General features: G+C 36.1%; 3 protein-coding genes across 4 annotated transcripts; all 3 read right to left on the bottom strand.

Moving 5' to 3' along the window:
- Positions 1 to 25862: 25862 nt before the first annotated feature.
- LOC145993911 (uncharacterized) lies at positions 25863 to 36223 on the bottom strand. 2 transcript variants are annotated; one of them, XM_083129823.1, is made up of 8 exons: positions 35699 to 36223; positions 29641 to 29981; positions 29160 to 29366; positions 28555 to 28732; positions 28077 to 28252; positions 27262 to 27421; positions 26737 to 26864; positions 25863 to 26198 (listed from the first exon to the last, which is right to left on the bottom strand). In XM_083129823.1, exons 1-8 carry the CDS (start codon positions 35763 to 35765, stop codon positions 25863 to 25865), a joined length of 1593 nt encoding a protein of 530 aa, XP_082985949.1. In that variant the 5' UTR covers positions 35766 to 36223. The 2 variants fall into 2 exon arrangements, with proteins under 2 accessions (XP_082985949.1, XP_082985950.1); XM_083129824.1 differs by lacking the exon at positions 35699 to 36223 and adding an exon at positions 33225 to 33607.
- Positions 36224 to 36772: 549 nt separating this feature from the next.
- LOC145994105 (uncharacterized) lies at positions 36773 to 41800 on the bottom strand. Its single transcript, XM_083130192.1, has 3 exons — positions 41157 to 41800; positions 39993 to 40697; positions 36773 to 36857 (listed from the first exon to the last, which is right to left on the bottom strand). Exons 1-3 carry the CDS (start codon positions 41798 to 41800, stop codon positions 36773 to 36775), a joined length of 1434 nt encoding a protein of 477 aa, XP_082986318.1.
- Positions 41801 to 42874: 1074 nt separating this feature from the next.
- LOC145994104 (uncharacterized) lies at positions 42875 to 44659 on the bottom strand. The gene has a single exon (XM_083130191.1). It carries the CDS (start codon positions 44657 to 44659, stop codon positions 42875 to 42877), a length of 1785 nt encoding a protein of 594 aa, XP_082986317.1.
- Positions 44660 to 72089: the final 27430 nt, after the last annotated feature.

Below are 72089 nucleotides of genomic sequence, written 5' to 3'. Positions count from 1 at the left end.
AAGCATTTTTGTCTTATACAGGATTTATCACGATTGATAAGAAAACAAATAACATTACATCAACATAGAATAGCAATATGTGATCGATGCTTGTCAAAATTTTATGGAAGAGGTGAGAAAACATGTGAAGAGCAATTAAATGAACATATTCAATATTGTTCTCGTTACCTTCTTGCAACTTATGATTTTTCAACCAAAAGTGTAAAATTTAGTAATTTTAAAGCATTGCTACCACATCCATATGTAATTTATGGTGATTTCGAAACAATATATGAATTAATAGCAACATGTTTCCCAGATCCAAATGTATCAAGTACGACACATACAGCCAAACATAAAGCATGTGGTTTTGCACTAAAATTAATAAATACTAATGAACCGAATAAATCAGAAGAATGTGTTTATCGAGGTGAAGATGCAGCCCAAAAATTTGTATAAAAACTTAAAAAGTCGGTACAAAAATATGGTCCAAACTTATATAATGAAAAATCAATGAAGGCTCTTACACCACAACAACAACTGAAACATGATAATACTTTAAGTTGTAAATACTGTAAAAATAATTTTAATTCACATCATCCAAAAGTTCTACATCACAATCATTTTAGTAGAGAATATATTAGTACAATTTGTGAAACATGTAATTTGAAAATAAAGAAACCGAATTTTATTCCAGTATTGATTCACTATTCAAAAAATTTTGATTCAAATTTATTTATTAAATATTTAGATTATGATACAGAGAAAATCAATATTATACCACAAACAACAAATAGATTTATTACCATAGAGAAAAACTATTAGATTAGAAAATGGAAAACCAGTTGTTCTTAGATTCTTGAATTCATATCAGTTTCTTCCAAACAGTTTAGCTACTCTGGTGAGTTATTTAACCAACAAGGAACTTGTTTATACAAAAGAATATTTTGGAGAGGATAAGATAGAAAGAGAAAAAATTAATAACAAACTTCGAAATGAAGAATGTAGCGAAAAAGATTATCAACATGCACAGAGAATTTGGAACATACTAAATTGTAGAACAATGGGTGATTATCATAACAAATACTTGATGTTAGATACTCTCCAGTTGGCTGACGTGTTTGAAAATTTTCGAGAAACTATTTTCGGAGAATATGGACTAGATCCTGTATTTACGTACACAAGCCAGGTATATCCTAGCAGGCTATGCTGTTATATACTGAAGTTGAAATTGACCTCATTAACGATATCGACCAATTCATGTTTGTTGAATCTGCTAAACGTGGTGGCATAGTTCAGTGTCCTAAAAGATATGCAAAATCAAACAATAAATATTTATCTAACTATAATCCTTATCAACTATCAAAATACATATTATACATCGATATGAATAACTTGTATGGGACTGCTATGATACAATCTCTCCCATTTCGTAATTACAAATGGATGAGAAAGGAAGAACTTGAAAATAAAGAATTCTTAGATTGGCCTAAAGATTATCCAGTGGGTGCTTTCTTAAATGTTGATTTGAAATATCCATCTGATCTCCATGACAAACACCACGGATTAGCTATGGCACCAGTTTCTCAGAATGTCCCAGATACAGAAGAAACAAAATTGCTGTCATCTTTCGAAACTAAAAAAAAATATGTTCTTCACTATCGACTGTTGCAATATTACTTGGAGCAAAGTATGAAACTTACAAAAATCCACAAGGGGTTAAAATTTGAACAAAGTAAAACGCTAAAACCTTATATTGAGAAAAATACAAACAAACGAAAACGAACAGATTCGAAAGTTGAGCAAAATAATTGTAAATATATGAATAATTCAATATATGGGAAAACTATACAAGATAATAAGAGGCATGCAGTGTGTAATTTAGAAAATGAACCAAATAGAATCCAAAAACTTGTTGATGATAATAGATTCAAAGGTTTTACAGAAATTGATGATAGCAATCTAACTCTTATTGATAGAAGAAATTCTAATGTAAAATGTAATATGCGAATAGCTGTAGGTACTGCAATTCTTGAATTGACTAAATTAGAAATGTATAAATTTCATTACAATGTGATGAAACTGAGATACGGAAATAAAATTGAAATATTATATATGGATACAGATAGTTTTGTATATGAAATAGAAACAGAGGATTTGTACAAAGATTAGCTAGATATGAAAGAACATTTTGATTCTAGTAACTATCCAGAATATCATCTATTAAATAGTGTTGAAAATAAGATGGTTCTTTGGAAAATGAAAGATGAGGCAGCAGGTTCTATAATATCAGAATTTGTTGGTCAAGATAAAAAATGTATTGTGTGAAAATAAATAAGAAATAAGAAGAAGAAATTAAAAGAGCTAATGGTGTAAGTCGACCATGTACAAGAGAACTTGCAATGGAAGATTATAAAGAATGTTTATTTGAAAAGAAAACAAGAAAGATGTTTGCATATCATTTTACTGACAAAATAGATACTGTCTATATGTCATTAAAAAATAAAATAGCCCTCGATGGCAATGACAATAAATTACAAATATTAGATTGTAACATCCATACTAGAGAATATGGATACAATAACACAAGTAAACATTGTGATATATGTAAATTGAACATGAAAAAGAGAACTTACAATGAAAGATTTTTAAAAAAAAATATTTATTTAACTAGCAATTTAGCTGGTGCCTATACTACAAAAATAAAGTAGCTTTTGATAGTAATAATAATAAATTGCAAATATTAGATTACGATGTCCATACTAAAGAATATGGACTCCATAATACAAGTAAACATTGTAATAAATGTTTATGATTTAAAAAAATGATATAAATATTAATATTATTTTTTTAAAATATTTTTCGTATTTATTGTAATATCTATTTGAGTTAAGTGGTGGTAGAGTAGCCCTAAGGCTAAATTTGTAATCTAAAATAAAAGTAAATAAAAATATATTGTATTATATTGCATTATATATATTAGTATTAAATAGTATAAAAATTAGAATTGTTCTATCACTCTTTCATTCTTTACATCATATACATATGACTTCCTTACTATTAATATAGCACTACAAGTTGTATTTTCCGGTAGAGTTTCATGAAATTGACATATCAATTTTATGTTAGTTCGATCATTTCTTTTTGATGCATTGAATAAAAACATTGGTCTGTGAACTATGAACTCATCTGGATTATAATACATGTCTATGTTACCTTCAGTCACTCTCTTAAAAGCACTAAATGCTTCATATAACTTCAAATAATCTTGTTCTGCAATGTTTAAATTATAATTTTCACGAGGGAATACCACATTTCTGCCATTCTTCAGATACACATTTTTAATTTTGCAATCATCAAACTGGCTGTTATCCTTTTCTTGATTGTCATCTCTCCCTGTCTGAAACACCATAGCTAAAAACTCTGGCATGTCGTATTGTAAAGATTGAAACTGATTAGTAATGTCAAATTCAATAAAATTACCCTCCACAGGCTTCTGTAGGCATTGATAAGTATAAAATTGAATCGGAATTTGAGGATTTTTCAAAATGTTGGCTTTGAATTTGAGAACAAAATTTGACTCATATTCAACTATAGGCATTCGCAACTCCATAGACTGGATCACACATTTCGCAGCTTCGGGTAAACTAGCCTCATTAGCTGTTCCATCTGCATTTAAAGTTTTGTACCTCATGATGGCATTATAATCATTGGGTGATCTGCGAAATATGACACTCAAACCACCTTTCCACATAATTTCTTTATAATCAGAGAATAAGCCAAATAGCAATCTCATGGGGAACAGTATTGTGTGACTTTTTGCTTGAATTTTTGTTCCAGCTTCGAACCCACCAACTTTATATACACTCTCTGATTTGGATAGTTTCAATGTCCCCACTGTAGTGGATGTAATTCCAGGGCAATCAATCCTGTCAATCACTGTAGCATGCTTCCTAATTTCAATTTGAGAGAATAAGAATGGAACAAAATTATCTATAAGTTTTACATTAGCCCCGTATGGGCGATATTCTTCACCATTACTTTATTTTACAATATGAAATTGATATACAGATCTGATCACATCACCACCACTCACGACCGGATCAAGAAAGTGTGGGGCGTTACCCCCACACCCCCTAAACGCCTTCATGGCGTTGTGCTATGCACAGGGGAGCACTTATACAGATCTGATCTATGTGGATGAATGAATCCATCCCCTACAGTGATGTTATACTGTACCTCTTTGTTCGGCTGATTCAAATTTGCAAATGTCCTTCTGTTTGGAGGGTAGAACTGTAATTCATAACTCTCGATATTTTCCATCTTGGTATTTATTTATATATTTTAAATATTAATTTCTATTATTGCAGTGCTACTAGCACCAGTAAAATCGATGATTTCATTTTCCTCATTTGTAATTGTTATCTCCATGCAATTAACTTTATCAATAGAAACAGGGAAATAGACTGGTGGGATTGGAGAATAGAAGATGGGTTCCATAAATTCTGAATTTGGTTTAACTGTAGCAATGTTACCTGTTTCTTTGTGACTACCAATCGAATTTTCTTCTGCTTTGATAATCATACCTTTCGCAATGTTGCAGTGAATATTTAATGTCTCTATAGCTAAGAATTTTGGTATAAATTTACCTATGTGCCTAACACCTGGTTCTAATTTGCTATTGTTCTCGAATCCTAGAAGTTCCCCCATGGTAGATAAGTCCACTGTTTCATTGCTAGACACAATCTCCACTCTGTGTGTACAGAATTTTGAGATAGCAATACAGTGTTTGGAAGTTCAGATTGTAAAGTAGATAAGTTATACTGTCCGGGAGGAATAATACATTTTTCATTACCTATTAATATAGTATTGTTGTAGTTAGTTACATTCGGAATTAGATACATACTGTAGAATGCTCTCAGAGCTATGGATTTTAGATAGATAATATCATCGTGAAGATGTAGTTTCAAGACCGAAGTCTCGCTGGAGAGATGAAAAATTCCCATATTTTACATATAATACAGCTTTTTGAAAATCTTTTAATTTGATGTTTGGTATTTTATTTAATATTCTGAGCATCGTAATGCAAACATGGCCACATATAATTTGATCCAAATTTTGAATACGATCGTCGTTGTAATAAACATAAACATGTTTTAAGTAACGAATTAATTCTGTAGACGGTAACCCTCCGAAAGAATTGAAAATAAAAGCATTGTTATTTTGTTTATAATAGCATATCCAGTGGGTACCAATTTTTTGCGACTTATCTAAATTCACCACGCCACATTCTCGAGAAGGGGGGTAACCTTTAGGGAGAGAATCAGACATGAAACCCCCCTGAAGTATTTAATTTTAAATATTTTAACTAAAGATTCAATGTCTTGGTTCGTGAGTGCTTCTTCTTTTTTTTAATTTTCTGAGTGCTCTGCATTTCACACCACTGCCTAATTTTTTCTGCATGGCAAGATTATGACGCTTCTGCTCTTCTAGTTCTGCCTTATTCTTTTGTGAATCAATTACAGTTTTGGCAATAGCAGCACTACCACCAGCTAAGCTCCCAACTCCCCCAATGCTGCTAGGATAGCTGGAATGCTGAATATGAATCCTCCACTATGTGTTTATTTTCTTGTATTTTGCAATCTTTTTAATTGTGGCGTACTGAGTAATAATTTCATTCCATTTCCTTTGGCTATACATTGTCTCTTCTTTTCTTGTTGTTTTTTTTTAGTTAAAATGGAATTAATTTTTAAATTTTTAAGATACTGATATGGTATTTGGTACACAACTCCTTTTGGTTTCATGTTGTTGTTATTATTTATTATTATTATTTTTCAGGGTATTTATATTATATATTTCTTTATATTTCAAACCCCACCCTAATTTTTGTTTTGTATTCATAGCAATGGTTGTACCAAATGCTGTTATTCGTTCACCCAAAGAAGCATCTCTGCTGGTTAATCTTCCAAATGCTGCATCTTCTAATTTTTGATCAGCCACATGACGATCATCAAGATCTTTGTGTGTGTTGTATGCAATATCATGTTCTTTACAAGCTGCATCGAGTGGATTAATACCCCTGTCAATTCTATTTAACCTTTTCTCAAGTTTTGTACCAGGACAACAGTATTGGTAACCAGGTATTTGTAATTGGAATGGAAGTTTATTAATAATATCATTCACCAAACCTCGACCCTCTGATATATTCCAGAATTTAGGAGGTAAAGTATTGATAATTTTAATTAAGTATCCTATACCTTTGGGATCGTTTACAATGAAATTAGATAGTTTGTCACTGATCATGTTACAATACCCATTTTCTCATTATGGAAGTTGTTGTTCCCAGCATTTTCTTCCCCTGCTATAACAAGCAATATATCTATGAGTTTTCTAACATAGTTTACCAACACAAATTTTTTAGGTAAAGTATTGTATTGCTTGATACCACTACCAGTTTTGAGTTGGTTCCAGATGGGTTTGATCAGATTTTTGTATTTTACACCACGGCTCGATTTCACTCGCTTTTGACTGCCATCATTATTTTGGTACAGAGCATCAGAGAGTGTCAAAATTTCAGAGTAACTCTGATAATCATCTTCTGTAAAATTTTTTGGTTGTTTCTTAGTGATGAGCTCCCATAGCCCAACAGTAAAAGGATATCTGGACCAACTATTTTTCCCGCCCAAATTAATTTTTATGTTATTTCCTTCGAATGTTACTTTAGATTTGCCAATTTTCCATACTACTCTTTCATTTGGTTCCATAGTTGGATACAATCCAAATACTTCATCTTTTTCGAATTTTCCAGTACTTAGGTAATCCCAGGGGACCCAACTCGATTTTCTCTGCTTTTTCTATAGCTGCTTTAGGTGGCTGTTGGAGGGTCAGAGGAGTGTGAATGCTAGACAAAGGCGTAGGAGGGAAATCTGCATAATTTTTAGCAGATTTAGCATTGATGAGATTTTTATTTTGTTCTGTCACACCCTTAATCTCTTTACCCAGACCACTGATCGCATCGATATTTGGTTGGTCTTGACGTTTGTGTTGTTCGTAAAAGCCTCGATTCTCTGATTTCCAACCTTTGAAACGTTTGGACAAGTACTCTCGTAATTTCAAATTATCTTCAATTTTGTGTTTTGTCATATTTATTTTTTTAATTAATGGTTATTTTATATCGTTTCAACGTTCAAAATGTCGTTGATTTTATTTCTGAATTTGCCATTGTTAGGTTTACGAGTCGTGTCGATGGTGACAAATCCAAAATCGTTATTGTTCCAACAAGATGAACAGAATTTTGAAAATTGGTTGTAAATTAAGTCGTATACATGTTTTAAATTAGTATGATCTTGACGAAACAAACAGATTAAGTTTGTATTATCTCGTAGTATTTGTTTGGGAATTTTGGAATAAGTTTGAGCTAAATAAAAGCAGTCTATTTCTATGTGACGACCCTTTGTAAAAAAAAATTATAATTTCATTCTGATTTTCCAGAATAACATAATCAAACTCCAAAACAGAATTTTTCAAACATTGGTCGATAGGTTTTATTGTTGATGCAAATGTAGCTATGCCCAGTCCCTCGTACAGCTTCATGAGTTGTTGGTATTTCGGTTGTTCTAAACTCTTTGAGAATACATATAAGTGTCTATTTTTCCAGTCTAGCCAATTTGGGGGCAAGCAAGAAATTATCAACCAGCAAAGTGGTTTTTCCAGAACCGGATGGGCCTGCAATGAGGCATCTTATTTTATCGGGTAACAGCTCTGCATTTTTTTTATTAGTTTCCACTACAACTGGTAAACGGTGTACCACATTCAATGTTGGTGTCAAAGAATCACCTGGTTTTCTTCTATCCAACTTTTGTCTGGCAGACCTAACCATTTCACATACAATTTATTATTTTTCTTCTTCAATATTTTTTCGATTAAATATGTATCTCGATATTTTGTTTTACTAAGTTCCTCTTCATAGAATCTCCCTTTCAATATTTTGTTATGATTATCTTTTATGATATATGTATTTCTATTCCCTGGTAAAACTTTAACTACAGTGAATAACTCCGTACTCCAATTTTTAGTGAATACCTTCTCAAATAAATGTTTATATTTACTGACCCTCACCTGATCCCCTATTTTAAACTTTGGCTTCTTGGTAGTGTATGTATATTTTTGACAATAAACAGTAGAAATCAATTGTTGCTCATCAGACTTGGTTCCCTCAGCAGATTTCATGTGAATAGTACTGTGTACTGTATTATTGTAATTATGAACTAGCTCGGGTAAAATTTGCACCCACTTATAATTGACCTGTAGAGTAAATTGTCTCCACATGCGATTCTTTAATGTCCTGTTGAATCGTTCCACTATACTAGCTTTCAGATAACTGTATGTAGAATAATGTTTAATATTATGTTGTTGCATTAACTTGGTAAACGTAGAGTTGTAAAATTCTTTCCCTCTGTCTGTCTGTAAATATTTTGGTATCCTACCCTCACTAAATATCGACTTAAAAGCCTCGGTAGCACAAGTACCTGTCTTGGATTTTAGAGGAACAGCCCATGCATATTTGCTAAATGTATCAATAACTGTAAGCATATATTTGTAACCATGATTTATCTTATCCACATTTTTTTAAGTCCCAGTAGCCATCTCAATCAGATCACCTTGAAACAAATCGTCTATTTCTTTCGTTACTACACTCAGTCGTTTGTAGTTACGACGAGCTGGTCTGTGTAATCCCTTAACTATATCTTGTCTTGACATTTAGTTTGAAACGAAAATATAACATAAAATGGATTATGCTCGGGGTATAATTGTTTCACTTCAAATAATAATTGGTCATTAGCTTGCACAGGGAAAACAGATAATTCTTGATCCTCATGTATTTTATATTTCTTTCCAGATTCGTCCTAATATGCAACAGGTATCTGTAGTGCTCTGTAGATGCCATCTTTTCTCTGTATGGTGAAATGTGGTACTTCCACATGTTTTCCTTTCTTCACATAGCCAAATTGTAAAACTTTAATTTCGCCATCAAGGAAAAATTCATGAGACTGACTGCAAGGGTACATTTTGTAAACATTTCCTGCATGAACATAAGTCCAGTGCCCTCGTACATGTGGTACACTCTCAAGTCTAACTATCTCAACGGTGAAAAATTGACGTAATTCAAGATCGTCTAATCTGCTTAATATTGTTTCTTGATATTCGTTTATGGTACGTACCACTTCATCGTAGCTGGGTTTGATTTTTACATCGCCATACAGTTGTTTAAATTCTTCTTTGGTATCATGAATTTGCGAGGTAAAACCTGATAAAGCAGATTCTTGACTTGTTTCGAGGGTACTGATTTGTAGGTTAATGTTATAATAATCTCCTGTACAAGTTTCAATTTAGTACTTTGGCTCGCAAGATCGTGTACCTGACTTCTGATTTCTTCAAACAATCCATAAAGTTCGTTGACTATTTGGTTGGTAGGAAAAGTAGCGATGGTATCAGCAAGTTCCGCTTGAATATTTTTGATGTCCTCTGACTTAACCTTCATGCGGGCGCGTAGGCGGTAGTTTACCGCCCACGGCACAAAAACAGGAATATCTACAGCCTACGAGTGTCCCGAAGCGCGGGAGGTATTTGTATTCTCTATTTACTCTATATTACGCATTATGGCACTGAAGTCACTTGTCGGATCGGCATATCGCGCGTGCCAGTCATCATCAAAAGGTGGAAGGGTGAGGTAGTCGGTAATCTACCGCCGTGCGCCCGGTACTGGGACAATTTCTCCGACCTTTCGAAAAAAATGTGAGTATTCAATTTCGCTTTTTTTCTGGTTTTATTGCATGTACGAGTATAAGCAATAATAAACTATAGTTTTACAGTGCTTTGCACCATACTAGGGCCCAACAGGATCACAATTATTATGTGCTATCACCAAGAGTTTTTTACCAAAATTACATTCGTTCTATCGTCAATTTCATGTTTTTCTCTCATAATTTTCATCTTCTTTATTATTCATTTATTATATGACTCTCTCCCAAGCATTACCAATTATTCATTATAACAAAATAATGACAGTATAATAGTTAGGACCTACCTACCCAATAATTATTGTAGGTAGTACCTTTCATACCAAATATACTTACAGTAGGTAAAATTATGTTTTTTTCCCATATTAGAAAAAGTGTGTTTATTTTTTCCACTTTTTCAGGACACGCTTCACAAACCCTGAAGATGTTCGAAGAATCCTCCTCGAACTGGACGAGGAAGATCAAGCTAATAGAGTTCAGGAGGACGAAGTGGACTTCCCTGATGATGTTGATTACGAACCCCAATTTGTTGAATATGGTACCCACAACAGTGACACCGAGGAAGAGTTAGAAGAGGCAATGGAAGACGACAACCTGAGTCTTGAGGAGGGAGAAGAAGACGACGAAAGTCCAGGTTTGAGATTTTACATCGGAAAGAATGGTGATACGATTTGGGCAAACAAACCTCTCACACAAACCACTAAAACTAAGTCTGCAAACATTATAAAAACTCTTCCGGGTCCCAAAGGGGAAGCTAGAAAATGTCAAACAAGGCTCGAATGTTTTCTGACACTAATTTCTCCACAAATGATCGATGACAGTGTCAAATATACTAATATACACATTGCTCAACGAAAGACTGAAAGGCAAAATCTGTCTAGTACCAGCTTTCGGGACAGGGATTACAGGCCCACCTCAAGAGCAGAAATGAAAGCAGTTTTTGGAGCTCTGTTCTTGATGGCAGTCAAACGTGGAAACCGCGCAGATATTTCCGAGTTTTTCACAAAAAATGGGACTGGTTTGATTATTTTGCGGGCTAATTTTAGTCAACGCAGGTTTCGAATGTTGCTAAGATCTCTTCGTTTTGACGACATACATTCTCGTCAAGTGCGATCTGCTACCGATAAATTAGCTCCTATACGTGACTTTCAGACAGCCTTTGTAGCAAATTGTCAAAGAGCCTACAATGTTGGTGAAAGTGTAACCATCGACGAAATGCTGGTGGCTTTTCGTGGTCGATGTAGTTTTATACAGTACATGCCGAATAAGCCCTCAAAGTATGGATTGAAAATATATTGTGTATGTGATTCTCAGAGATATTAAACTTATAATATGATGATTTATTGTGGAACCCAGAGACCTGGCCCCTACAGCTCAACCTCCAACAAGCCATTTGATATAGTGAACAATTTGTGTGATCCATTGAAAAAAAGTAGTCGTAACGTTACAACAGATAACTGGTTTAGTAGTTACCCCTTGGCTGAACATCTGTTATCGGTTGGCTTGACTTTCCTTGCGACTTTGAGAAGCAATAAAGCTGAACTTCCGCCCGAATTTGTGAAACAAAATCCCAACCTCGTCCCTGGCCATCATTTATTTGGGTGTAACGACGTCGCAACTTTGATCTCGTATGCTACCAAAAAGAAGTTAGTTTTGGTTTTGTCAACATTGCACGATGGACACGAAATAGATGAGGAAACAGGCAAGCCAGTGCAGATAATGGATTATAACGCCACAAAAGGAGGGGTCGACACTGTTGATCTGATGTGTTCGCGGATTACGACATCCAAAAGAACACAAAGGTAGCCAATGGTAATTTTCTTCCGAGACCTCGATATTGCTGAGATAAATTCCATGAGGATATATGAAATGAATAATCCATTGAAATCCTTTAGACGGCGGCAGTATATTTTTGAGTTGGCACTGGAACTGATGGAAGAAAACCTGAGGCAACGAGCAAATGTGAATACACTTCCCGAAGATCTGGAAATTTTTCTAACCCAGTATCGAGAACAAGGAACTACCAGCAATGAGGTTGTGAATCCAAACAGACGAAGTTTCTGTTACATTTGCGGTTCAAAAAAGAACAACATAACTAAATTACGTTGTAGTAATTGTAACAAAAGTGTATGTAAATCACATTCAGTACCAACATGTGTTAATTGCCTCAGTAATGATTCATCCAAATCAGATGATGAATAGTGCAATATTTTACTTATTTTGATGTACTTAGTACAAAATTATAATAACGCTACTTTCATGTGACTGTTTTTTGTTCCTTTTTTATAATTCATGGAGATATGCATCTATTATTGATTGTGTAATGAATGCCTTCCTATTTTGATATACCTAGTACAACATTATGTTACTTGATTAAATTAGTGAGACGAATAACTACTTTCTTTCAATGTTGAATACTTTTGTTACCTAAATACTTAAAAGACTGATTGATATTTTTAGTTCCTGCTGTAAGATAAAATAAATTGTGTGCTGTGAGAGAGTTTAAAAACCTCAATGAATATTGCACTTTATTTTATATATTGATCAAGTTTTAATAAATGTTTTCATGGTTAAATATGTGTGTTCACGATTCTATTAAAAATATCCCCGATTACAAAGGTTTATGGTGAGATATAACCGGTAAAATACGTGAAAACGAGGTGGCGGTAGATTACCGTCCCGCGCCCACTAGTGTTTAAAAAAAGGCGCGCCCGCATGAAGGTTAAGTATTCGATTTACTGCTCTTTTTACAAATCTTATCTCCTGGGAAGTGGGTAAATTGGATAATGTGTTTTGAAGTGTTGTCAAGGCTTGTTTAACTACATCTAACTCTGTAGCATCTGCTACACTGATTAAGGCATTTTTAAGTTGCTGTATAGCATCTTGCTTAGGGGTAGACTGTTGCAGTGTTTGCAATTTGTTCTGTATGTCGTCTATGAGATGGTAAAAATGAGATAGTTCAGATTCAGTGTTGAGATTCTCTAATTTTGTGATCTGTCGTTGAATTACATTTAAAGATTCAGTTATGCTGGGCAGCTTAAATTCCAGAGTTTCCTGTATATTTGTCAATTCATTTCTCATGGTTGTCAAAGTGTCTTCAATATGAGCTATGGTAGCCCTGTATCTTTCCAAAATCTTCGTAAGTTTCTAATTGAAATTTGATGCTGGCAACACTGCGAGCGATGGCATTTAATTCGGAAGATGAAGGTAAATTATTAATGAATTCTTCTAATGTTTGTAGTTTGGATTGAACTTCTGTTATGGCTGCATGTAATTGGTCTGTTTGCAGTTCGGTTTTAATATATTCCAGTGAGGGAATTTCAAAAGATAAAAATTGGTCCCGTAATTCAAGAATGCTTGTATTAAGCAGTTCATATTGCTCTTGAGTCTTGATACTTTCAATTATGGAAATTAGTTCGGTACGAATATTATTCGCTTGGTTATTTAGTTCTTGCTTTAGATGTTCCGAAGTGGTTGTTTGAATTTGATGGAATTTCCCAAGATCATTTTTTAATTTAGCTAAATTCTCTTTTAAATTTTCAACATTATTGAGAGAAGCTAAGTTAGTATATTTTTGAAGTAGGGACTTGAGTTCCCCATCAATTTTCACTATGGGATTAATTAATTCAGACTGTAGATTGGTAATTTCAGCATGTAAGCTTGCATTCAAAGAATTTTGTAATATTAATAAATCAGATTTAAGTTTCTTAAGACGTTCGTCTAATTTGGCAATGTCGCTTGAATTATCTGGTATTTTCTTTCGTCTTCTGTCTCCAAATATGTTCATTTTGTTTTGTTTTATTTATTTGTTTTATTTTTATTTATTTTTTTTTATTTTTGTTTCGGTATTTATATATTCATGAGAGGATAGATTATTCTTATTTCGATGAAGAGAGGAATTAGTTTATCATAATCGCCAATTATTTCAGCATAGAGGAAATGACCAACTTCCACATGATATGGTATGTTAGGAAACATATTATTGTGCTTAATCCTATACAGATTTTAACTACATGAACAACAGCAGCATTTGGAGGAGAGATACTTATTTGGATCTTTCCTGTCACAGGGATTTCATATGATGGATGGTTGTTATTGAATTCATATAGCTTTTTCCAGTATTTAAGTCTACCTGGTACCATATACTATTAAGTTGAATAATGACCAACCCTCTCAATTTACGATGAAGATCGGAAATTACTTGCATGCTGCTGTCTGGAATTCTTGCTATTTGGGAAATATATTCTTTCTTATAGCCAAATACATTAATTGGCATTTTTTTTATTTTGGGATATTTTTATCATTTTAATATATTATATTTTTATTAACTCTTGATTGGTTGGTTGGTTGATTTGGTGTTTTAAGTCCACTTTATACACAGAAAGGCTAATCGAGATTGGACCTACAGCTTAAAAATGAGATCCAAACCAGTTGTACCCCACTAGGTATCGAACCCAGCATCCCTTTGATTACAAGGCAACAACACTATATTAATTCTTGAGATATAAAATAAAAGTTTTATATTCTTTTATGATGACCTATGTGGAGTCAGATGTCCAATGAAAGAGATTTTCAAGATGAAATCAATGCAAGAAACCCTTACTTTCTATGATAATTCATTCTCGAGATTTTCGTATTTAAATAGTTTGCAGTTAAATTTCGGATGGGAAGAGCAAAAATCGAAGTATGAAGCTCATTCTATAACATGCGAAGATCAGATAAGAGAATACAACATATATTTCCCCGTTTCGTGTCGGATAGATGAATAAATAATAACCCTTTACATGTTTGGAAATGCTCTTATCTGATCCGACAACAATTATGTGTTTTGTTATATTCTCTTATCTGATCTTCACATGCTGTAGAATAATGCAGGTATATTTCCTCCTCTCGTCTATCCCGTGCATGAATAGTAACTTTGCATATAATGAGTATTTATTATTTTTATTTTTTATTTATGTTAGTATTATCGTGCTGAAAAACAGCTGGCTGGCCTTAGTACAGCAGTACGTATACATGTAAATACAAAAAAGTCATAAATTTATAATACAAGATTGAATGATAAAAATGTGACTCCAAAAGAAGTACAAAATACAATAAGAGGTACAATAAAATATGAATGATATATACATTAATATATACATGATAAGTTATTAAAATAGGCCTGGTGAATGATTAAAATACAATTGATCTTTAGGCTCTTTGGAAATCATTATAACTACTGACTATGAAGTTTAAAAACTCAGTATATTTATAATCTGTAGATGTTGTCAATAACGACCCTTTAGTGCGTACTCGATATGGCGTAGCTCGTATAGATATTCTCGATAAAAGCGTAGGGACAGAGTAGAAACCTTCTAAAATTTTCTCAACGAATTTTATATCATTTCTATTTCTTCTAACTGAAAGGGATTCAACTTTTAACTTATTGAATAGGTTGTCATAACTATAAAAGAATTTAAACAGTTTAAATCTAAAATATCAATAGGAAAGAAATTTCTTTTGAATATTCTCAATGCAGTCACGTTTTACAACACCACAGTAAAAATTCCATGTCACAGAACTGAATTCCAGAATGGGTCTAACAAAAGCCATGTATATAACTAAGAGAAGGTGAAGGTTGTTCAGACCTTGCCATTTGTTTATGACCCAACCTGTCAGTTTTCTTCTTGTTGACACAATATGATTAAGATGCATCTTAAAGCTAAGTTTCCTGTCAAGAAAAACTCCAAGATCCTTAACTTCTTCTACAAGACTAAGATTCACATTGTCTATGTTATAATTGTAGCAGAAGTGCTGTCTCTTACGTGAGAAGGTCATTGCAACTGACTTAGACAAGTTAATAGAGAGTTGATTATTATCTAACCACTTCTTAATTGCATTAACCCACCAGTGCCCAGTGCCCACATTTGATGGCGCCTGTTGGCAGTTATTGATCATGCCCACAAACTATGTAAAAAAAATTGGTAGTGAAATTGTTGGTATTATCAGTTACGATTTGTCAAAAGTGATCTGCAGTAGCGTTATCAAATTGAACGTTGCATTCGTTTTGCCGCGAGCTATTGTTGAAGTATGTTGTAGTTGATAAGTCTACGAGCATGGCGAGTTCCAGAAGGTAAGTTATTTTCTCATTGTTTTTAAGGAGGTCTACCTATTATTTGTTAGGGTCATTTTAAACTACTATGATCAATGTTTATTATTATAAAGTAAAATGTTCTTTTAACTTCATAGCATAGTAACAGTACGGGTTTAATTTTTACTGCCCACTTTTGTTAACAGTGTGCACATGAGGGTGGGTGAACTTCCACAGCAGCTTTCGTAGCTATTTTTTTAACATTGAGCCGTAGGCCTATATTTCACATGAATTGTAATTTACACAAAAACATTGATTGCAAAAAGAACATAGAATATTTACTACATCACATTTATAAATTATATACCAAAACGATTGAAGTTTATGAGTTTTCTCCATTGCGGAAACGGATTTCCTTTGTATATGTTTTGTTATATAGCCATCGGATTCTTTCTAAATGGAAGGGCTTAAAAGGTAGGCTTGGAAATACTGTCATTTAATGCCTCCTTGCCGTTCCTTCTTTTCAAGTTGAATGAAATTTTGTTTATATGTAATGGTAGCAGATAAATACAAACATTTATTTTTCTTTCCAGGCTAAATGTTGAAGAAATCTCAGCTTTTCTTGAAGAGGATGACGTACTTCATGCGGATGTGTGTATTCAACCACTCGAAAATGCATTGGCCAGCGATGAGGATAGCGCTTCTGAAGAAGATTTTGATATCACACATTTATCTGGTAATCAGCTTCGAGGTGGCGCCGAAGTTATCTCTAAAAGAATGACTCAAGACGGAATTCCAGAGATCCGGATTGGAGGGGATGAAGGTTCTGCTCCTCTTGGAAGAACGTGAAACCCATCCAATTTCAAGAAATGTAATAAGCCAAAATTGCCAGTTTCACGTAAATCACATTCGAATCCGAAAATGGTACTGGCAACTCATTGCTTATTTTTTTTGTTACAATGAATAATGCTTGGCAGCTGTACAGATTAAAACCCATTAGACACCAGCAAAGTCTATATCTTCTCGCATTCACTCGCTTTGTAGTTCAGAATTATTTGGCTAGGTACACATAAGAGCGTCCAAGGCAGTCACGAGTATCGACAACTGGGAAGAAACGAGTTGACGATAATATTCGGCTAGATGGTGCTCTTCACATCTTAGAAACCAACAAAACACAAATACGATGTGGAGACTGCAAGAAGAATACTTGGAAAAATTGCAGAAAGTGCAACGTGGGATGTCACATCAAATGTTTTGAACGGTTTCACAGTCACAAATAAACTTTTGAAAAATCGAAGAGATACTTTTCTAAATCCAGAAATTTGCATTATAAATTTATTTGAAGCTCATGTAGACGAAATATTTTGGGAGTAATTTACTAAGAAATAAAATCTACCATTATATATTTACAAGGAGATATTATGTACATTCTAGTATACTTCTGTGCATAAAATGTTTAACAGACCAGCTGTACTTTAATAAATTTAGAACCTTTGCATTATAAATTACTTTAAAGATCGTGTAGAAGAGTGACTTATTATAATTGCTTTTTCATAATAAATATCAGGAGATCCATTAGTGCCCAGTGTCTACATTTGTGGGCAAGTAAACACCCCACCCATTAGTGCCCAGTGCCCACATTTGTGGGCCCCCCTCCACTCTATAACAAGTAAAGATATTATATAGAAACTGAAGTTAAGCATAATATCTGACCCTCAATAGCCTTATATTCAAGTATAAAACAGATATCTGAAAAAAAATATTCTGGGCACTAATGGGTTAATGTCCGTTTGTAGTTTATAATTGTCATTTACATCTTTAATCTCGGCATACAGCTTAAAGTCATCAGCATAAAAATGACATTTTGAATACTTTACAACATCTTCTATATCATTTAGAAATAAAATAAACAAAAGGGGACCCAGGGGGGACCCCTGAGGTACACCTTTGTTGATAAAACCAGGTTTCGAAAGAGCATTTCGAAACCTGACTTTAAATAATTTGCGCCTAAGATAATTACTAAACCAGTTACAATAAATCGGTGTACAACCATAGTTGCTAAGTTTCGCAACCAATGCTTTATGACAGAATCAAAAGCCTTAGGCAGATCTAGGTAAATAGCATCTAATTGATGTCTATTGCTAAAAGCCTGAGAGATGTCAGTTAAGAATAGTGAATGATTTGTACTTATTGATCTCCTAGCCATAAACCTATGTTGGTTGATAATAATCTTATTCTTAAAATTAAAATAGAGTGATTTGATTTTAGACATAGTCTGTTAACATTCTAGAAAGTTCATTAACTTTCTGTTAACAGATGTTAACAGATTCACAGTAATCCAACCGCATTGCGTCAGAAACATTCGTCACTACTGTACTGGGAAACTCCCTTTCTTTAGTGCGGGCAACATCAGCCAACAGGAACACAGTTACATTTCGTCATTTCATGGGACCGTACGTATATAAGCAAACAGATTTGGTTTCCTCGGTTAGACCAAATGTGTTTGAGCCTGTAAGCAAATAAGCATGCTAAATCTAAAAAACTGCATCTGAAATATTATATACATAGCAAAGTGTCCGAGGCTGCCAGGACTTGGGTCCCTCCATTAGAGGGACAACTTTAGCTTCCGCCAGAAGCAAAATAAGTTTGCATAATCAATGCTTGACTTCTGATTTTTTTCTCTTTCAATACTGTATTTTTGTGGAATCAGCTTTTAACATATAAAATAATTTAAGATTCTCTTTCATTTTTTAAAAAAACCTCTTCAAGGTAACTTTGATATACATTACTTGCACTGATATTTTTGATTGCTTTCCCAATTTGGCTATTATTTAGTACATATATAAAAATATAATTTATAAAAATTAACTTCATTTACTATGCTCAATTTTGGATGCTTCACATCCTGAGGTGCATATATAATTTTGTAAATATAGCATTTTGCTTTTCTTTAAAAAAATTACAGACATGTACATTTTTTCAGACATACATGATTACAGAATATATATATTTGAAAGAAATAATTATACATACTGCCACTGGTAATAACGTTTCATAAGTATCTACATTTTCAATTGTACCGTGCGTCCATTTCGATCTTCAGCCGAGAGATCGGGAGAAGCGTGGCGGGCGACGCTGACGGAGATGCCGACATTTGCGGCCTGTAATGCCCGCTTATTTTTATGGACATATGCAGACATTTATATAAATATTGCAAAACGAGCACTAACCTGTGTTATAAGAGTTGTTCAAACTGATATGCAGCAAGTGCCAAGTATGTAGACTTTCGGGGAGAATACGTTGAATAGCCTGAAACTTTCGTGCCTGTAGCTAAAGTCCTTCTGGCTCGGGCCGAGAACATATCAGTCCCCCCTCGTAACGTGAACCTTGCGGCTGGCATTCCAATCATCTCACTGACGCAATACACATACACACTGCAGTAACACAAACAAGTAACGGCAAGTAACCAATAATAACATTCTTGCGCACAGTACGAAATTAACACGCTCTTGGTTTACATCTGCTCGCCACTATATTCACAGGTCTGTCGCGAAGGAACAAAAAAGTCGAGCTCGGAGATTTCGGATTGCAAGGAAGCTCACGAACACCATTGACTTTTAACGGTTTCGTCTACAGCGTAATCTTGATACAGTGTTGCACATTCGAAACCTCCAAACGATCCCCATCGGCTCAAAACTCTTTCAAGGATATAAACTTAAGCAGGACGTTACTGGTCAAAACTATGATTAAAATGTTTTATTATCTGTCGCTCTTAACATCGTTTCTAAAGCGTATTTTTTGTGCAGAACTTGGATGAATTACAGATGATAAATTATAACACAGGTTAGTGCTCGTTTTGCAATATTTATATAAATGTCTGCATATGTCCATAAAAATAAGCGGGCATTACAGGCCGCAAATGTCGGCATCTCCGCCAGCGCCGCCCGCCACGCTTCTCCCGATCTCTCGGCTGCAGATCGAAATGGACGCACTGTATATAGACACACATTGACTGCACTGTACTGTACAGCAAGTACTGTACACATCTATTTTCTTTTCAAAAATATGATAATTGTAAATGCTTGCTTGAAATATACCGATTTTGGCTCAAAAATTAAATTTTGCCCTATAGAAATGTGAAATATGAAATTGAGCTTTTAATAAAAAAACAATTTTTTTACGCTATAAAAATGATAAAAATTGGATTTTTTGATATTTTCCTCTTTGGAGATTAGCATGAAAACAGAGTAAACTAAATAAATATAAAATAAATGTTCTGGAGTCACCCACTTCCCTTCTTCTGACCATCTATTTCGCAAGCGAACGCGATCCCCCCTACACCATACTGCTCACGTTATTTTAAGCACTCCGTTGGAAGGTGAAGATAAACATATTTCTGTAGTAGTGTAGTGTGAAGTGAAAAGTTTTATGTGGGTCATGTTTGCTCGAGCCTTAAGGATAGCTGGGGACAGCTTGTAGGATTAAACATTATAGCTGTTGGATCGAGAAATAAAAGACTCGCTGCTAATATCCTTTTGACTATATTCTCAAGAACATGTACAGAACACAGTAAAAAACATGACAATCTTCATACTTTTTCTGCGCGGGATGACAGTAATATAGCACAGCATAGAACAAGCAAAATACTGCACAGGCTATTGCCCGGAAAACAGAGTAAACAATATTGCCAGGTGCCAACTCACATAATATCTAACATCCTCCCACCTGAGTTGGCATATCAAACAATAATAGTTTCTTACGTAATTTTATCTCTCTCCCACTACGTGTGGTACAAGGTTTGGTTTCAGTGGGAGGGAGAACGTCTTTCTGATTTTTCTTTTTGGTTTGTGGTTTAGGTAATGAACTCTTCATTGCTTCACCCTCCACTGCAGTCACCTCCAATCGATACAGTCTCTGTACAGGACGAAGTAGTTCACCATGGCAAGTTTTCAGACGTACCAATCTTGTCACTTGATCCTTACCTGGAAGAATCTCAGTTACACAACCCAATGGCCAATTATATCTTTTCATATTGTCAAAACCAATCAACACAATATATCCTACACAGAGAAAAATGTTTGTTTGGATTAACCAAAAAAATGGTAGTGGCAAACAAATAGTTTGTTTAAATAGGCGCCAACCAAACAATTGTTCACCAGTACCAAAAGATTTGGTCAAGTTCTATTTGTTTATCGTAAACAATTTTTTTGTTACCAATACCAAATATTATTTTGGTAAATCGAACCAAATCGAGCCAATTTGTTTAGGAAAACCAAATATTTTAGTCAAAATTACCAAAATTTCCCCTTTTTACCAAATGTTTTTACTTAAGGTTACCAAATGATTTGTTTTGGGTAACAAAATAATTTATTCAAAATTACCAAATCTGGTTAATTTTATCTTGCATTGTTGTTTATCATTACCAAAAATTTTGTTACAGGAACAAAATAATTTAGTAACATCTACTAAATTTACCTGATGTTACCAAGTAGTTTTATTTATGTTTACCAAATGATTTGTTTAGAATAACAAAATGATATTCAGAATTACTAAATCTGGCTAATGTTAGTGCATTTATATAATTTCCAAATTATGTCTAGAGAAAACAATGTTAAGCATGACTACATAGTTTAGTACCTGGAATGTTAACATCTTTAGAGCTAAGAAACAAAATCATGAGGAAACCATAAGCATAAAACTGGATATATTTTGAAAATTTGACTTTTTACACAATTCTTATTTATTGTATATATTTATTATATGAAGAACTTAGGTGTAAAATATGGGAAGTGACTTTTTGATCATTCCTTCATTTTCTAAGAGACAAGGTTATTAGAAACTATACTGTAGATAAATTATTTTCATGCTATGTTTACCAATTTCAGAAGGTTTCACTGACCAATGCAAATTGTATGACCTGGAAATTTCACTCTAAAATTGAAGGATAGCATATTTTACTTTGCAACTCAAAAATGACCAAAATGTCGCCATGTTTTACATCCAAGCCTGCATGTAAGTAAAATAAAAGCACACGATCGACAATTAATTTCCTAGCAATGTCTATACAGTATAACAAGTCTGTTCACCGGTGGTATACCATGTAACATATGAGAATGAGCCTCTGTAAAAGAATGCAGATTTCCCCATTTCAGGCCAGAACTTTAGCAGAAAAACTAGTAGATATTGAAAGTTGGCCACTTGACACAATCACGGATCCAGCTGCGTAAAGGATATCAAATGAGACCATTCGATGGGTTTTTCAATTACAGACTTTTGCAGTTCAAAACTTTTTTAAAAAAATTCTCAGTATAAAGTGTACATCCAAGAAGAACAAGCATTTTACTCTGATAAGCTGATCAGAGTAATTTACCTATCTCCGCGTAACCGCAAAACAGATATCTTTATATACAACGTAGAACAAGCATTTTCAAATGTTTCAATGCAATTTCCTTACCATATTCTGAGAATATGAAAATTGGAAAAATACTTCATATCATAAAATTCATATACAATTAAAACAAATTTATCTCAATTCCTCATTGCATGAGGCATACAGTGAACACATGCAACATAAAATATATGAGAAGAAATAGCATCAGGATAAAATAAAATGTACAGGTTATACAATTTTAAAAATATATTTATACTTAGTCTCCTTACTTGCAGTGAGTACAATGTTTAAATACAAATAAATATGCCATCAGAGAAAATAATAAAATTACCCAAATTGATACACAATGAACATAACATTACAAATGCCTCACATCCATAATACATACATAATGAAAGTGGAAATATGAACAAAGGTGATGATAAATACAATTAGAACAAACAAGTTTTAATATATATACTTGAGTCTCCTTACTTGCAGTGAGTACAATGTTTAAATACAAATAAATATGCCATCAGAGAAAATAATAAAATTACCCAAATTGATACAAAATGAACATAACATTACAAATGCCTCACATCCATAATACATACATAATGAAAGTGGAAATATGAACAAAGGTGATAATAAATACAATTAGAACAAACAAATTTTAATATTTATACTTAAGTCTCCTTACTTGCAGTGAGTACAATGTTTAAATACAAATATGCCATCAGAGAAAATAATTAAATTACCCAAATTGATACAAAATGAACATAACATTACAAATGTGTCTCATCCATAATACATACATAATGAAAAGTGGAAATATAAACAAAGGTGAATAATGAAAAGATTCTCCCAGGCTATTGAACAGGTGAGTTGGGAAAAGATTACAAGCTTTTACCCTGAAGATGAGAGTGATGTTAGCTCTCGAAAGCTTTGAATTCTTTCCACAACTCACCTGGTTGACAGCCCGAGAGAATCTTTTCATCATCGTCACCAGGAAATCTTTTCCTTAAAGGTGAAGAATTTAACTACACGGCATTCCTTAGAGGAACATACCTGTCATCCTTTACATGTACAAAACATGTTGGATTGTGTTCAATGAGAGCACTGTGTGCAACACAAGTATATCTTCTTGTTGTACATACTTTATATGCATGAATATGGTTATTGAAACTGATTGTTTCCAATTCGCTGCACACAAAATAAACAGAAGAGTCCTGATCAGCTAAAATATCAATTATTTCACCAAATTGTGGGAAGTCATCTCTTATGACAGTAACTAATATCATTCCTTGTTTGTATAATGTTCCCTTTGCAGTTACATGATTAAGCCTATTCACTTTTGCAGACAGCTTTGTAAGCATGAAATCGGAGATTTCTGCAAAATAGGAAAGAGATGCTGTTTCTATTTCAGCACCTGGTCCAAAAGAAATCAAGGGAGTGTTAAAACCTCTTTGTGATACATATCGTTCTGCCTGCTGCAACTGATGCTTGAAACTTAGCGTAAAAGTAACATTTTTCCTTGTAGTTACTACAGAAGAGATTGTTTTAAAAACACTGTGTTTGGATTCAAATCTCATGCACCAAATGTTAATTAAAGGACCTGACTGGCGCATCACTTCAGGGTAGTGACACATGAAATGGTGTTTAGGTTTCAGTGGCTCCTGAAACAAATTTAAGTACATTTCATGGTGTTCCTCAATGAGACAACCCAGCAGTTTATCACACCCAAGTTGATAAGATGGTGCTGTTACTAGATCTATTATTTGTCTTAATGTACAATAGAAATACCACACTTCATCCTCATCTGGAACAAGATCTCCAATTATGAGTCCCAGATACCTAACAAGAAAAAGCATCTGTGCTGCAGACATATTCAAACTCTTCTTCTTTAAATTGTCCATTGTAATTATTGGTGGTCTGTTGCTTTGTTCATGAACACCAACATCTAGAGCTTGAATACGAGAATTCAACATGTCAAGCGTAAAGAGCCTCAAAGTTATAATGTAATGTCTCATAACATTTAGAAGATCATACACACAAACACCCTCAAACAAATCATGCATTATATCAACTGAATAGTTTTCTGTCACATGGAAAGATGGAATTTCATTAAACACACACTCTTCTTTAATACCAGTTGCAGATAAATTTTTAATAGCAATATCTTCACTATAATTACATCTACTTCTTAAAACCTCATTACCTACGTCAATGCTGCGTTGCAGCCGGTCTTTGGATATTTTACAGAATCGACATGAATGCAAAGAAGAGAAACTTTCAACATAACCAAGAATACCATGGAGTCCTAAGTTGTCTCCACATATAAGTCCAATAGCGAAAAAAATTCTTTCTTCTCCTTGTTCTGTGTTTATTGATATGCCTTCATTTTCAAGAAATATCAACTCCTGAATCAAGACCCTGAATGTAGCATTATTTCCAAGTTGTACTCTGTCTGATGAATGGAAGAGCAAAACTAAAAAAATATTTTCCAGTAGTGAACGGAACTCAGGAGGCATACATGGAATGCTTGCATATACTGCCCCTAACTTATGAATCCCTGCATGTGATCCTAGTGGATTGCCAGTCTCAAATTCATCAAAATAGATTAACAATGGCAATACTTTTTTGTTTTCAAATAGCTCTACCTTTTTCTTCCATAATTTGGCTTGGATGAAATTTGACAATGTATCTGATTGCAACAACTGTGCAACATAATCAAAAACTCTTTCAAATACAAAAGGGATAGAGAAAAGCAGAGTCAGAATATTATGTAGGGGAATGAAATGTCCTTTGGATTGCACTGGAGTAAGGACACGTTTGCCAGAAATGACTCTGTTTTCTAACCTTGTTCCTATCACATATTCAATAGGCCTAACCAAATATTTATTGCTCTCTAAATACTTTATTCTTAAATATTCCGATGACAAGCCATCGAAAGCATTCTCTAGCAAACCAAGTTTTCTTACAACTGATTCTTGATTTATTGGGTTTGGTGACTGAAATGCTGCCTTAACTTCTGTTTGTAGGGATGACAATAGAGGTCCATAGAAGTTTGTTACCATTGATATAATGTGTTGGATCTGTGACCTAGTTAAATCTGCTCTTGCATACAACTGTGAAATGAATGTTACACATTCCAACTGAATGTTTTCCCCAAATAAGTTATCATCAATTAATTGAAGGTGTGTATCTATACCCTGATCATTAGTTGGTTCACTGCTTTCAAATTCAACAGGCACATCAGAACTTGCAGTATTTTCAATATCAGAACTTGCAGTAATTTCAATATCACAACCTGCATGATGTGTTCTCCTGTGGTGTTTCCTAAATGATTTTATGCCAATGAAGTCTCGTAAACAACCATCATCACGACATTTGAATACACCATTTGAAGATATCATGTGCTGAAATTTTAAGTGCAATATTAGTGCTGAAAAATTTGGATAATGGTTGTTACAAATATAACACAACACCATTTTGTACTATATGGTAAAACACACAAATCTGAATTTGTTACATATGACAACAGTCTACCCTTACATCTAGGTTTAGGCTTAATATATTTCACTATATTACTAACATTGCAAGTAAGTTCTCATTAAAAAAGAGCATTCATAACAAGAAATCACAATCCAATGAGGTCAATCAGTAAAGTGTTCACCGACATAATGTGCTTGTCAGATTTTGTAGAAATGTTGTACACACATTTTTGAAGCAGAAGCCACAAGTGTTCTCCCTCTCTTGGGTATTCGGCATTCAGAGTGAAGAAACTCTTGAAGCAGATGTCTACTGCCTTCAGCACGCTATCAAACAAGTACCAAGTACTATTGATTATTGCATATGAAGCAGTAATGCTTCTCAAAGAAGGTCCCACCAAAATCACAAGCGGTTGTCTTGTGAGACCATATGAGGCCAATTTCCTATTCTTGTCTTCAATGAATTGCTCAACATCTCCAATTCCCTACAAATTAAATTTTTTTTTGGCAAATTAATACAGCTGGGAGGATCAACACAAGTAAAAGAAAACAAAATTATTGCTTAAACATAATTCCCTTGGCTTTCAAGTTATGAAATGAATTATTGAAAATATTAATTATGCAAGTTAACAACAAATACACTCTGCATACCTAATGATCCACCTAAAATACTACCTGCATCTGTTTCCATAAGCATAGCATAAGCTTGGTAAGTATATTTTGAAATATCAGAGATAAAGTTATAAATACATACATAAACATATATAAACTTGTAAAGCAGGCTTAATATGAGACATTTGCATTAAACAGCTTGGTACATTAACTATCCTAAAACTTTTTAACATGCCTCAATATCTCCAATTTACCATATATTATTAAAAAATCCAAATGCTGAAATTTGAAATATTTACAATAACAAAATCTACATGTATTTATTCTTGATGTCATATTTACTTAATATATCTGCAATTCAAGCATGGCCTGAAATAATTAGTTTATAAGTTATTAAGCCTTAATAGTTACCTTTATGTGACAGACAAAGCTATCCTGAGACTCCTTCACAGTTGGTTTCCAAGTTTTCTTATGCCTTATCTGGGTAGTTGAACGGCACAACTGACTCAGCAAAATCAGTATTATAGCTGCTTTAGTATCTGAAAAAATATTGTTGGCATTACAATTTATCCTATTGACAGAGGTTATTTTTCTCATCCATTGCTGTACGTGGCAAATACTTCTTTTAAAAAAAGAAAATAATTTTCGAGTTTGAAAGAAAAAATCTGCAGTGCAAGTTGAGTGCAAATTATTTGATTCTTGGTGTTTTCAAGTGACAATCAACAATTAATATGTACATTGAAGGAAAGTTACAAGAGGCTACATTATCAAAATATGTCCACATATTACACACTGGTTGCTATAACTTTCATATGATATAATCTCCATGAATGAAGGGGAACTAAGTATTTGATGAAAGTTAATATTTAAGCCTAAAATAAATTTTAAAAATCTACATTGCATAATAGCAAGGAAAATAAATCATGAAGTTATTACCTCTTGTAGCAGATTCATCGTCTAAGACACTTAAAAGTTCTACTGATGCATCATCTTTGAGCCTGTCAACCATTAAGTTTGTCAGCTTCTTAGATATAGACTCCCATTCTGCAAATAATGGTCTGTGATTGGGAAAAATTCTCTTGAAGTCTAGATCAATCTGTGAAAATTAAAAAACATTAATACAATGTCTCATCTTCATACAAAGTCTTATCTACCTATCTAAAGTCACTATTTGTGCTCTCTTTATGCACAGGTAGGCTAATCAGAGCTGGACCTACAGTTTAATGCAGAATCTGAACTACCCAAACACACTGTAGCAGAGTTCATTAACATGTGACAATATAGTTTGTCCCCCCCCCTCTTTAATGGCTGCTGTAGTTTGATAGAGAGGATCTCCGAGTATAAACATTGTGTTGTGAAAAGGGCGTTGAAGTGGCAAAACATTTGTGTAAAAGAGTCACAGCAAAGTGTAATCTAAATGTACAGGGTTTGACATGGTGTAAATTTAAGTTAGGTATCCTCTGAAAGGAAGTGTTTTTATGTGACCAATTTTTTTTTTGGAGTTTTCACATTCTTACGTTAGTCGTTTACATACCATTGACTGCATATGCTTTCTCGAAATGCCCCATGAAATGAATGACATAAGTGCACTTCATAAATGTGATTGAGACTAATGTCACCCCTTCCCATCCCTTAAAAAGGCAAGGAATATGATCTCTACAGCGTAGCCATGGTGCTAGAAGTTCACTTTGAATCAGCAGCCACCAACAATTCAACTAATGAAAGAACAATGATGTCTGAGATATGCTTACCAGTGTGTAGCCTAGAGGTTGTTTCAATGCTGGCCACAATGATAACACTTCCTGTACAGTTTTACTCTCTTGCCTGGAACGAAATTTGAATGTCTTCTTCCAGTGTTCAATCACATCATTCCATGGCTCAACATTGTATTGAAGCCATGCTTTGCTGTCAGTGTTTTCATCATAATCTGGAAGGTAATGGAAATATACACAATATTGAGGTTAACAACAAACTCTAGAAGTTACTAGAATAGTACACAAGATTGATTGATTTGGTGTTTTAAGTCCACTTTATGCACAGTAAGGATAACTGGGACTGAACCTACAGTTTAAAGTGGGATCCGAACCACCATGAGCCTCCACCGGGTACCGAACCCGGTACAATAGTGCACAAGAATAAGCCTACCATAAAAAAACTGTAATACTGACATTCACATAATTTAAGAACTTCTACAGTGGCATTTACAGTATATTCAATTATCCAGCTTACCTGTCAAACCATCTTCCACAGAACTGGTGTCCGGTATATGTTGGTTACGCTGTCTCACAGCACCTATTACACCACTTCTACGTAATGTTCTCCTGGTATTTCGGTATCGATCCACAAGTTTTCCTTTCGAAATTTTCTGATCTGGTCCTTGAGCCTTTGGTTCTATGTAATAAATTTCCTGCAAAACATTTAAGTTCTGTCAAACACACAAGTTAACTAGAATCAATAAATATGAACATTGAATGTCTAAAACAATTTCGTGAAAATATATTAAGATGTATAATGTCTTATACATCTATACATATCTAATAGACATTAGTTTGGCTTAAGTTCAAAGAAACCTCACTATGCTAGTTCAATTAGACATATGTACATAGTGACTAAGTACAACATGTTATTTTTTATTTAAAAAAATAAAAATACTTTTAACAGCACTAGAATGGTTCAGTCAGATTGGAATTATACTTGAATAAACAAACAAAACATATTTGTACCTTAGTCACTCAAAATCAGCCTTTACTTACAATTCAGTAGCATTTCATATACAAAAAAGTAATCTCATTTAATCTAGCAACGTAAAGATTTAACTTCATCCTGTGTCTTACCTTTTGCTCTGTTGGAAAAACCTCTGTAATTTTGATACTCAAATCCAGGAATACCTCGTTCGATAAATGGGTATTTATTTGTAGGAAATGGTCGACAATCAGTGACACTAGTTGTCGCCTATTTTGTGCACTCAGGCGACCATTCTTCTGGTAATCGATAAGAATTTTTTTCCCATGCAGTTTCTCATTCAGAAATTCTTCCAATATCTGCAACATGGAAAAGCACCATATTAGTGAGTCATTTGTAGGTTTGTTTGTGGGAGGAGAGCATGCAAGCATTGTCATCTTCAAGATCTTGAACTATTCACAGTAACACACACACACACACACACAGAGAGAGAGAGAGAGAGAGAGAGAGAGATAGACAGATTGAGATTTTCCTGAATGTGAAACTTTAGTCTGCACATGCATGTAACCTAAGAAGTTTCCCCAATATTCACATACGAAGATTACATAATTAAATTTTGGGCATAAAACTTACAAAGTCTGATAACTTCATTATTTTACAGAGCGGCTGTTGTGCATCATCATTAATGTTCAAAACAGTAGGTTGCCTTTTTCTGCATGGTTCAGATACTTCTTCCTTCTGTAAGGAATTATCATTATCTGAAGTAATTTCTAGTGGATCATGCTCGAGATTTATGTTTGAGTCTGTAAAGGACACTGAGCCATCATCCATCACACTGCATGTTACATAATTATCTATTCCTCTGAATTCTCTCCACTTTGTAAGAAACTTTGCTCTTGTTCCAATTTTGGGGATTAACTTGCCAATCAACTCTTCTGTGAGGACATTAAATGCCTCATCATCAATTTCTTCTTCTGAAATTAAAAAAAAATTCAAAAATAGGTCTACATTACACTGGTGTGTTAATAACTATTGAAGTATCATTTACCAACAGGTTTGAAGTGTAAGTTCAAATGTGCAAAAATATTTTAGCTATTTTAAGTAAATTGTCTCTTGCAGTTAGTTAATTTTATGTCGGAAACTATTTTTTCCAGGAATTTTACTTTCGACCCTCACATTTTACTGAGACAAAACTATCCATTATTAGTTTTGGTTCTTGCACTCAGTGAATAGTATGAAAATTTTAATAAAATTAACCCATGGCACAACAGACCATAAGGACCTATGCCTACATACATACTGTTGGCTTTACTCCCACCTGTCGAGGTAAAGTTTCTTTCACCAGGTTACATTATTCATTTGTAATTCCCCAGTTTCCTAATGACACACAGACAGAAACCTCAAGAGAAAAGTTATGCTTTAAACCAGGATTCGAACCTGCATGCATCTCATAGCTGGAGCCCAAAGCATGACACCTTAGACCTCACGAATATGGTGCAGGACATGAATATTGCAATATTTTGAACAAAGTCTTATTTGGAAAGTTAATTAATTCACAGAAATATATTACTGTACAAACATGCAAGTTCTCTGATTATGCGTAACAGCAAATTATAAATTTCAACGCAAATATTATGGAATATCTTAAATTACAGGAAAACTTATTTAGAGGGTAAATATAGTTGCTACAAGAAAATGGTATCTTAAGTCCTATCTTTTCCTTTAAGGAATAATTCATTCCCTGTAAATTTATTTTGTTATTAGTTCCATGTGACACCACATGGAATCGCTCTACAGTGCAAATAATCACTTCTGTATATATTATGCAAATTAAGGAATGATTGCTGCGTGATGGCTATGCACACCTATATATAACATTCCTATTGTGATTTGGACAAGTATAGAGCTATGAACAAGTTAAATATGTGTAGAACATTGCAATTTACATATTATTGCTTTTCAAATTTCTTAATTAAAAATGTGCATGTACTCAGCTCTGTTCTCAACATATTTTCTGATGCAGGGAGGAATTTTGTCTACTTTTAGAAAATAAAATTTCATTTCAGAAAGGCAAGTACTTTACCAGATGGTTAGAATAGCAGAAAGAGTTTCCGCAGGAAAATTATTTTCATCACATAGTTACTTCATTCACTGCCATGGATCTACACAGAACCTTAAGTAATAATTATTTCAATTAGGTTGAGAGATTCTTGAACCTGCCTAACCTACATACCATATTTATTTTTGCCTGAAATTATTTTTTAAGAGATGCATAGAATTTGACTGCTTAATCTAACAACCAGTGCAAATTAAGATGAAATATAATCTGAGAGTTTAGCCAGTCTCACTTGCTCACTTGCCGATCCACCTCAGACTGGAAACTATCATAAAATATTTTTACGCCCTCAGTTCGCAAAGGCAGCAAGAGGGGGGAAGGGGAGGGGGTCCTCACATGATCCTTAAAACAATGGCAACTGAACAAACTATATACCACTGCACAAGTTTAGATGCTAATAACTGTTGAATAAAGTGAAAAGTAATGTTTTCTCCAAAACTAATAAGAGAATAATGTTGGCTCTGTTGAAAAATGCTGCACATGTAGTTCGTAGCAGTCAATGAGTGCATAATATTTCAAGTTGATGTACCACTGATAGCAGTTAACGGACACACTAGTATAAAGTTTCAGTACTCTTACATTACAACAGAGGCTGCATATTCTAATGAATTCCTTCTCCATACAGTTTTGAAATATATTCCCCAATATGGACTAGTCAAATTAATTACATGAACTTCACAACAATATTCAAAATGCAGAAACTCATTCTGTTACGAAAATGTATATCTCAGAAATGAACACAAGTAAGTACCTCATCAGATTGTTAGAATAGCAGAAACTGTTTTTGCAGGAAAATTATTTTCATCATGTAGTTACATGCTATTTCTCTCACTACCATGGATCTATAAGTTAAATTATTTACACAGAACCTTAAGTGTGTGGTTTAACAATTCAACGATCCTTAAGTAAGGAAGCTAGAAGGAAGGAAGTGAGGACAGACCTAAGTGCCTTGTGAGACTTGCATTAACCTTTGTACAAAAATAAATCCCCACTCACAGACAAATGGAGAAAACATAATTACTAATCCAGTGAGAGACTCCAGAATTTTACACTTAAAGTGATTTAGAAAATTAATGCGTAAGTCAACTTTGAATATGCAATCACAGTTGATTTGTGGTTGTATTTTTCACCAGAAATTCCACAATCATATGTGCAAAAGGTTTAAATCTAGATGCTTTTATTTTCAGAATTTCAAACCATGCTCTTTTGGAACTATATTATGATTCATGTTAAAGAATACTGGGTTCTGCACAATACTCTTTGCTTGAGATGCATTTTTGTTAAAAAAACAAACGACAATTTGTACTGCTACTGCAAGTGTCACATGACATACGATTGAAGGGGTACGTTAATAATTCTGGTTTAGGGCTGTTAGCATTAAAATTACTTCTGTAAATACTTCCAACATGTGACAATGCAATTCCTGGTTTCAGCACTATCTTCAGCACTTCATCACCTGATGAAGGTAGTTGTGGTCAATATTAACAAAAAATCTCATACAAGGCAATCTGTATCTCATTTAAAAATGAACGTTTTCATTCACCAGGTGGTGAGAAGAACAGAAATCAGTGCTTGCATCAATGGATGTACTCAGGTTCTTAAATAAAAATTTCACACATTCTCAAAAACTTTCATTAAATCACTCAAAAGAGACAGTAAAATATTATTAAAATAAAATGTCAATGTAATTATTTAGGCCTTGACTATTTTCACCAGATGGTGAGAATAGCATTATGACTATCTTCACTAGGTGGTGAAAATAGCATGTGGGTCTATTTTCACAAGGGAATGAGAACAGCGTATGTGGCTATATTAACCAGGAAAATATTTACCTGAATCATACCACAATATTGTCCTATCTCATTTTACTATATTCATTTGCAGTGTTGATAACTTACTGCTAAAAAGGTATTTTAAATTAAAAATGGGTGTTGCTACTACTGTGACCACGTAGTGAGAATAGCAGAAAGTGCTGAAGACCGGGAATTACATGATCACATGATGGGAAGTATTTACAGAAGTAATTTGAATGCTAATATCACTAAACCTGACCTGCCTAACCTAACAACGAAAGCATTTAGGAATGTAATATCCTTCATACTCATGTGACATATTGGCAGCACCAGTCCATCATGTGGTATTTTCCCAACTCCATGTCAAACAAAAGAAAATATTTGTCTCCTGCATGAAAATAATTGCACACAGACGTAAGCTTCGTACACAAGTATTTATCTAAGTAATTCTAATGCTAATAGCACTATTCCTTACCTGCCTAACCTAACAATGAAAGCATTTAAAACGTAATACCCCCTCACCCTCATGTGACACATTGGCAGCACCAGTCCATTGTGCGGTATTTTCCCAACTCCATGGCATACAGAAAAAAAATACTTATCTACTGCACGAAAATAATTGCACACATACGTAAGCTTCGTACACAAGTATTGGAACGACTTGAGATGACCGGACCCCTCTCCGATTTTCTTCATATTTGGGATACTCACTAATTGAGGCTTCCTAATCACGAATCTGAAGTTAAAATTTGTCGGAAACATCTAGAAATTGCAAAATAAGCTAAAATAAGGAGTTAGTTTTCGGAATGGAAACTGTCGATTTTCGTGATTTTATTTGTTTCACAACCAAATTCCTGATACTATCACAACACCAAATTTTAACTATGTTTGCCTAACCTAACCGAAACTAACCTAACCACGCGCCAATGGTTCAGTAAGTATGAGCAGTACTATAAAAATCTGAGAGCGGTCCGGTTGCGAAAATTGATTTGCTTATTTTGCAATTTCTAGACGTTTCCGACAAATTTTAACTTTAGATTCATGATTAGGATGCCTCAATTAATGAGTATGTCAAATATGAAGAAAATCGGAGAGGGGTCCGGTCATCTCAAGTCATACCCAAGTATTTACAGAAGTAATTTTAATGCTAATAGCACTAAACCTGACCTGCCTAACCTAACAATGAAAGCAATTGGGAACATAATAGCCCCTCATACTCATGTGACATATTGGCAGCACCAGTCCATTGTGTGGTATTTTCCCAACTCCATGGCATGCAGAAAAAAAAGTACTTTGTTTCCTGCACGAAAATAATTGCACACAGACGTAAGCTTTGTACACATCAGCAACCAAAGAATACACACATCGATGTAGCAGGCCACGCCAGGTTGTAGATCATGCACATAGTTTAAAATCTTGTGAAAATAACTCAAAAGGTAGCTTCACCACCTGGTGAAAATAGTCACTCAGAATTATTAACACAGAGTAACAGGCTTCATCAGGTGGTAAAACTACATTTTGTTCTATTTTCAGAAAGTCACATTATTTTTCATGTCTACCTTGTATGAAATTTCTCTTTTGGTACCTCTACCAAAAAAATAATCCATTAGCACCTTTCTAAAAAAATAATGAGTGGGAAATTTCTGTAGTTGAGTATGTTAGTCAGGTTTCAATAGCTCTCTCATATTAATCTTGATTTTTACATTTTCCAGCTAGTTACTTAACTTTGAAATCAATTGATTGAGTGAAATATTAGCCATAATTTAGTAAAAGTTCCTTACTTTACATAATATTCTGCAGAAATGCTTTTTTCATTTACAGGCTGCAGCACCGTAACATGTCCAAGAATTTCAATTTTCACCAATACTAATTTTGAATGGTAAATTATCACACAACACATACAGTTTCAACTAAAAATTTATTAATTGAAACTTGCTGTGTAATCATCATTTTTGATAATATTAAAGACTACAAAAAAAAAAAAGATTTAAGGCACGTGCTACATGCAGTATCCCCTCGTGAAATAAAATCTCATGAAAGTAACACATTTTCTTCAAATAAACTGTTCTAATTTTCTGTAATTTGCATTTGGATGGAAGTTGCAGAAAACTTAAATTGCAAAGATAGAAGTCTAGACCTAGGGGCACTTTAAACCATGTGGCAACTATCTTGCAATAGTACAAACACGCATGCTGCACACAAACAAAATAATCTATCTCGAAATTTGCTCTCTATCATAATAATTTTATGCCAGATGCATATTGGTGTAAATGCTTGAGAATACTAAATAATAATAATAATAATAAAATCGCCTTTATTGGAGCGGGCGTGTTTCGGCCTCTAGGGCCGTTCTTACAACATAGCCTTGTTTGAAAAAGACGCCATCTTCATAAATATTAGATACATTGTGAACTCGTGGATGATGATAACATTAATTTTGATCACATAAAGCCAAATATGTAAATGCTTTCACACTAGATGGAGTACATTTCCTGGTATAGGTGTACAGCACATAATGGCTATGAACTTGCCTAAATAAGGTTATGTGAATACGAAAAAGTGCTACTTTCGTTAGGTGGATGAAAATTACAAATAACTGTGCATATATACATAAATATATATTCAACTCGCTCTACTATAATGAACGTAGTTAATACTCAGAAGTTCCTTTTTGTCCAACCACTACCACCACGTGGCAACGAAGAAAAGAAAAAAGAAAAGAAATATAATTAGCCTGAAACTTGAATTTTACCTTAAATTATTAATATAATTATTCACTTACCTCGGAAAATCTCGATAAGTGGAGCCAAGCCCGAACTTTCTAATCTCGACTTCACAACATCATCCATTATGAGGGGGAAAAATATTTCTTCTGTTCCGTGGTCCGTATTTTCAGTCCGACGAGCTCGACCACCAAAATCCTAAAGAAATGACCTAGCCTAGACAAAGACTGTCTTTGCCTTGTGGTCACTCGCACTCGTGTTTTGCGCATGCGCTGAGAACAGTCCTGACGCACAAAATTCACTGAAATTCTTGCTGAAATTCACCGTGCGATCGTTCAGATACAGCGGTTTGTGTTTTTGAACGTGCGTACGCCATAACAGACGTATACTTTTAGCGTGTGCGTAATGGTAAATGTTATCTAGTTATTGTAAATTTAACCAAACGTTTTGTTTCTCTTCACTTAAATGTGTATAATTTTGTTTACGAGTACCATATTTCGTCTAACCAAATTTTTTTGTATTCTTAAACAAAATGCTTTAGTAATTACAAGTAACATTTGGTTATCGGAAACAAAAAGCATAACCAAACAACTCAACCAAACTTTTTTGGTAATTCCAAACAAACCAGTTTTTTCTGTGTACCCTGACAGACCCACATGCTCTGTTTATGGCCAGTAAGAAAGTGCTTAAAAATGTGAAGATGTTAACTTCTAACTGTGTGAGGTTTGGCGAGGCTAGTTTTTACAAGGAGACAGCATGTAAGTACTCGTACACTCTCTTCTTTTCATCCCTCCAGCGTGATCTATTTTTAAAACACCAAATAGTATTCAATGTTTTTATGTCGTTTTTAAAAAGAAAAACACCCGACTGCCTTGATAAAAACAGTTACCCATCCTGGTCCCAATCTCAACAAATGGTACCCCTGTCCGTTCCTCTCTGCAAAAATGCCTTCCATGTCAACGACATCACGTGACGAAACCGCAAGAAACGGTTCCCTCCCCCCTGGTCATCGCCTTTCAGGGAAAGACCAACCACCCCTCCTCACCCTCGCACAGGCTAACGTCAGGTCTCTGTCGCGGACAAAATTAGAGGAACTAATAACAATCACACGCGAGTGCCCTCCCGACTTCCTCCTAATCACCGAGAGCTGGTCCTCTGAAGAAGCGCCCACGGCCTCTTTCGCTATCCCTGGTTACACGGCCATCAAAAAAGACAGGACTACGAAGGGTGGAGGTGGTATTATCTTATATCATGGCGAAGACTTAAATGTCAAGGTCCTTTCAACATCCACCAATTATGAAAATAACGATGAAGTTGAAATTATAAACGTAGCGATAAAGATTCGAAACACAACCCTGGGAATAATCGGGATAAACAAAGCACCCAATATATCCTACACAAAATTATCACGTTTAGAAACCGCAATCTCTGAAGTTTTCCCGCGTGTTGACAAATTGATTATTTTAGGAGATACAAACGTAGACTTTCTTTCGCCACACAAACCGGAGACAAAATACTTTCGATCAATTCTTAATTCTGTCGGCCTTACGCAAATTATCAATAAACCAACTAGAATAACGGAAAATAGCGAATCACTCCTGGATGTCGTAATAACAGATGACCCTGCCATTGTACGTTCATCAAATGTAACCGTACCTATCGGAAACTCAGATCACTGCATGGTAAGTGTCACCCTTGCCATTGAAAAACCGAAAAGAGAAAAACATTATGTCACATACCGTAATTTCTCAAATTTCAATAAGGAGAAATTTGATGATGATGCTGCAAAAATTGATTGGGCACAAATTAACAGCTACGACAACATCGAAGATAAGGTACAGTATACATCTACCAATATTATCCACCTTTTTGACAAACATGCACCTCTCCACACTAAACCGGTAAAGCATAAAAGTGTTCCGTGGATATCCGAAAACACGAAATTACTCATGAAACTCCGCGACAGAGCTTTATTAAAATATAAACGCGAAAAGACAAACAACAACTGGGAACATTACAAGGAACTAAGAAACTTTACAACTACGGTGCAACGACAAGAGAAAAAAGCATTCTTTAACCATCACCTACGATCTAATGAAAACAACAAAGACCTGTGGAGCAAACTCAAGGCGTGGGGAGTGTATAGTAAAACTACTAATAATGAAATACCCTCTGATATACGAGACGTAGATAAAATAAACGAACATTTTTCAAACATTTGTCGTGAGGCCGACTGCTCGAAATCAGCCTTAAATAAAACCAGCAATTTTTTTAACTCCAAAATATTTAATGAAAGTGCACAACAATTTCATCTTAAAGAAATCAGTGAATATGACACAATTAAAGCAGTAAATAATATACGATCCAATGCCTCTGGCAATGATGGAATAACAATAAAAATGCTCAAACTATCACTTCCGTTTATCTTAAGTCACCTGACACATATAATAAATTTCTCCTTTCGGACTGGACAATATCCAATCAGCTGGAAAATAGCGCGCGTGATCCCTCTACCTAAGAAAAAAGTAACATCGTCCTTAAACGATCTTCGTCCTATAAGTCTACTACCCACCCTTTCCAAGATCACCGAAAAAATTGTTTACAATCAAGTCAGAAATCATGTGAACAGCCTCAATCTCCTTCCGAAATGCCAATCGGGCTTCCGCCCTGCTCACAGCACGGCGACGGCGTTGCTAAAAGTCACGGATGATATATTTCGCTCGATGGACAAGGGTATGACAGTTGCTCTGGTTTCACTGGATCTGACAAAGGCTTTTGACAAGGTTCATCACGACCTACTCTTAAGCAAGTTGAAATATTATAATTTTTCACACCCCGCACTCAAATGGTTCAGATCGTACTTGACAAACAGGCAACAGAACGTGTTCCTAAAAACTGCCACGCCCTCTCTATCGAACACGCTTCCGCTAGAAACTGGCGTTCCGCAAGGATCAATTCTAGCTCCTCTCCTATATACAATCTTCACAGCAGATTTAGAAACCAACATAGAGCATAGTACCGTACACTTTTATGCAGATGACACCCAAATTCAAATCCCATTTCCACCAAAATCACCAGATTATGCAATAGCATTACTTAACAAAGATTTGGCAGCCATCAATACCTGGTGTAATGCAAATGGTCTGAAAATAAATCCTCAAAAGTCTGTTTTCACCGTCATGGGTTCCAAGAATAGCCTCGCAATGATAAACCCGAATAATCCACGCGTCAAAATAGAGACATCCGAAATTCCACATTCAAAAAGTATAAAGAATTTAGGAGTTATGTTAGACGAACACTTGAACTGGGATCTTCATGTTCAAGAGCAAACTAAGAAAGCCTACGCAGCACTAAGATCCCTCTATAAATTTAATGAATACTTAAATACAAATATTAAAATGAAACTTGTGCAAACACTGATTCTCCCTCTTCTAGACTACTGTGATATAGTATACGGTGCAAACTTGTCTGTTCGAAATAAAGTCAAAATTCAAAAAGTTCAAAATTCGTGTTTACGCTTCGTATATAACATTAAAAAATTCGATCATATTCTTCCAACCCTGAACGATAACAAAATGCTAAACATGAACAGACGTCGCAGACTTCATTTCTGTTGCTTTATACAGAATCTTTTGCACAAAAAAATTCCCGAAAATTTATTCGAGAAACTAAAAACCAGAAGGGAAATACACAACTACAAAACAAGAGGAATAGCGAAACTTGAACTCTTCAAACACTCACTGGAAATTTTCAAATCGTCTTTTACACTTTCAGCGGCAAAAACATGGAATGAACTTCCGCCCTCCATTACCTCCCTCCCCAGTCCTAACAAATTTAAGAATAACCTAAATAATTTTCTGTTAGATGAACAATATCTCTGTTCAAGCTCCCACGAGTAACACTACACAATACAGTTTAGATTACATACGAGCCTCGCCAATCCAATCCAATCCTTGACAAATCTACAACTATATTGTAATATTTAGGTATGCGTTGTTCTATCGTATCTCACAAAACTACCATAATCATGTACATCAATCTCAACATCCGTGCGTGAATGTCCTGCTCAGAAATGTTTAGTATGTGTGTTTTAATGTGTGTGTGTGTGCGTGAATGTGTTTTTTCTCTCTTTTTTTTTTACGTGTTGTCTTGTTGTTTTTTTTGTTGTTTTTTTTAAATCTCATCTTTGTTCTTTCCTTGTAACCATTTTTTATTGTATTTTCTTCTCTTTTTTATGATTTTGTTTATGTACACTAGGTAAATGTCAAACGGGGTTAGGTGGGAGAACAGCCACAGGCTGAACCTCGCCCTTTAATAAAGAAAATTTGAATTGAATTGAACTGTCCAAGATACTCATTCCTGAAACGATGCCTGATATCTTGTCTCAACTTCTGACAGTAACGGAGACGATTGTTGAGCATTATAGAATCCACATGGTCACAATCAGGTACACCCGTCTCCCTGATTTCTTGTAAGAACATAGCAGGTGTTAGAGGAACTAATTCTGTCTCACTTTCATACATGTAGGTAAGTGGGCGTGAATTAATTATGGCTTCACAGTCACAGAGGATTGTTGTCATTTGTTCGTAGTACAAAACTGATTTTCCGAGTGTTCTTTTCAACAGACCCTTTAGGACACGAACCAATCTCTCCCAAAAACCACCCCACCAGGCTGCACTGGGTGGAATGAACTTCCACTGGATTCGCTGAGCTGTGGAATATTCTTCAACTTTCTTCCAATCGAGTGTCATAAATGTATTCTCAGTTCCTCTGAAATTGGTACCATTATCACTGTAGATTACAGAGGGTCTGCCTCTCCTTGACACGAATCGTCTAAAAGCCTGGATAAAAATCCCAGTTGATAGAGAAGTAACCAACTCTAAGTGAATGGCTCTATATACTGCACATGTAAAAAGGCATATCCATGCCTTTTTGCCATCTTTAAGATAAACAGGTCCTGCGAAGTCCACACCTGTTACTTCAAATACATTAGCATCTCTAACTCGATCAGCTGGCAATGGTGCTGGAAGAGCTTGGATTGGTTTGGCTGCGTGTCTCCTGCAAATAACACATTTTGAGAGCACTGAACGTACAACTCTTCTACCACGAAGGATCCAGAAGTTCTCTCTTAAAATACTTAGTAATATGTTTACACCTGCATGACATGCATTCTTGTGCCAATACATTATCAGCAATTTAACGACTGGATGTTGTGCTGGAAGAACTATGGGAAGCCTGAAATTTTCAGTATCTTCTCTGGCAATAATTTTGGTTTTCAAACGAATAATCTTGTCCTTGCCCTCATATATGCACAAAGAGGAAAGTTATTTGTCATTCTTTCCTCGGAATGCTTCTTGTTGTATTTGTCTTAATACTGCATTTTCTGCTTCCTGAAGTTCGCGAACACCAAGATCTCCAGATCTATGATTCTTCGAATTTCTAGTATTATACAAAAATCTTTTGATCCATCCAATGAGTCTAATCACTTGGTTATTGTTACACAAATATCTGTAATACCATCTAGACTCAGCATCTTGAGCTTTCATACTAAGCATCGTTGATGAAGGTAGCACGTTCCTTCTTTCTCTGTCAACTTCCTCCTTGTTGATAAGGAACTCCATCGGTGGCCACTCACACGGATCCCCTTTCAACCAATGAGGTCCCTCCCACCATAAGGATCTCAACAACTGCCTTGCATCACAACCTCTTGAAGGAAAATCAGCTGGATTCATTTCACTGGGTACATATTTCCATGCACTGGGATCAGAGAGTTTTCTAATTTCTTTAACTCTGTTCCCAACAAATACTCCCCAAACTCCTTCTCGTCGAATCCAAGTCAACACCGTAGAAGAATCAGTCCAAAAGATAATGGAGTTATCTTTTAAATTCAAATGTTCGCGAATCCTGGTTGCTAGCCTTGCTCCCACCATCGCGGCAAGCAATTCTAGCCGAGGAATTGTACTATTCTTTGGAGCCACTCGTGCCTTTGCCTCAATCAATTGTACGCTAACACCTCTCCTTGTGTCAACCCTCATGAAAACTGCTGATGCATATGCCACTTTGCTAGCATCACAGAACACGTGAATGCTCATAGAGTTAAGTTCATTGTATTCATAATCCCAGCCCATGAAACTTCTGGGTATCCTTACCTCTTTCAACATCGGCAATTCTCGTACCCAGTTTAAAAACTGTGTTCTTATTTCTTCACTAACTTGCTCATCCCATCCGAGCCCCTCTGCCCAAGTCTACTGAAGTAACAATTTTGGTAGAAGAGTCACGGGACAAGTAAAACCTATAGGATCAAATATACGGTGTGCTACAGATAATATCACACGTTTCGAAACTGTCTTGAGCTCAACATCTTCAATGTCAAAATTAACTGTAAATGTATCGGCTTGAGGATTCCAACTGAGTCCTAACACTGAAGTTGGGCTAATGTCCTCATCAACCCTTTGAGGGACTGAATACTCCCACCCTCTAAGGTCAAAACCTGCTTCAGCCATAACTGCACGTGATTCTCTTATAAATTTATGGAGATTTTCGTGATTGTCTACACTGGTGGCACAATTGTCCACATAAAAGGAACCTCGTAATTTTAAAATACTATTTCTGTATAAGCTAAGTCTTCCTTCCCGAAATGACAACTCTGCAATGCTTGATCCAAATGATGTTCAATAACAGCACCCAACAGAAATGGACTGCTCGTAACACCAAACACTACACGAGTATGTCTGAATTCTTGAACCGTTCCAGTATTAATATCATGCCACCGGAGAAATCTCAGGTAGTCTCTATCTTTAGGGTGTACAGCAATTTGTAAAAAAGCTCGTTTAATATCTGCTATAACTCCAATTTTTTCTTTCCGAAAATGTAGTAAAATATCAGCAATAAGAGCAATCAAGTTGGGTCCAGGTTCTAAACATTGGTTCAAAGACGGTTGTCCTTTTACTTTAGCAGAAGCATCAAACACTGGTCTAATTTTTGTCGTGTTACTGCTCTCTTTCACTACATGTCAATGGGGTAAGTAATGGCCAAAATTCTCTGTTTCATCCTCTGGAACCACCTCAATGACTCCCTCGGACAACCATTCTTGTAGCACTCCATCGTAACTCTGCAACAGATGTTCTTGTTTCAACTTCTGTGTAGTTGACCAAAGTCGTTTTTCTGCTAGATCTTTATTGGTGGGGAGAGGCGAACAATCTTCCTTCCATGGTAACTGTACTTCATATCTTCCTTCAGCATTGAATGTCAGTGTCTGCAAAAATTGTTCTTTGAATTTCAATTGGACCTTTCATCTTACCAGTATCTGTTAACCTTATTTGACTTTTGTTCAGCTCATTTAACCAAACACCTGGTGTTACATAAGGAATCTCACCACATATTGTATCTTGATCAAGAACATCAAATGTGCACGAATATTTTCTCTCAATGCTACATACCTTAACATTATAAACATTATGATTACAAGGACTAGACATGGTACCACCAAATAGCGAATGTATCAAACTTTGTTTGCCAATTGAGTTATAACCCATATCTGTTACAAGAGATTTGCATATATACGATTTTTGTGAACCTGTGTCAATAAGAACTCTCACATTCCTGCTCTTATTGTAGTTACCATTCAAATCTACTACCAATGTCTGCATGAATACATGCGGATTTTCAAGTTGGTTTATCAGTGTATTGTTTACCTCAGCATTTGATTCTTTGCCTTCAGAATAATGGTCAGAATCATTATCTTTGTCTGAAATATTAGGACACATCAATACAACATGCTTTTTCTTGCAAACAATACATTTCAAATTGGCCTTGCACTTCTTCGAAAAATGACCAAATTTTAAACATGCAAAACAATGCTTTTTATCTTTTAGAACCTTCTGTCTTTCAGAGAGAGACATTTTCTGGACTTTAAAGCAATCATATGAACTGTGCTTACCACCACAGAACACACAACTTTTCTCCCTACCACCACTGACACTCAACAAATCTGTCGCACTGGGGACAATAGGCTGACGCGGAGGAGAACACCTTTTCTTCCGAACTTTCACTGCTGCACCATCCAATTCAAACCCAGCTGCTGCAAGGTTTATTCGTTCTTCTCCTTCCACTTCAGCTCGCAGGAATGACATCAAGGACTGCAGTCTTCCGGTCGGTGTTGTCTCATTATTTTCCTCAGCAGCAGACAATGTTCTTCTCTGCCACACACGCATCAAATCCTCTGGGAGACTGGACTCCACCAATGGAAACAGCATTGCTGCATATTTGTCGCTGGTAACACCCATCGATTCTAATGCTCTAAGTTGGGACTCCAGTGTGTCATACAAAGTGCTCAAACAAATTTTTTCTTGACGGTTCAACACCTTTTGTAACACCAATTTTAGCAGTTCACGCACGTACACTTCCACGAGCATATCATCGCGACCAAAACGTGATTTCATGGACTGCACAACTTTCGGGTAATTTTCTTTTGTTGGTGGAAAACTGTTCACAAGCTGGCGCGCACGAGAACCTTCAATTGTCGCTTGTATCAAATACTGAAACTTGTCCTCTGCAGGAATTGTATCATCTACATCGATCTTCTTGAATTGTCCCCAAAAATGTAACCACTTTTTCAAGTCCCCTCCAAACTTCTTCAGTTTGATTTTAGGTAACTTGAATCTTCGATTCTTTACTTCCGAAAACGACTCGCCTTGACAGCAGTTTCCTTCCGACAACTTCAAAAAGTTCGACACTTCAATACGTCGCTTGTTGAACAAACACTGATAATCATCCGACACTGACTGTTCTTTCCCTAACTCATTTTCACTAGCACCAGATTCCAACATCAAATCAAAAACAGTTATGTCAGCCGCATGCAGATCACTTGCCTTATTTTCAAGCAACTGGATATTTGCATGAATAACATTCCTGTCCGGAGTTTGCATCGCTAACTCATTTGCAATCTTCTCCGAAACACGTGTAAAAGCTGACCTAGCCACTGCACGGCTTTTCTTGAGACGATCAATGTCCGTTGACATTTTTCCGATATTTGCACTTACTTCTTCTCCGGTCCAACACAGAAAGAAAAGACAGGTCCTGTCACGGTCGCCAATAAATGTTGGATCGAGAAATAAAAGACTCGCTGCTAATATCCTTTTGACTATATTCTCAAGAACATGTACAGAACACAGTAAAAAACATGACAATCTTCATACTTTTTCTGCGCGGGATGACAGTAATATAGCACAGCATAGAACAAGCAAAATACTGCACAGGCTATTGCCCGGAAAACAGAGTAAACAATATTGCCAGGTGCCAACTCACATAATATCTAACAATAGCCATTGAATAAGTGGAAGGATAGGGGGAGCTTACATAAATTTTCCTTGCTGAGGGATAATATATTGCCACATTCCCACTTCATAATAAAGAAATATCAGGTTCATATTTCGAAAATGACTTTATGACCAATGACATTTTCCACCAAAAAAATAGGTTTTTCATAGTTTGTAGTTCGTTAATGTGGACTCGTAAGATTTTCCATTGTCTTAATTTGACACATAATTTGTATTTCAGCAGTTTAATATCTCCCCCCCCACTCTCTCTTCCTTTTTTACAGTCTTTGGAAAGGTTGAAGTTTATTGGCAACTGGATGCTGGTTCAACTGCTTCATTTTTGCTTTCGAAATTCTACCTTCAACGAACATGAAAATATTTCGTAACTAAGCGAATGTTTGTTCAAAACACGGCACTTACACACCATTTACAAGATGAGACAAAATAAAACACCAATAACAATGTTCAAAATTCTTCCCTTTCAGCGTTTACAAATTTTTGCTGAATACTTTTAGACTTAAAGATATTAATGAGGCAATTATAGGCATAACATCACGTGTGCATTGGCTTCATCAAAATGGCAACTTATGTAAGCCACTTGGAAAAGAGCGTGCTTGATTCTAACGATTCACGGGTTCGATTCTCCATCGAGGTAGGATTCTTTCAGGAGTATAATGTTGGGCGTCCAGTTTATCCACCATGCTTGGATATTAACGTTGGTCTCTGTATTTCACGAGGTGAAAGGAAAGAGTAAGATGTCCAGCATTTTCGGAAGCTATTTCGATGATAGGAAGAAATCATGTGCCACGTGGAATGCGCAGAATCAAGTTACGTAGAGCTAATGTGGTGGTTGTTTTGAATATGGCGAATTTAGTAGAAAGTTTGTTAGATCTATTACTTTCTGTTTAAATAGAACAAGGATTTTGGATACAAAGCAGTAGCGAATTAACGATCATTCTCAGGTTTTGCATTTTTGTTTATCACTCACTATATAAATAGTTGTTAGTAGCTTTTGTCGCAACGGCTCGGTCGAAATAGCCATTTACTTACGTTAATTGGGGATTTACTATTATTGTTAGACGCATCGGAAGATGGACGTGAGGGGATTAACAAAAGTCATTACGAAGGAACGGACATAACATAACCAATCTTAGCAATTTGAACTTATTAAACTCTACCCTTCGTTACAGTAATGCACTACATCACTGCTTAATGTAATTGTGTGTTAGTATATGAAATAATAAATATTTTAGGTATCAGTGAAGTGTATAAACAGTACATATCTTAAATAACATTATATACAGCATTCTGAATACATGTATGTGATATGCGAATTAGTCATAATGTGGGTGGTAACACAACTTATAAAGAATGGCTAAAAGAAAGAAAGTGTTAATCTTAATTTCTGTAAATCAACAGCTCCTAAGGGAAATAATGCGCAAAAGTGTGCATCGGATTAATTTTTGAAATGCTCTAATATCAACGGTCTCTGTTCAGCCAAAAAGGGAGAAGAGGGTGGGATTTGAACCCGAGAACTTTCGTGCTTGACGAAAAGTAAGGATAGCAGCGTCTAGCCAACTGCTCTATATTAACTTACTGACATCATGCCATTGAAAACACTTTGACGTTTATGAAAACATCCACCTTCATGTGTTCCAAGCAAATTTTCTCGACAAGTCGTGAAAAAAGCGAGGGTTAAGTCGTAAGTCATGGCAACTATTTTTTTTCTCGCAAACAGGGAACGACACGAAAAATCTAAGATGTACTTTTGAGAGTGTATGAAATGTACCTTCGACTGAAGCCGCCAGATGAAGTCTGGATGCAGGAGACTGTCGTAGGGAAGAGGCAGAACACAGGATATTGGACAACAGTGTTTTATTATGAGGCAGGTCGGCAGTTGACACTTTGCCCCGTTTGAAGGCCTCCACCCACCTCGCCACTGTTCGATAGGGCATGCCATGCACACCCAGAGCTTTCCGTAGCTCTGTATGGCATTCCAGTGCATTTCTGCCGCGGAGAACTGCCATTATAACGTACGAACGTTGCTCCTGCTTCATGGCCTCCATTTTCGAACGCTGTCATTCACCGACTGAACTTGCGGGCATGCTTACTATCGAACCGTTGTTCACATACACCACCTGGTGACTTCTTTCAAAAGTACATTCCATACACTTTCAAACGTATATCTTAGATTTTTCGTATTGTCCCTTGTTCGCAAGGAAAAAATAGTTGCTATGACTTATGATTTAACTCGCGTATTATTTTTTGAGAACTGTTCGATATTATGCAAGGTATTGTAAATGAAATGTCGCAAAACTCCTCACAAATTCGCTTCTTTCTGCTCAAACGAGATGGCGATTTCTTCCAGGTGGAGAAATACTCTACCTCACTGATTTCAAGTCGAGCAAGTACAATCGTAAACATTCCTTAAGGAAATTTATCCAATTTACTATTTCTGTTTGATTGTGTATTATGATGTGTAGTAGTTGTGGTGTGTTTGTGTTTATATTGTGTTATAGTTGTGATGTGTTTGTGTGTGTCTTGTGTAGTAGTTGGGCTGTCTAATGTGTTTGTGTGTGTCTTGTGTAGTAGTTGGGCTGTCTAATGTGTTTGTGTTCGTCTTGTGTAGTAATTGTGCTGTCTAATGTGTTTGTCTTGTGTAGTAGTTCCTCCATTCATATTGGGGGTTAGGCGTAGAGCTGACAACTCTGCACTGTAAAAAAATAATGTCAATATAAGGCCATGGATGTTCCCAAGGTAAAATATTCCGGAGGTAAAATAGTCCCCCGTTCAGATCTCCGGGTGGGGACTACTTTGGGAGGTCCCTGGACTAAGGATAAGATCTACATTAGGAATAAGGATATTAAATTAGGCACCTGGAATGTTCTGAGCCTTTACCGGCCTGGGGCATTTCAGTGTACAGTTAATGTGATAGTTAAGAATAAATTAGATGTAGTAGCTGCCCAGGAAGTTAGGTTGCCAGGAGAAGGGAATTGTAAAACTAAAAATTATACTTTTCTATGGTGGTACTGTAAATCATAATTTTGGAACAGGCTTTTCCATAAATAATAGAATTATCTCAGCTTTTAAAACAGTAGAATTTATTAATGATAGGATATCATATGCAGTTTTACAGGGTAGGTGGTGTAAAATTATTTTAATAAACATACATGCACCAACGGAAGATAAAGATGATAATACTAAAGATGAGTTTTATACAGAGTTAGAACAGGTCTTTGATAAATTTTCTCAGTATGATATGAAAATTCTGTTAGGTGACTGTAATGCACAGATTGGCAAAGAAGAGACATTTAAACCCACGATTGGTAAAGAAAGTCTTCATGAATTAAGTAATGATAATGGTATAAGATTGATTACTTTTGCAACCTCAAAGAATTTAATTGTGAAAAGTACCACTTTTAAACATAAAGATATCCATAAATATACCTGATCTTCTCCAGATGGTAAAACTCATAATCAGATAGATCATATTCTCATTGATAAGAGAAGGCATACTAGTATAATTGACGTTCGTACACATAGAGGTGCTGACTGTGCCAGTGACCATTATTTAGTAATTGCTAAATTAAGGGAAAGACTCTCAGTGATAAATCATAAGCAACAAAATCTAAAAGTTCTAAAATTTGATACAGGAAAGTTTACTGATGAAAGAATTAAGAAGGATTACCAAATTAAACTGTCAAATAGATTTGATGTTTTGCAGGATTTAAATGATGATGAAAATATAAATGATACAGACGTAAATAAGAATTGGGAGCACATACGTAATGCAATAGAATCAGCAGCTAAATATAGTATAGGTTACCATAAACCGAGAAAAAGTAAGCCATGGTTTGATAATGAATGTCATAATCTAATAGAAATAAGAAATCAGGCTAGACTTAGGTGGTTAAATAACTCTGATGATACAAATCTAAACAATTATAATAGAATAAAGCGATAAGTTAACCGCACGTTTAGAAGTAAAAAAGAGATTACTTGAAAAGCAAAATTAACGAAATTGAAACAAACAGCAAAAATAAAAATATCAGAGATTTATATAAAAGTGTAAATGAGTTTAGAAAGGGGTGGCAACCTAAAGTAAACTTGATAAAAGATAAAGACGGTGATTTTCTAGCTGACCCAAGCGATATTCTAAATAGATGGAAGAACTACTTTAATGACCTTTTAAATGTCCATGTAGGAGATAAATCAGAAGTAAATGAAGTACACACAGCAGAACCTTTAGTTCCAGAACCTAACTTGACTGAAGTTAAAGAAGCTATTAAAAGACTAAAGAATAACAAAGCACCTGGCATTGATTTAATACCAGCTGAGGTAATTAAATATGGTGGAAATTCATTAATATGTCAAAAACATAAATTAATTTGTTTAATGTGGAAAAAAGAAGAAATCCCTCAACAGTGGAAAGAATCCATAATTGTTCCTGTGTTTAAAAAGGTGATAAAATGAACGGCAATAATTACCGTGGAATTTCTCTACTCTCAACAACATACAAAATATTATCTAACATTCGTTTAACAAGACTAACCTCATATGCTAATGAAATTATAGGTGATTATCAATGTGGATTTAAACGTAACAGATCAACTACAGATCAAAATTTTCACATCAGACAGACACTTGAAAAAAAGTGGGAATATAATCAAAATGTCCATCAGCTATTCATTGATTTCAAAAAAGCATATGATTCGGTCAAAAGAGATAAATTGTATAATATATTAGTAGAGTTTGGAATACCTAAGAAGCTTGTTAGTATGATAAAAATATGCACCAGTGAAACAGAAAGTAAAATTCGTGTGGGTATTAATATGTCTGACAAATTTACAATTCATGATGGGTTAAAACAAGGAGATGCATTATCTCCATTGCTCTTTAATTTTGCCTTGGAATATGCTGTTCGGAAGGTAAAATAAACTAAAGAAGGACTAAAATTAAATGGTGTGACTCAGTTGTTAGCGTATGCAGACTTACTGGGGGATGATGTGAATACAATTAAGAATAATGCTAAAATATTTTTCAAAACTGCTAGAGAGATAGGTTTGGAAGTTAACAAGGAGAAAACTAAATATATGCTTACAGGCCGAAACCAAGTGTTAGGTAATAATCAAAATCTAATTATTGATAACAACTCGTTTGAACCAGTTTCCAAATTCAAATACTTAGTAGTAATATTAACAAATGAAAATGATATTAAAGAGGAAATAAAAAGTAGGCTTAATTCAGGAAATGCATGTTACTTCTCTCTTCATAAACTTTTGTCTTCTCGTTTAATATCTAAGAAACTAAAAGTTAAAATATACAAGACAGTAATTTTGCCTGTAGTATTATATGGATGTGAAACTTGGTCCCTTACATTGAAAGAGGAACATAAATTGAGAGTATTTGAAAATAAGATCCTTAGGAAAATCTTTGGACCTAAAAGGGAAGAGGAGACAGGTGAGTGGAGAAGGTTACATAATTTAGAACTACATTATTTGTATTCATGTCCAGATATTATTAGAATAATTAAATCAAGAAGACTTAGGTGGGCAGACCATGTGGCACGAATGGGAGAGGAAAGAGGAGTTTACAGGATTGTTGTTGGGAAACCTGATGGTAAGAGACCTGTAGGAAGGCCAAGACGAAGATGGAGGGACAATGTTGAGATGGACCTAAGGGAAATCGGTAGGGATTGAAAAGAGTATATAGAACTTGCTCAAGATAGGGAAAGATGGAAAGCCTGTGTTGCTGCAGCCATGAACCTTCGGGTTTAAGAAGGCTAGGGAGTTTGTTAGTTAGTTGTGTATTTTGATAGCGGTTTATAATCTCCAAGTTCATGGAATGTGTGAAATTGAAAACTTCTCAGCGCAGCGTTTTTTGGTCTAGTGGAGGGACCAATTCAAAGTTGGCTACTCTCAGCTTGTGATGAAGTGCAATGTTGCTAAGTTTACGAATTCGGGACTTCGAATTCTTTCGGGGCGGTCAAATAAGATGTTGCGAAGAGTACAAGTCCACGTTGCCGGTCGTTACTCTCTTGTACTCCATGTACGCTTTGAAAAGTTATAGGTAGTGGTTGTCGGCGATTTACGTGCAAAAGAAAGGCCTCCACGAAGGCACAGTTGTAGCGTTGTCCCCTTGCAATCAAGGGGTCCCGGATTTGATACCCGGTGGAGGCACAAGTGGTTCGGATCACACTTTAAACTGTAGGTCGGGTCCTGATTAGCCTTACTGTGCATAAAGTGGACTTAAAACAATAAATCAATCAATTAATCAACGTGAAAATGTTATCCTACAGGAGCATTTGACATGCTATCGAGCGGAGATTGTAGAAGTCGACAAGTCTCCGCCCACAAACAACACCGTCAAGTTGGAACCCAAATTTGTAATCCGCAACAAATTCATAGACTGAAGTTTTTTACCAGTTTTGTACCGTTTTGTACCACAAAGAAAAAGTTTTGTACCCTTACCCAATTACAGTAAATCGCGGTTTCAAAACTGCCTTCACATCAACTTGGAACCCGAATTCCGAATTTCAGGGCTTTTACTAGCCCATATTTTAGCACTAGTTTTGTATAATTTTGTACCACAAAGAAAATGTTTCGTACCGCTTCCGAATTACGGTAAATCGCGATTTCATAACCGTCTTCACCTTCAACATGGAAACTCGACTTTCGAATTTTACGGTTTTGACTAGCTCATTAGTTAGCACTTGATTTGTACCATTATGTACCACAAAGATGTAACCCTCAACTATTTCATGGCTAGAAGTATTGTTGCAGTTTCATACCTTTTTGTACCACAAAGAAAACGTTTTGTTCCTTTACCCAATTATTTCAAAACACATTTCAAACGTCCGGTGTCAAGTTGAGGCTGGAACACGACTTCCGAATTTCAGTGTTTTGACTAGCCCGTAGTTTTGCACTAGTTTTGTACTATTTTGGACAACAAAGAAAAAGTTTTGTACCCCTTCTTAATTACGGTAAATCACGATTTTGCCTTCACGGTCAACTTAAAACTCGACTTTCGAATTTCATGGTTTTGACTAGCCCATAATTTAACACTAGTTTTGTACCATTTTGTACCACAAAGAAAAGGTATTTTAACCCTCCCCAATTACGGTAAATCGCGATTTCAAATCTCTTACACCGTCAACTTCGAACCCGACTTCCGAATTTCAGGGTTTTGACTAACCCATAATTTAACACTAGTTTTGTATCATTCTGTACCACAAAGATGTAACCCGCAACTATTTCATGGATATATGTTTTGTACCAGTCTTGTACAGTTTTCCACCAGAAAGAAAAGGTCTTGTACTCGTACCCAATTAATTAAAAACAGAATTAAAAATATCGGGTGCCAAGTTGACGCTGGAACCCGACTTCCGAATTTCAGGGTTTTGACTAGCCAGTAGTTTTGCACTAGTTTTGTACCTTTTTGCACCACAAAGAAAAAGTTTTTGTACCCCTCCCAACTTACGGTAAATCAATTTTTCAAAATCGCATTCACCGTCAACTTGGAACCCGACTTCCGAATTTCATGGTTTTGATTAGTCCATAATTTTGCACTAGTTTTGTACCATTTTGTACCACAAAGAAAAAGTTTTTTCCCTCCCTAATCATGGTAAATCGCGATTTCATAATCACCATCAGCGTAAAATTGTCAACCGACTTTTGAATTTTATTTTTCCGTAACTCGGTAAGGGTACAAACCATTTTCTTTGTTGTTCAAGAAGGTACAGAACTGGTACAAAACTTCTAGCCAGGAAATAGTTTCGGGTTACATCTCTGTGGTACAGAATGGTACAAGACTAGTGCTAAATTATGGGCTCGTCAAAACCCTGAAATTTGAGAGTTGGTTTCCAAATTGACGGTAATGTCGATTTTGAAATCGAGATTTACTGTAATTTGGGAGGGGTACAAAACTCTTTGATTGTGGTACGTGATGGTGCAAAGGTAGTGCAAAATAATGGGCTAGTCAAAACTCTGAAATTCGGAAGTCGGGTTCCAAGTTGACGGTGAATGCGATTTTGAAATCGCGATTTACCGTAATTGGGGAGGGGTGCAAAACTTTTTGTTTGTGGTACAAAATGGTACAAATCTAGTGCTAAATTATGGGCTAGTCAAAACTCTTAAATTCGGAAGTCCGGTTCCAGCATCAACTTGGAACCCAACTTTTGAAATTTGTTTATCGTACTTGGAAAGGGTACAAAAGATACATAACTGGTACAATACTTCTAGCAATGAAATAGTTGCGGGTTACATCTTTGTGATACAGAATGATACAAATCTAGTGCTAAATTATGGGCTAGTCAAAATCCTAAAATTCGGAAGTCTGGTTCCAAGTTGACGGTGAAGACGTTTATGAAATCGCGATTTACTGTGATTAGGGAGGTGTACAAAGCTTTTTTATTGTGGTACAAAATTATACAAAACTAGTGCAAAAGAACGGGCTAGTCAAAACCATGAAATTCAAAAGTCGGGTTCCAATTTGACGGTGAATGCGATTTTGAAATCGCGATTTACCGTAATTGGGGAGGGGTACAAAACTTTTTCTTTGTGGTACAAAACGGTACAAAACTGGTACAAAACTTCTGGATATGAATTTTTTGGTGTTACAAAGTCGGGTTCCAACTTGACGGTGCTCCCACAAACAAATATTACACACATGGATGTGGCTGATTTTACTTACTGATTTTCTAGAATGACATAGTTGACGAAAAAACACCTTTTCTCGTCTAAAGGTTGCATCTTCAAAGAAAAAGTGCCAGATTGTCATGGATCTCGATCAGATTTTGTGAAACGCCCTCCCTTGCCCGGGAAAACAAATGCTACCACTACCTAAATAGAGACGGCAAAATCTCCCTCGGACAAGCGAAATAACGTTACGGTCCAGGTTGAGTTCGTGTGTAGGAACCGGTGACCAACAGTGCATAGTAATTAGCCGTATCGAATAGAAAAACATATATACGTTCAAATTACCACCTCTTTACCTGTAGCCGGGAAGTGGCTAGCTGCATACCTGAAAATCACTTGTAGCGACATGCGTACGAAATGATATAGCCCAAAATTAACATGAAAATAAAAAGTATATTCTGTTCATAACCAACAAAAAACAATTTACTACATCTCCCCCTCTTTCACTCTCACTTTCACTCACAGAATCAATCCTCTCGGGGTCATCAACACAGAAAATGATACATGACATGTACAGGTGTTATGACGATGAGCCCTAATGATTGCATTCATATTCAAATTTACCTTAATTTTTGTCTAACCAGGTCATTTGTGATTTTGCTCCAGTGCTACTCAAATCCTAGCCAGCCCTTACTTAAGTTCACCTTTTTAAAAAGAAACTAGGTCGGCGCCGTGACAATACATTATGTGTCCGGCATAAACAAAGGCGTCTCAACGGCAATTACATTCACGTGGGCGGACGTTTTCCTTTTACAAGACCTCACGTGGTTCCTAACATAACAAATAACCTCCGTTGAGCGACGCAAACATATACTCTCTAGCAGGCGGGACTTAAACACTTCGTCGCGGCGAGCAATTTATATTACCAGGCAAATACTTTAACAAATAATCACATATGCGACCTGACGTAGCTAGCAGCGACACAGCACTGACACATAAAAAATGAACAAACCTCAAGTAGATTAAACAATTAAGCGGGCGGCGCTTTACTCTAATAGTACGCACTTTAAACAAATACAAAGGAGCACAAACAACAATGAATTTAAGATCATTAAAAAATATCACAAGGAATAAGAAAAATTGACCTGAGACGAATAGATTACAAATGACAAGCGCGACGGGAGTTTGATATGAAGTTTCGAGTTGTGTGGGTGTTTTCAAAATGTTGACGAATTTCAAGGGCGTTCTCTAAATCAATCGGGCCGTCACGTGCTGACAATCACACAGATGAATACATTACCATCTCTCAGCTTCCGAGGTGCATCCTGGCGTCTTTATGGGCGATTGAAAACACATAGTATTCACACGAAAGGTTTCCTTGGACGCGACGATGAAGATGCGAAGAGCGTTCATACGTCTGGTTCCTCGGATTCTCTCCCTCTCGGGATCGGTGAACATCTCCGTGGTCTGGGCGTCGGGACGTCAAGATGGCGGCGTTCAACATCTCTCTCTCTCTGTGGCGGCTGGTAGGCGTCGTCGGGGCATCAACAGGGCGGCGTTCGTCGTCTCTCTCTCTCTCTCCGCGGCGGCTGGTAGGCATCGTCGGAGCGTCGACAGGGCGGCGTTCGACGTCTCTCTCTTTCTCCGTGGCGGCGGGTAGGCATCATCGGCGTAGCTCGTCGTTTCTTGGCATGTTGTAGGCATGGGTCGTAGTCTCGTCTGACATCGGGCGAATCGACGGTAACGCCCTAATCTCTCTTCTTCCTCTAGCCCGCCATAATTTCCGGTGTTCCTCGTTTCTCAAAAATTATAAACGGCGTAAGGTAATCACGGAAACACGGTCTCGCTTCAACGTCCCCCAGCGGTTGAGGTAATCGCACTCGTGTAGACTTACTGCCTATCACACACTGGTGTTCGCAAAACACAACAAAGTCCACTGTATGCGGAGCGGTAGCACGAAGGCGCTGTCGCTACAAGAATCGCGGCAAAACTGTATACGGAGAGGTAGCACGGAGGTGCTCTCGCTACAAGGATCACGGTAAGACTGTATATCGAAAAACCATGTCCTTCGTTTTATTTGGATTTTGAAAAAGGACGCTAGGCGCTTGTTGAAGGGACGCTTCCGGAGAGGTCATTCCACTTCGCTCTATTGTCTCCCAACTTGGACGGGCCGTGCTCGAAGTTCGGTTTCTGCGGATTAAGCTTCCGCCTCGCTGTCGCTCAATTGTAATCGGTGCCCACAAACTGATCAATTACAAGCGATTTGATCTGGCGTCCGTAATTGTTGCTTGATCGCGACGAAACTCCACACATCCGTCCTTGCACACATGCTGCTGTGCTGGTAAAAGTTTCTTATAAATCTGACCGCTGGAAACCGAGATATTTAAATGGTTGTCATTTCGGTCGAATTTCCTAAGCTTTAGACGCATAACGTGACCCTTCAGGTGCTCACCCTTAAGACACGCGAACGTCTTCTTCCTCCCGTCGGCTTGGCAAATCACATATATATTCTTACAAATTAAAACACTCAACACTTTGATTCAACACATTTTTTACCGCTACAGACATGAATAATAATAATAATAATAATGACGGTAAATCTGACTGTCACAATTTTTTGGTGTAAAAGTACAGCTGCGTGTTCTCCCAATCACGCCAGTGGAAGAGCCAGGATGAGATTGTGAACCATTACATGTAAACGTTCGAAATACCTTACTTTTTCCATCTGGATTTTCGTGATCTCTACTACAAAATTCTATATAAATAGCATCCTTTTATCCCATCATGCCGGTAACAAAAACTTGCATCAAGTAAAACGTTGCCGTTGCTAGCTCGAATTGGGTGAGGCACCAGCGCAAGTGCGCACCAGAAAAGCGTTTGTTGGTTACCAAACACTGCCCTTAATGCGGAAAGAACATTAACACTCCCACCTTAAAAAATGAGAAAAACACCAGAAAATTTGCAAGGATCCAGCTAATCCCTTGATGTAGCAAGAAACATCTAGCCATATCGCAAGGCTTCCTTTAAAGAGGAAAGCTGCGGATCCTGTGGCCGATGTAACCGAGTCAAAGAGGGGTTGTCCAAAATAAGCCAAGCCAAACTGCTTTTTGTTGCCAACTGATACACCATAGTTTCAAATCTGAATCTCGCAGCGTCATCGGCAACTTCTTCAATGAAATTAAGCCTTCTATAATAAATATTCTGAACTACGAGCTTACAAACCTTTCTATTAGATTTTACGCTACACTATCCTCTGATTATGAGATACCCGATGGTGAGACTCATGCCTTCCACCATTTCTCGAAAATAATACTATATTTTTTAGGCGATATCAGCAATTGAGATCACATCTACCCTTAACTTATTGATGCCTTGCATGTGCTTGAGGCAAGGTTTCGTTTATTTCTCTTCTTCCTCAATTGCAAACACATTATTTTGCATACGTCATTTGTTTCTCCATCGTTTTGCATTCTTGCTTTATTTTTATTTCGGTTACTGGGCTAATTCTCCGCTATGTTTTTTAACACATAATGTGGTTCGTTGAATGTATCTTTTTGCAGAATATTTGGTTCCTTGCAACACTGGCACACACAGAGGCGGCAAAACGGGCTCTTTAAACGTTCGTTGAGCCGATTCGAAACACCAAAGATAAAAATGTTTCCAATAAAATTTGTTTGTGTTCATGTACTCCACAAGTTTCTCTTGCTCCTGTGCGTCATTTCAATATTTCAATGACACCCTTTATATATGCTTACACACATGGTGTACCCGAACAAAAAAAAATATTCTGGACCCACCTATGATATATATATATATATATATATATATATATATATCTTCTTAAATATGTTGTTTTTCGAACATTTGAGATTTTCTTGTTGATTCATCAATTTTACATTATTCATAAAATATTACTAGGTTCGCCCATAAATAAAACGAAATTCTTTTTTAGGAAAGCAAACATGTAATTAATTACTTTCAAAATAATCACCAGAGGAGGCAATACACTTTCACCAGCGTTTGTACAGGTCTTGGAAACACTGTTGATAGTCGTTGACAGTAAGTGTTCGCAAAATACGCGTAATATTAAATTTAATGTTCGGGATGTCCGAAAAAGGAAATTATCAGCAGCCGATAAGTCCGGAGAATATGGAGGATGATTGATCACCGTCACTGAATGCTTAGCAAGGTATTGTTGTACAGACAATGCGCTATGAGGCCGAGCATTATCGTGTAACAGAAACCATTGGCCACAATCACAGACGTCCTTCCTTCCCCACTTCATCCTGTTCCTGAGTTGACCAAGCACTTCCCTGTAATACCACGGATTCATTGTTTGGATTTTAGGGACACATTCATGGTGAATCAATCCTTGGGAATCAAAAAATGCGATCAGCAGCACCTTTGTCTTCGATTTCGACATTCATGCTTTTCTCTTTTCGGGCGAGAACTGTTCTTTCCACTACGCACTCTGTGTAACAGGTTGAAACATGCACTGACGGGAAGTTTAGATATAACTCTTTGCAGTGTTGCCAGAATACGGCACATTTTCATTTGGTTTGGTTATTTTTTCTTTTTACAGTTCGGTTTCTTTATGGGCGGACCTTGTATAATTTGGAACCCTGCCTGTGAAGTTGTTCTTGTGGACAATCAATAGTTCTGATTCACAAGACACAAACATAAGTGAGAACTTTTATAATTATAACCTCAGAGAAAAATGAAAAATTCTGTTCGGTTCAGTTCGGTTACAGTTCCCAATAAGAGTACGAAGGGATGGGAAGTACAGCGTTTACTAGAAACACGTTAATAAAAAATATGACACAATTATTTTCAGTAGCTACATTTAATATATTTCTAAATGGGACGATAAAGTAATAACATACTTCATCAAAGTAAGGAGTAAAAAGTCGACAAATCAGAAAACAGCTTAAAACCTTTTTTAAATTGCAGGTTTGTCCAATGTATGAGCTAAATGTATTAGGAAGTTTCATTAGGAGGGGTATCTAATTAAAACAGTGAAGGAATAGAAGTTTTTCTATGGTTTTGTTTCTTATTAAGGAGTACAGTCATGGAAAAAAGTTCTTCCATATAAGGCTTTAATAGGAGCATGTAATGCAGGAGGGTAGGCAACACATATTGCACCCTTCGATGATCGGGTGATTTTGCCTGTCTTAACACCGAGAAATGTGTTCCACGCGAAGGTCAACATGACAGGAAAGCAAAGAGGGTCACGTGACTATTGGTTACGTGGAGTGTTGTGCTTCTCCACGTCCCCAGTTCTTGATCCACATTGCAGAAAAAGTAGAGCTGCATGCAATATATGAAAATAGGTTGTTTTCAACTACACGCTTAATTATGATTTTCCCAATTGTAAATCTATCAGACGTGTCTCCCTATTTAGTCGGGACAGTCTTTTACTTTGAATTCCTGTTTGTCATAGGCGTAACTTGACGGGAGCAGAAAGGGCATTTGTAACCCCCCCCCTCCAAAATCAGGTTTCTTAAAGCTGCTAAAACAGGAATTAAATACTATGATTTGACGCGTCCAAAAAAAGTATTATATTGAAAGATTGTTCCCAAATACGTAGATAGCAATTTAATACTTTGAAAGTGTCTCACATTTGTTTATTATGTCACATCTTAGTGTGGCACAGATCTACTACAAAAGTGGAATTTCGTAACAGAAATATGAACCCACTCCTTTTATTTCGTAGCCGATTTCATCTTGAAACTGAAATTAAGAATATTAGATAACAATGTCATTGGTAAACAATAAAAAACTGTGTTACACCCAATTCTTTAATACCTTATCATAATCTTTATCGCAAGTTTAAATTTTGTTGTAAGTCCACTTTATGCAAAAAAAAAAAAAGGTAAAGTTCTCATCTGTGCTTAGCGCTACGCCATGAAATCGTATAGGGGGTGTGGGGGTAACGCCCCACACTTTCTTGATTCGTTCGTGATTGGGGGTGATGTGATCAGCATCACGCCGCCCCACACTTTTTTGATTCGTTCGTGAGTGGGGGTGATGTGATCAGCATCACGCCCCTGACCGCCTTTACCCCCAGGGTTTCCCCCAGGTACCCATGTCATTCGACGCTGGGTGGGCGCCGGGGTCGCTTCCAACGTTAGAAAAGTTCCCGGGCTTGAACCGGCCGGGGATCGAACCCGGGGCCTATAGCATGGTAGTGAGACGCGTTACCGACTGAGTCACCGGCACAGATAGACTAATCTGAAATGCATACAGTTTAAAGTGGGATCCGAACCACTATGTGCGATCACCTGGTATCGTACCCGAGACCCCTTGATTACAAGGCCTTACCACTACGCCATCAGTGAGGCGCACACAATCTTTGTATTTCGACCTTTTTAAACCTATATGTATCATATAAGAGGTTGTTTAACGTTGCTATGCCTCTATGGATTATATTTAGCCAGTATTCGAGCACATAGCGTCAGGTTTCATAGAATATAAGCTTCTCTTCCATGTTTATGGTTTCCTGTCTGCAGTAGAAAAACTGGCAGGTTCCCATTGCTTTTCTTTCAATAGTCTTCCAATGGTTGCATATCATATCACTCAAATTTAATTCATTCGTTGCGAACACAATCCCCGATGGCGGAGTGGGATCGTGGGCGCCTTGTAATTAAGGGATCCCGGGTTCGATACTCGGTGGAGGAACATAGTGGTTCGGATCCGCCTTTAAACTGTAGGTCCATTCACGACTAGCCTAACAGGACATAAAGTGGACTTATGACACCAAATCAAGCAACCAACACAATCCCGATATTGTCCAGATTATCGAATCCAGAAGCTTCGTCGCGAATAACATAAGCAGGAAGACAACGTGAAATAACCGAACAGAAACAGAACCTAAAACCTACATCGGATAGATTGGATTAAGTCGACGATACAGCACGGGTTCTGAAATGAAAAAGAATACGAAAGTTGAAGGACCTCTATACGCACCCACTTTTCCTCCACTCAATGGGGAAGATATCCTTCTAGCTGAGAAGCCTTTACATAGGAGTGCCCTGAGGGAACTTCAAGGCCACGACGATAAAGTGTTCTACGTGCAATGACGGGACCAAATCATACGTCAGATAGCTGTGTTCCTCCTTATTTCGTACGCCATTGATAACTGGAACACGTGACCTCGTCTTTGGTAGAGCAGAAGCCTGCTTGCTTGCCACCACCCTTTAGTTCAGTGACCTTCGCCCGTAGTCAGCAAGAGTGAATGACTCACCAGATACTTGTTGTCTGTGAGGCTCCACAAGAATAGATATTTCGTTAGTGGCTGTAAGTATTGTTTCATCTGCAGTTATATCAGTTAACATTTCAATAGTTTCCTAATGGTTACGTTAGTGATAAACATGTAAATTAGTTCTCGAGGGTGAACGTTTTATCTATTTGAACGGGGGATTTTTATACAGCCTGCATGTATTATTTTTTCCTGAAACAAGAAGAAATTCGAAGACGCAAAAAGAGTTGTATAAGAGTAGTTAACAAAAGGAAAAAAGAAGAAGAAAACGAAAATGTAAATGCTGAAATAAATTATGGTAGAGATCGAGTGAATAACATTTTGTCATGGGGCCTCCTCGATGGCGTAGTGATAACGTCGTCGCCTTGTAATCAGTGGATCCCGGGTTTGATACACGGTGGATGCACATAGTGGTTAGTATCCCACTTTAAACTGAAGGTCGAGTCCAGATTAGCATATCTGTGCACCAAACCAAAACTAAGAAAGAAATTGTCACAGTGTAAGAAAATTTCATGTTCAACCAGATACGAAACAAAAGGGAATAATATATTGCAGGTTGGAGTTCACATCTGTAGCATCTAACCAGCACAATTATGAATCGCAACATATCGTATCAGATCCATTTTTATTATACATGTATGATAATATAAGGGAAGTAGAGGAAAGAGAAAACCAAGCGAAACACGGACGCCTTCTCCAGAATTTCAAATCTCGTTACGTAAGGTTCTGGGTTGGAGTCCCGAACAGGCATGACTTTCTTGTTCTTGCCCTTTTATCTGCTTCATTTCATCTTAATTCATCGTTATGGTTTACCTGCAGGGAAAGAATAATGACAATAATTGCCAATACAAAGCAAATGACAAACAGAACAACTCGATTACGGAGGTGCCAAGAAGAAACGAGACTTGACAGTTTCTCCGTCTCTCGGTTTGTCGAATTGAAAATTGCTCTCCCGTTCTCGGTCTCGTTTAGTTAAATATAGAAATCGAAAATGTATGTGAATGAATATACATGTATTTTATATATTCCGGTTTTGTAGGAGATTTCGTGAGAGATGAAATAAGTACTCTTCCATCGTATTTATTTTTATACTTTTTATTCCCTGTTCGATGATCGCGACGATAAGGACGAGTGACCATTACATGAAATTGATGACGAAATAGTCAAACACCCCCGACAAGGGCGGTACTCAAACCCGGGAACTTTGGCGACGATATCGAATGTCAATCACTTAATGAGCTTGACCACCGAGCCTGCTTAATGTTGTTTCTGTCAGGTAATTCGTAATAACTATCATTTGCTTCATAATTTATCGTATTGTTGTGATTAACCTGAATTCAAAGAATTAGTTGAAAGGCAAAAATGCAAGATTGAATGTCTCTGATGTTACTTCGTGCCGAATAATATGACGTGGTATTATGATATGAATTTATTAATCATATAATATGCCTATTCATTCCATTGATTGATCCCAATTGAGCACACAAAATATGCTATAATGTCCACTCCATGGAGGAGTGGTTAGCACAGCGCGCTACGATGCCATGGGTCCCTGGTTAGAATCTCGACTTGGGCGTGGGTGTCCTTGGTAAGTGTCCCTTCATCAATTTCATCACAGCATCACTCATCTTCATCGTCGCTATTTGCCAAAAGTGAAAGAATAGCAAATCTAAATAACAAACATCCAATCAAATCGAACATCTCTACCGATTTAATTCTATACGGTACCGAATTCCCACTTTATTACTGCATCTTAAGTCATTTTACAGCATCTCAATTGTTTTCCGATTCGAAAACATTTGGAATGTTGTTTTGTGCAGTTGATTGTGCATTGTTTCGTTGTTTGGATTGTTTAATTAACGTCGCATTAATTAGTTTTAGACCAATCGTGACGGGGGAAGCAAGAGCACAAAGGAAGCGAAAAAGACAAGGAAGAGACCACGGCTTTCTTTAAAGATAGCATCCCGTGAATACAACTCAAGTGACTGCAGAATATTATGAATAAAATTTATTTCGCTTTTTCCTTTTATTTCTATTTCAGTTATTTTACTTCGCTTTTCTTCTACCACTCGCGTTACTCGTGTCGGTGAGGAAGAATTATAAACTCGTGAAATGGACGATGGTACAAAAAAATATATGCCTCTCCCACGGTTCGAAACTGTCAGTACAAAATATTGTCTTATTTTTAAAATTTACGGGCAAATATGGTTTGTCACGTAGCAATTTTCGCTTATCTATTTCTCAAGGTGTTCCATTGCCTCTCTGATGTCGTAGTGGTAACGTCTTCGCCATGTAATGAAAGCCTTCCGAATTCAATACCAAATAGAGAGGATTTGGTTCGGATCCCATTTTAATCTGCAGGTCCAGTGCATGAACTGGACTTAAACAATTAACGTGTGGCATGTGGTCTGTGATGAGAACCATCATTTCAGCGAACCTTCTTGACAATGACTCTAATATCACTTGAAAGAATAGTATTTCCTTACGAGTAGCTTCGTCAAGAAACCAGTTCCTGAAATTTTCTTCTGGAGGCATCGTAGCACCCAGCTGTTTGTTTTGGCTGGGGCACGAGTCATGTGACTCATGCTATCAAAGCTCAATCCTTCCCGAGAACTCAGAATCACCAGGCAAACTTAAGCGAATGTTTTGTTATTTGGGTTGCATAAACAACAGGCTTAAGACGTTACGAAATTCTACGTCCCGTGGCCCAGGTATTTTTTTCTAAGACTGTACAGGTATTTAAAAAATGATACAGTAATCAAGTTAAGATGTTGCGAGACACCTAAACCCATCAATAATGCTGAAGTTAATATATTTCTAGAAACGCTAAAATAATAACATGCTTCACAAGGTGGAGTATTAACTAATAATCATTCATGGAAAAGAGGTCAGAAGCAGAGTTTTGAACATTCAGATTCTGATAAATGTATTATAAAGTCTAAGCTCCAAGCCGAACGGTCGTAGACAGTCTCCATCCATAACATTTACTAGCAGGCTCATAATTATTACCTTGGATAAGAAAATGGGTTCATGCTGCTATATCTTTAAGTATAATGTACTCCATGTAATATTGTGTTCTAGATAGAAGTGGATTAAATATCTGAAGTACGTACATTTAAAGGAACGTTTCATTAGAGAAGCCAATAATGAATAGTCACACGATTTCGTCAGAAAAGAACTCATGAAGGAAGAAATACACCAGGTCTTCATTGTGCTGTTATCAGTGTTGACGTACCGAAACTAAATGTCGCATGTTCTAACCAGGAGGAGGTTATGGCTCACTATCCATATCATGAATTCATAATTGATTTTGATCGTTGCCAAAAAGGAGAAAATGGACAAGAAACAACAGAAGTATAAACCAAGAGATATAACTTTTTGATGTGTGACAGCAGAAAAAGTGTTGGACTAACTCAGTACAATTTGTGTACATGGATTCTTCGAATTTTTCGTCTTTGTACATAAGGTAAGAATTTCAAATACACGTTGTACAGGGTGTATATAAAAGAATATAGTAGTTTCAAGATTTTAAAAAAAATTCTCGTAGCGACAGGGTATGAGAACAAATGATACATTGAATGAAAAAAGAACCTTGAATTTTTTTGTACCATCGAACTTTCTTTCACTGCCGCGAGCGACGCCACTATCGAGAAATCGAGACTCGCCAACAGACAACATTGTGTGTGAACGAGTTTGCAAAGTGTGATTCAGTGGTTACTGTGCAGCGGACTTTCCTGCGACAATTTGAAACAAACCCCCATCCGTGAACAACATCCGGTGATGGCATAAACAGTTCCACACGATGTTGTGCATCTAAAAAAGCAAAGGTTCCAGCGTCAGAAGAGAAGGTGAAATGTCTTAGACCGTCTTTGCAGCACAGTCCCGACAAATCCCTTTGGAGATTAGTGAAAAAACATGTTTACGTGCCACCACTACTGACCGATCTGCCTGAATTGAGAAACCGGATTCTTTCAGTCATTCAGTTCATCACATCAGACATGCCGATACGAGTGAGGCAAGAAATGGACTACCGACTAATGTTTGCCGTGTCACCAAGGGATCGTATTTGTAACCTAAGATGCACAAACATTGATATTTCTTCTATAATCCAATGTCACATTTGTTCTCACATCCCGTCGCTACGAGATATAAAAGAAAATGTTGAAACTACTATATTCTTTGTATACTGTGTATGATACTTATGCACCGTGCTGCTGTAAACTTGTATGTAGGGGGATCTTGATATTACATATATTTTCAGCCTCCCCACCCTGTAAATCACTAACTTTTTGAAACTTTTTGGTCCTTAAAATTGCATTTCCTACGGGGACTTATACAATTAATTACTGATTTGAAGATCGTAGAATTCGAAGAAGCATCTGTTTTGAACCATAAAGTGTGGCCAGAAAATTAAACAGAACAGATGTTGCATGTTAACAAAGCAATCACTTTGTTGTGTGTTTGAGTAAAAATAGAAGGGTACTGCATTCGCTAATAGTGAAGGAATTCAAATTGTACCAATAATGCAAACACGTGAAGACGAGTTCAATAGATGATTTGCAGAATGAAATTTCTGTAAAGCTACCGACCATTCCAATCAACGACTGAATGTAAACTTGACTGTTACTGAAGAACAAAATGGAGCGAAAGTTGACACAGATCGAGAATTGTTATTTGATGATGTCAATGGCCCTACAGTCAGAGTTGCAAAAAATCCAGATTTTTGAATGCATGTTTTTTACGATAATAAGCCGGATTTTTTACATTAAAAACCGGAAATTTGTCCTTTTTCGCTTGTTGCTAAATGCGGCTAACCGATCTCTTTCACTTGCAGTTACAGTTGTGAGTTTAAAGGTTCATATTACCGAATTTTGCGAAGAAAATAGTAAAAAAAGAGTCCAACAAAAATGCCACCGAAATAAACTCAGTTTATCTCCAAAAAAGCCTTTTTTTAGACCACTTCAAACTCAACCTGTAGTAGCTGATATTCCTGTGACAAAAGTTTCTGAATTGTGGGTCAATTAATGCTGCAACGTATCATTTACACATCGAAATGTATGTGCCTACTCCAGTGGTAACTTCATCGTACTGAAACATTTGTCGCGTTAATTAATAAAATCTGGAAATGTAAAAATAGAAGGTTCTGAAGCCCCTCCCCCTTCTTTCTGCATTTTCTTCAATTGGAAAACTGATTTCAATACCATCAAAAATCGAGTATTGAATGCATAGGCGTAGCTAGAACTTTATATTTGGGTGTGCACAAAGAAAAAAATGAGGTCTTGTACCTTTTTAATAGCATATTTTGTAATACAATCACTTGGCTCTTTAACTGCACTGATGTTTGTAAAGGAATATAAATTCACTAAATGACAGTGTTGAAAATTTCTGAATATATGTAGTAGAAGAAAATCAAATTGCATAGAAATTACACACACACAAAATGTTCATAAATGTTACGTACAAATACATCAAAATACACGTCATCTATAACAAGAGACGTCTGTCAAAAGGTACAATGTTCTTAAACTCATCAATAACTTCATTTACATCAATAGACTAAGCTTTTTCCTGTTCCACAAATAGCAAGAGCAGGGCTTCCAATCTATCCTGCTTCTGAGTTGCTCTTAATTTAGTTTTAACTTGGGTAAGCTTGAAGAAAGCTCTCTCACACGTACAGATTGTGACAGGCGTTGCAGTACAGAGTAGAATGCAGTAAATATCTTCTTTCTCCAATGACATCAAATAATCGAAAAACTACAGACACTCGTTTCATCAGCGATAATGCACACGTTTGTACCAAGTAATGACATTTTCAACTTCTTACAAACTGCCGCTTATTTTCTCTCTTATTGAAATATCTGTATTTAATTCTCTTTGATAAAGCAGTCCATTAGGGTGTGCCTAGGCACACCCGGCACACCCCGTAGCTGCGCCTATGATTGAATGTTTCTAAGGAAAGTAAGTCTCTTTACTCCTTCTATAGAAGTTCTATAATTATTTAATAGAACTAATACATAAACATAAAGAAATGAAATTTCAATATTTTGTCATTCAAGTGAACCAAATTAACTTAAGAGTAAAATTGTGTAAAGTAAATAAAGTAAAGTACTCCCCTGTGCTTTGCGCCACGTCATGATGGCGTATAGGGGTGTGGAGTTAGAGCCTCATACTTTTGTGATCACGACCGAAGGTGGGGATGATGTGATCAGCATCACGCCCCTAGCCGCTTTTAGCCCCCCTCCCCGGAGTTTCCCAAAGGTACCCACTTTATACGACGCTGGGTGGCCGCCGGAGCAGCTAGAACAGGTGCAAAAAGTCAAGGTTCTCGCCGTCTGGGATTGAACCCATTCTCTGGTATGGTAGTCAAAAGCTTTAATGACTTTCCTTTTTTGACTGAGCTAAATTTTATACATTCAAGAATGTGAGATAGAATGAATGATGACTTGAGAATTCAAATTGACTAATTGATTTATTTAGAACATTTTACTTCACTTTTCTGCCACTTTTAGCTAATCGTGAAGATGGGGATGATTGATGATATGATGAAATTGATGAAGATATATTCACCAAATATCCTGATGCCCGGAGGAGATTCGAATCCGGGACTCCTAGCATTGTAGCTTCCCCTGCTAACCACCCCTCTAAAGGGGTTGGCTTAAGAGTTTTATTTTGTTTAAAATCAGATATTTCATGTTGGAAACAATAAAACGAGATGGAAAGTAAGGAGTTTCGGAAAATAAATATAGTTGTCAGCACAAGGTAAACGAAAATAAATAAATGTTGGGAGTTTAAGTATCGATACAGTGAAAGCAAAGAGATTGATTATTTGATTGTAGTTGATGTAATGTATTCTTCTTTGGTGAGTAATAGATAGATGTAAAAGAGATAGAAGCAACGTATAAAAATATATATAATAGCTATGAAGGAATATAGAAGTGATATTTATAATTAAACATGCTCAAACTTAAAATCACTTGTTAGGCACGAATAAGGAAGTACTCAACGAAGTGGGAAAAAATGGTCTCTAGAAGCATCAATATTAGCTGCTTTCAGAATGGCGATGGCGTTTAAGCAAACGCCTCCGAAGGAGGTGCTAATAATTGATTAGGAAAGTTATATTAGTTTAGAATTTACAATTTAGTGATACTAAAAGGTTATAAGAAAATGATCTGCAATAAAGTTGAAGGTAACATTGCCGCTTAAACGCCATAGAGAATCCCTAAGGTTGGGGGAGTTTATTGATGCAGCAAAAGGAATATTTAACATTGGGGACGCGGCAGATGATCCAAGTGAGGCGGAAGGAAGCAGGAAAATGTGGGAAGGAAGATAAACCTAGATGCTAGTACTCTACAGTAAGAAAGATGCAGTGAACTTATTTCATGACTAAAGCATAAAACTAAAAGGATATTATATGTTTGAATAGAAAATAAGTTAAATAAGCAACTGTACTTTTCACTGAATACAGTGGCGGCCATTATGGAGTGGGGCGTGGGGATGCAGTTGTTCCCCACTTTTTGCCACCTTTTCCCCCGCAACATGCAAAGTAAACTGTCATTGACTACCCCCAAGTTTTAGAACCAGACATCACCACTGACTGATTATATATTTCATGCGGTACGCGAAACATGAGCAGATTTTTATACAAATTAAAAATTGAATTTAAAGATCTCAGCGCTCAACTTAGTTTCCATAATATTACATATGGATAACTTAAGTTGCAATCCCTTGAAGAGAGTACAAGTTAACTTACTAAAGCATTATTTCTCTTTAAGTAATCAGACACATACATGTGAAACAACACTTGCAGTAGCATGACGGAGCTTCTTCTCCTTCATGGCTGAACTACATAATATAATCACCGGCAATACAAATGCGACACCTAGATCCTGAAATACTGGCTTCCCTGCATTGCGTTACGTGTGTTGCCCAATTCTACGGCGATCAGCAGACTTCAATAGCGGCTTTTTTTAATGGAAAATTCTTCTATCACTCCATAGAGTTAGGCAACATACACATCATAGCCCCTCTACCCTCGTTTCCCGACATTCCTAAAAAAAACAACGTAAAAAGTCTTTGTGTTTACAACTGATATCGTTCCTTTAAAACGATTGTCCAGTTGTGAGCAAATTGTGTCTATCATTGGGTTATGGATACGTTGAACCAGCTCTCTCTCGGTTGGCAAGCCTTTTGGACAGAGTTCGTCAAAGAGCTTCTTATCTTTTTGATTATTTTTTCAGGGCATTCACTTGAAATCCTCCTACTTGGCTTACATTCATCATATCAAGAGAGTGCTAATAAATGTACTCTTATTCATCTGCTTCAAAACTTTACATCGAACAGTCGATAATAAAATGAAAAGGAAATATTCAAATTTCCCCTTAAGTCCAATAGCTAAACTTCTTTCATTTGGCTTCCTACTTATTACTATATATTATTATTTATATATCTATAAAAAAAACTTTCAAAACATACACAACTTCTTATCTTTCTGCCCGTCTTGTTGCATTAAATGTTTTGAGGGTTGGGTTAGGCTTATTTCTTGTTCAAGATATTAACTTTTGCCATCGCAGAATACGGTTCCCCCCCAAAATTACAGATGTTACTATTACAGAAGAACAGGGATCTTTCCCTTTTGCTTTCTTCAGCATTAAAAAGCAAATTTGAATTATGACTAACGCAATTTTGAGGAGAAAATTGTTGGGTTCTATTTTGCATGTACACCAATTTGCTGGTCAGCGTTGCAACCTTACTTAATTGTGTTAAAACCTCATAATTTTACCCCACTGGCATTCTGTGCTTACAATAGTGAGAAATGATGGAATAATTACTGTAGACGTGCATCTGTACGAAATCAACAGCTTTAGGTATCACACGTCACTATGATTTTCCTGCAGCGAGCCAATCTAACAAAAACGTAAGTCAGGAAATCCAATTACAGTATTCCGGCCTTGCAGGGCCGCTTTAGGTCTAGGGCCCCGGCGCACAAGCCACACTGACCTAACCTTGTTACGCGCTTCTCGAACGAATAGAAATGTTAAGAAAGTTTATGAATTAGTGTTCTAGAAAGTTAGAAGCAATTCCTTTTATATATTAAAACTAAGCCAATGATGAGTTGAAGTTGATATTTTAAAAAAAAAAAACTTCTTAAAAATATGTATTTCCATCCCTGTAACGATTAAATGCATTGAGTATTCAAACCTTTTTAAAAAAACACATGGGAAGTAATTGAAGGTCTACGAGGACCCATCAATACACATACAAACTTCTGTGAAACTACATTTTTCAAAGTAGATCTATTTTAGGAAACGAAGAAGTAATTTCAATGTAAGTGTAACATGAAAAATAACTCTTTGAAAATGTTTAGTTACAAATGACAAAATATTTTTATTTGATGGGTGGAGAGCAGAAATATTTTCATGAGAATCCAGACGAAGCTAATGACAGCAATATTCCACCACAATGATGGCAAGCCTTGTAATCAAAGTAACCTTCCTAATATCAATATCGTATTTAGTTTACTCCATCTGTTACCAGTAGACAAGATAAATATGGAAGATAGCGCGTGAAGAAAAGGGGGTCAGTTTATCAGTATATACGGTAATACCAGTGTGTGTGTATCCCTACAGGTGATTGATGCTCACGAAGCAAAAGTATTTCTATTGCCATAATATCAAATGTTAAAAACTTCCATGCGCGTACGACTTACTTGTGAACGACAAAAATACATTTTTCTGATGTTTGGTCTGATCACACGTTAAATTATTTCTCTCATAGTATATGTGTTATTTACTTTAAGTCTTTAACACAACAGTAACTGTTTCACATTCGATTGAAAGTGTTCATTTCAATTGAATTCAATTCATTTCAATATTCTTAGCTCCTTAGCAAGTTTCAGGAAATGCTGGGCTACCACCTAACCGGCATTGATTCGAAGAAAGCACATTGCATAGAATTTTGGATGGCACTTTAAACTGTAAGTCCAGTTCCGATTAGCCTATCTTGGCTTTGACAGAACCGGTTCCTAACATTCAAATATTCACGTAAATTTGTGGGTTTTATATTTATAATTACGAACTTTCTATTTTCGTTTATATCTTATGTCAATAAAATGCAAACAGACAATCGAATTTTATTTACATATTAATTTTCTCAATTTTAGGAACATGTTAAGAAAGGTTTTTGAACGTATATTTCTAATATTTATATTTCTAAGATTATTTTTTTAAATACAATTACTGGGTTGCGTGCCTCTGTAACACCTTGTTTCTGGTCACATAAAGAGTCCCTGTAGGCCAATGTTAATCACGTGTTCGTTACTTGTTTCTACATATTTAGTCATGTGCCTTATTATTACAGAGGAAGTAATGCTGAAAGGCTCAAGGTTATTAGAAGTATAAGGTTCGGTCAATCCGTTGTTTACTCGGATGACGAAACGACGGTAAGAGGTGAATTTATCCATGAAACGAATTCCAAATCTATGCGCTAGTGTTGCACTATGCAGATAGGAAACCATGCCAGAAACTGAACACACGAAATGGAGTACAGAATTATCTTTTCCTGATGTAAGATGTTTTCTTCGTTATAAGCAATAAACGGGCCTTCGAAATACTACAGACCTGAATCTGCGATGCTGAAAAGGCTGGTGAAAAAGAGTGATCCTATGTTTTGGTGAAATACATATATTTGAATGAGCAAGTAATTCCAAAAACAGGTCGTGTAAATTTATTTCATAGTAAGATTAATAATTATAATCGCAAATTAAAAAATATTATATCCTGATCAATTACAAGTAAATTTGTGCGTTGTATGTAATACAAATCTCAGTTACATGTTAGTGCAAAATGTTTAAGTTCAACCAGTGCTAAGTACGAACCTAGCTGATTGAACAAGTTGATTACATGCATGGATGTCGACCATATTATTATTAATATTCCTTTATTTAACACGAGAGAAAAATACTGGGATTTTTATGCCCATATTTTTGTGCACTCGTTGTCGGAAATTGTTTAGTTAGTATTTGTTTTCTAGCCATACAGGATATTCAGTTCCTTCTTCAATAACATAGGCCTATTATGTTCCAGCTGTATAGCATTTTGGTAAACGTTACGTCAAATAAATATAATGTCCAACAATGAAGTTTTACGCCGGACCCTGTGGCTGAGTGGTTAGCACATCGCGCTGCGACGCCAAGGGTCCCGGGTTCGAATCCCTCTCGGGCATGGTTGTTTGTGAATGTCCA

Source organism: Lepisma saccharinum, chromosome 10 (assembly GCF_977018435.1).
Source record: "Lepisma saccharinum chromosome 10, izLepSacc3.1, whole genome shotgun sequence".
In the NCBI taxonomy this organism is placed as follows: Eukaryota; Metazoa; Arthropoda; class Insecta; order Zygentoma; family Lepismatidae; genus Lepisma; species Lepisma saccharinum.
The sequence above is the reverse complement of the archived record's forward strand: the minus strand, read 5'-3'. Positions and strand labels throughout refer to the sequence as shown.

What these genes read in the sequence shown, in the direction of transcription:
- LOC145994105 (XM_083130192.1), bottom strand. Translation starts at nt 41,800, where the DNA reads ATGTTGAAAGAGGTAAGGATACCCAGAAGTTTCATGGGCTGGGATTAT. An exon ending in CAAGATGCTGAGTCTAGATG is followed by an intron (nt 40,698 to 41,156) that starts GTATTACAGATA and finishes TGTTATTTGCAG; the next exon opens with GAGACACGCAGCCAAACCAA. An exon ending in AGGCATCGTTTCAGGAATGA is followed by an intron (nt 36,858 to 39,992) that starts GTATCTTGGACA and finishes CACCCTTCGTAG; the next exon opens with TCCTGTCTTTTTTGATGGCC.
- LOC145993911 (XM_083129823.1), bottom strand. Translation starts at nt 35,765, where the DNA reads ATGGATGATGTTGTGAAGTCGAGATTAGAAAGTTCGGGCTTGGCTCCA. An exon ending in ACTTATCGAGATTTTCCGAG is followed by an intron (nt 29,982 to 35,698) that starts GTAAGTGAATAA and finishes TTTTAATTTCAG; the next exon opens with AAGAAGAAATTGATGATGAG. An exon ending in TAATGAAGTTATCAGACTTT is followed by an intron (nt 29,367 to 29,640) that starts GTAAGTTTTATG and finishes TCCATGTTGCAG; the next exon opens with ATATTGGAAGAATTTCTGAA.
- LOC145994104 (XM_083130191.1), bottom strand. Translation starts at nt 44,659, where the DNA reads ATGTCAACGGACATTGATCGTCTCAAGAAAAGCCGTGCAGTGGCTAGG.